We start from the raw sequence: 72,089 nt of genomic DNA on the forward strand, positions 1-72,089 counted from the left end.
TTAAGTAACTGGTGTGTTTGATCTGTAACCATATCTATCTTGGTGTCAGCATGAATGTGTCAGGAAGAACTATTTTGGGATTTGAAGAATTCTGCTGGCCTTCCCTGGGAGAGTGTGTGTGTGTGTGTGTGTGTTTGTGGGGGGGGTGGGTGATAGTTTTTTGAAAGGCACTTAAAAAAGAGTAGTGGGAAGAAGACCCGCTGTATAAGTGATCAGCATGTAACCCTACCCTGGGTATAGATCTTGGAAGCCCATGTTTAGGGCAACAAAACATGTTCTGTTTAGACTCTTGGGGTCAGGCTGTATATATGGTGTATCAGTTATTGAATCAGATTTGTGTGCACTTTGAATGTCCTTTACATAATCTGGTGATATACTGGTTGGTAGCGTTGGAATTTAAATCACATCAGTTCCAGACAGGCCTTCACATATCAGTTGCAATTGGTGTCATACATCACACATCACACATGTGATTGATCATAGGATCATAGAAAGTGCAAGGGAAGTAAGTCTGAATACTTTGTGCGCTTTGTGAAATACCAGCATGGCATGGTTTGGGTGTTTGTATAACCATTCACCTTCTGAAAATATAAGAGATCTTTAGGGTGGGGTCTTTGATGGTATTGCATGCCAGACAAAAATCTCTATGAAGAAATCTATAAGAGACAGAGTATAGAGACATGGCTTCTATTCAGTCTTGGTAACTAGGAAGTTTTAGGCCAATAAACATTTTCATCATGATCTTTTGGGGCGTAATAATAATTAATAAAAGTTGATAGTTGTGGATTAATGGATGTCCTGTGTTTCAGCTTTCAAACTCTACTGAATTTTGTCACATTGATTTGATTTAACATAGATATATATATTGTTGTTATCAAGAGCTATTAATCTGATGCTGACTCTGTAGATAGTTACCTTGAACTATGTTCAGTCTCCATTCAGAAGACTAATGACTGTTTGGGGGTTATCCATTGTTGTGGTTTTCATATCAATCTGTCACATTGTGGACCTTCCTTTTCTACATTGACATTCAGCCTTGCCAACCATGATGACTTTTCAAATGACATTTCTTTTCAAATGATATGTCAGAATTATGAAATTTGAAGACATGCATTTTCACGTTGTTAAGCCTTAAAGGGAATCCTTCTGTTTTTATCTCCTCAAATATTTATTTTTGGGCAGTTCATGATAGACACCTATTCAGATTCAATAAACTCCATGTAGGCTTTGCACAGAGCTTACATCGAATTTAGATGTTTCAGAGCCTACACCGAATTTGGATGTTACAGTGACAGTGCTCAACGCATGGCAGCACGCAATGCATATTAATAAGGTGAGCTAGGTTTTGCGGTTCGCAACAGTACTGCTGGCTGCTAAACCTTGTAAGAGAACATGGATATCAATTCTGTATAAAGGAGAGCACATACAGTTCACAGATGTGTGCAAATGCCACAATGATTACCAGGGCTGTATACAAACTTCTCAAACTCATATGGCAGGAAATATGTACAAAAGCCATAAATAATGTGGGAACAAATGATGAAAACTAGGGAGACACATTAACTATTGCTCTTACAAACTTAGAAAGTTGATAGAATGACAGGTTTTGCATTCACATTAATTTTCTGAAGGGTATGAAGCATACCTCTTAATCTCTTAATGGAAGAAATCTGGACAAAGCCTGACAATATTGGGGAGAAAGGCACACAAATAGGGACATATTTTAAATATTGTTCTTATACACTGAGAAAGTTGCTAGAGTAACAGGATTCATTTTAACATACATTTTCTGAAGGATTTGAAGTCTGAAATAAAAATGCATGCCATTATTTAGTGACTTCAATCCTCAGATCATCCCAGTGATTTGCCAGAAAACCACAAATGTTATGAGGAACAGACCAAAAATATGAGCCAAAAAATCTGGACATTCTTCAAATATCTGGACAGTTGAGAGGTATGGTATGAAGTCAGAGCCTCAAATGTCTGTCACTATTTTCTGAATTCACTCCTCAATAATTTACCAATCATTTGCCAGAAAACCACACATGTATAAGAAATAGACCAAAAATATGATGCAAAATATGGACATTCTGAAAAAGTCTGTACACTTGAGAGGTATGGCTGTACAATTAGCTGTCATTCTGTTAGTGCAACATATTTGCACAGAAGCCAAGTTAATGAGAGGACAAATGACCAGTAATAGGGAGATATTTGACATAGCTGTCACATGTAGAATGTAACACTCTCAACCTCTTAGAGTGAGAAATGTGGACAAAGCTATAAAAATGGGAAAACAAAGGGCCAGAAATATGGAAAGATTGTTAATATTCTATGTCCAAACTTATGAAGTTGATGGAATATATAGGTTGTACATTAGCATGAATTTTCTGAAGAGCATGAAGTTTGAAACTCAAATGTCAGTCATCAGTTACTAACTGTACTCTGCAATGACATGGCTATGATTTGCCAGGAAAACATGGTATGAGGAAAAGATCACAAATATGAGACAAAGACTGGACATTCTGTACAGATTAGGACAGTTGAAAGGTATGCATCCAAATGTCTGTAATATTGAGTCACATTAGTCCAGAGATCATACCAGTGATGTGGCAGAAAGCCACTTTTTTGATAAGGAAAACATCTGGACATCCTGGGAATATCTGGACAGTTGGGAGGTATGAATGTGAAGTGTATGGTCCAAACACAGTACAGTATACCTACAGTGCAGACTATTGTGATATCCTATTCCTGGCCATCTGTACAGAAGCTGTGATAATGATTGGTAACATGACATGGGACTGACATGTAAAGTGATCACTCGAGGAAAGTGTGTCTGTATTGAATAGGGACACACAGGCGAATTGTAAGAATGAACACATGGAAAGAGTACAGGTGTAACTCCTGCATGTACAGCAGAGGAGGACATGTCAATGTAACAGCAGCACCAAACACATACCTATATGGTACAGTATGGATTATACAGTGAAAATGTGTTATCTGTGACTATCACACAAGGTGACATAACAATGGGGAGGATGTGTGTGTGAGATAAGCATCCCTACATGAATAATGCAGAAGACATCTATCAGCGCTCTGACATACAATTGAGCTAGGGTGCATATTGGGAAGCTATGTGAACTGATATACCTGAATATGAGGGTACTACCAGCAGAGGTCTCCAGCATGGTGGCCACAGGTAAAGGATCATGGCAAACACTACCAGAACCAATCACAATCACAGACAATATCTGAATACTACCACCACTCATCCCATTTCTCTGACAGAACATATTTGATGTGGATTGATAACAGATGAGCCTGCACACACACTGGACATCTAGTATGATACATCCACACTCTATGAGGGTAACCACGCACACTGTCCTGGTGCTGTTATATCTGCAGAAAGTGTTATGAGGGACACTGCTATACCTGTATGTGACAGTATGGGCACTACAGGCTAGTTGCCTTGTGTGCATGGTATATATCTATGGCACAATTCACACTGTCACAAATAATATACATTCCATCAATGTTGTAAAACACCTATGTATGCAGTGTGCATAAGGTGAACAAGCAGCACCCACATCTGGTGTAACAACTTGACTGGTGTTCCACACCATCAGTCATGTATATTCCCCAGAAATAACACCTGGGTAAGGACAATAAGCTGTGTGACAGCACCCTGTGACAAAGGTGGTACACTTCAGTTATACATCACTGGAACATGTTTATGGAGGTATATGGAGAAGGATGCACTGTTCTCAGTTATTGGTGTGATGAAGGCTGGGAACCATGATGTTAGTATGCCCTCTGATATGCATGTCCTTCACATATGCAGTACTTGTGTTACAGTCAAGGGAGTAGTCAGCACTGTGACCACATTTTGTTGGATGTACCACTTACCGTCTACCCCAGGATACAGGTCACATACCCATTGGTCTGATTATATGGTGTGATGTCCACATTATACTTGGGTGATGTGTCTTGTTTCCTGATGTAACACATCCCTCAATGTATCTCATCAATGTAGGTGTTGTCATGGCTGTGGCAGCAGTCTCTGGTATGTGTTGATACTGTGTGTATTATACTAATATCACAGTTGGAGTCAATGATTGCCTACAAGCTGTAGTCTTTCAGGTGACTATTTGGACACAGCATGTGCATGTCATCTGTGATGTCCATCACTTAACTAAAGGGCAGGCGAGGGCCTAGCTGACACTTCTGATCTACTGACCTGATCACTGGACCTGAGATATATGTCACGTTACACATTTCAACATAGTGAGATGCCAAGTATGTCATACACTGGTCGAACCATTTGGTGATATAGCTGTTTATGGCCACATGTGACAGTGCTGATTGAATACCACACTGTGATTTTTTGTCAAATGCCTTCTTCTGTTCAAGTTCCACAAAGTGATACTGTTGTCATCATGCATGCTCTTGATGATCTCTTTGAGGATATCTTTCAGATGTAATGGACTGATGTGGCAGTAGCAACTCACACAAGTCTGTTGCATACACCTGGATAAAACTAGTATACATGTAGAAGAGATCCAAAATGACATGTTGGTCTACCTCATAGTCAAGGAGAGTCAGGATCTCTCTATACATGTAATCAGCAGGTGCTGTACCTCCAACTTAGTTGGATGCATGTTGAAGTACACCCTTGTAGAGGAACATAGGCCACATGGAGGGTTTGTTGAAATGTGCATTCCACTGTACCAGGAAGGTGTATGTGCTGGGTCATGCCATAGGTGATCTGTGATGATGTCACAACACATTGATTCTGTGTGATAGGCCTGGAGGAAGGTAAGACTGTGCATACTGACTATTGTGATCTGGCCTAGGGTTTTGATACAATCACACACACACACAGGTATCATTGAGAAAACCACCAAGCTGGTGATTACACCTTACATCAGGTGATGGGTAAACAATTGGCTCACTGACAGAACACATCATGTGACAGTGAATAAACCTGTACCAGTAGAGATGTCACCACTGGCAAACCCCAGGCAATCTGTGCTTGGCCCTTCATTGTATGAACTGTATTTCTCAACAGTTCAGGCTAAAGTATATGGCCTTTGGCTTACCAGGTTTGGTGATTTTTGCATATTGTGTGCAATCATTGAATCCACCAATGCTGATAACATAGCACAGGAGGAGCTAATACACACACCTGAATGGTGACAAAGGCACACAATCTACAAATAAATGCAGAAATGTGTGTTTGTAATGTTGTCTTTCTGAAAAGTGGAGTTCCATATTAATCACAGCATTGACAACAGTCCTACTATGCAGAAACTCAATGATGCAAGCACTGGGAACACATTTAGATAGCAATCTGAACTTTGACCACCAAGTGTCCACACTACTATTGAAAGCCTATGTTGTGCACATCATAAGTCATGCTTTCATATTGACATCTTAGGATGTATGACAGCCTTATAGTCAAACTTCATTACAACACTCATATAGTATAATGCTCTCTTTTACATGTACCTCACCAGACAAATTTAGCAGCTGGAGAGACGACAGGGCGTTCTCAACAAGATAACAAAGGGCCTACACACCAGGCCATAATGTATGTGGCTAGATTAAAAGCCATGTCACTATAAACTTTATTGTATAGGCTGACATGACTTCTGTCCGGACCCCCAGGCCTGTCTCTGACCCTGCCCTGGTGAGAGTATTGCATATCAAGAAATGCAATATAGTTGATGACATTAGCAGTGTCTGTCCCACATGTTGGTGTAAAAGGCTCTCTCTGATGTCAAGGAAGAGCACAAGCACACACTCCTCCCAGTTGACTGGGGTGAGAATAGAACCCCTTCCTTTCTAAGTACACTGACTACAGAACTCTGCATTTGAGGCAAGTGCCACAGCTCAAGTCTGCTTTGGTGTGTGTCAAACAACACTTTATAGCTGATGACATCAGCAGCATCTGTTGAGGACAAGTCAAGATAACAGTTTCCCACATTCTGGTGTAAAATGCTCACGGCAATGTTAAGCAACAGCTTACATACACCCTGCCTAATTGACTGCAGTGAGAATAGAACCCCTATCTAAGTACACAGACTACAGAAAACAGTACTTTATGCAAGCAGCACAGCTCAGATCTGATGTATACAGGAGTGCAGGTGAACCTATAGTAGATGATGTCAGCAGGCCATGTGAGGTTCAACAAGTTGTGAGGCCAGCATAGGCACATAGCTTCATAACTTCATAACTTCATATGAGGCTACTAGCCTAATATCACTAGGGTGTGTAGACGGCTAGCTATATAAAAACACAAGTATCTATTGACCATAGTTGGATGGTTGTTTTTAGCAGAGCATGTTTGTAAGCAGCACTAGCTGGCCTGGTCCATGGGGGGTAAAGGTGCCAGCTCAGCAGCGACTGTACAATCACCCAACCACACTTCATCTCCTCAACAGATCAAGTGCATAGCACATAAACCCACATACACAGAGGTAATCATTAGAAGCTTACTGAAAGAGCAGCGACCTCACAAATGCAAACCTTCAGCACACAACAGTCCTAACAACAGAACCCACTACACATAAAAATAACCATTATCAGTGTCTCACTCATTAAACCCTTAAGGCAAAACACCTCAAAACCAATGTCCTAGTCATAGGTTAATCCATAGTGAGATACATAGATGTCTCCCTCACCAGGTTGTAGAAGTAGTAAGTCACAGTTCCTGTCAGGTGCCAGGATTCACAAAGTCATGCATGCACTCAAGTCTCAACAATAACCATAGTTACATCTCTGTCATACTCCATGTTGGAGTAAATGACTTGAGACTTACCTCTCAGGATTACATGAAGATAGACATGGCTGACCTCTCAGATTATGTGTCCCAGACAGGTATGTCCATAGCCCTAAGCAGCATTCTACCTTCACCCAGGATGATGCCTCAATACAAACAAAAGAATTATTGACTTCATCAATTGACTTAGCTACTGGTATCACTCCAGGGGGATCCAGTAGTTGCCAGGGTGGGATGATATAGATCACAGACCACTCTGATTTGAAGGGATGGTCTTCATCTGTCACCTCCTGCCTTTTGGGTACTGGCCAATGTACTTGCCTCCCCCATAGTGACTTTTTTAGGCAATGTCATAAGAAGAAAGTCCCTGATGTAAAAATATCCTCAAAAGACAAACTCAGGTTTATGCTGCTTAATGCTATGAATCTAAATCAGAAACTGCACTCAATAGAGGCAATTCCTACTTGTAAAGATGTCAATGTTTGTGCAGTCACAAAGACATGGTTTAGGACTGCAGAGAGTACTCCAGCCTTGAAAGGCTATAATGCCTTCCACTCTTTCAGGCCACAAGATGAGCGTGAAAGAACCAAAAGAGGAAATGTATCCATCTTCAAAAAAGACAAGTACACCTCTTGACTGGTTAAGCAGAATGACTCCCTAGAGTTACTCCAACAAGATCTAACTGTAGGAACTCCACCACATCATTGTTAGCTACAGGTCCACCAACATGCACCATGAAAACCATAGAGTGCCTTCCTGGACCTACCTGAGTCACTCATAATACAGCCAAACACCCTAGTCATGTTGACGTTTAACTATCTCTCTGTCGATTGGAATATGTATATGAGCTCAAACATGCTCACCCTAAAATTTCTGCACTTTCTAAACATCATTGCTCTGGAATAGTTAGTCCGCAGACCCACAAAGAGCTCAAATGTCCTTGACCTAGTAATCACCGACATGGGAGATAGCTGCACTACCCCATATGTGAAACCCTCCCTGGTATGATCTGACCATAAATCAGTCACTTTCAATGTAACAATCTTACCTCACCCCCCCCCCCCCCATCAGAATCCAAATTTGGAAAAATCTCTGCAGAGCAAACTATAGTCTCCCAAGTGATGGCATATATAGTTTAAAACCTACTACCATCACTGACAGTAAAGATACCTATATGGAGGTGTACACAAATGCCTTGCATAAACACCTTTACAAGTGTGTATATTTAGCTGTACCAGAACAGATCAAAACTTGCCCACAAAAAAACAAGGCACGCTGGTGGACATCTAGAATGACTAGATTATAAAACAAGAAAAAAAGTGATGCCCAGGAATAAGAGGGAACAGTCTCAGCAGAATAACACCCTTCATAGCTTGAACAGGCAAATTAGACATCTTGTAAAGTCTCTAAAGCTAATTATGAAACTAAATTAGCATCCATAACTAAGGATAATCACAAGGCATGTTTTAGCTATGTCTGTAATGTAAAAGGGAAGGCCCAGCTTTGTACCAAATTCAGAGTGGATGGTACCACTCATAGTGAACCTGAGGACATAGTCAACCTGTTAGCAGACAAGCTTGACAACATTTTCACACCCCTGTCTCAACAGATCATACCCCACAGCATATCTGTCAATAGTTTTCTTTCTTTTATCTCCAAATAACGGGTCATAACTGCACTCATCAATGCCAAAAACACAGCCTCTATGGGACTGGATAACATCCCCGGCTACTTTCTAAATAGTCTAAAGTAAGAGTTAGCAGAACCACTGGATAATCTCTTCAACTACAGTCTAAGAACTATCTTTGTCCTGACAGAGGGGAAAACAGCAACTTTAATACCCTTACATAGAGGGGGTCACTCAACCCACCCAGGGAACTATATACCCACAAGCCTCACCACCTTGTCTGCAAGGTCATGCAGAGAATCATCTTGGACCTTATCAATAAGGACATTGGTGACCTTCAAACTCTTCATCCAACCCATTTTGGCTTTGTCAAGGGCAGATAATGCCTGTTACACCTAGGGGAATTCTTCAAGAGTGACACCAAAGCCCTGGATGAAGGCAAATCAGTACATACTGCTATCTCAACTGGGCCAAGAGCTTTGACACAATCACCCACTGAGCATCATTGCAGAACTCAACCAGCTGGGTATTAACCCATACAACATTAGATGGGTAGCCAAATGGCTCACCAACAGAATGCATACAGTCATAGGTGGGGAGTCCATCTCTGCCAGCACACCTGTTACCAATGGTGTCCCATGAGGGTCCGTGCTTGGATCCCTACTGTTTGGAATGTTTTTCTCAGAAAATCAGGTAAGAAAAATGGCCTGTGGCTCAACAAGTTTGCTGATGACTACAAACTTGGCACAATCATTGAATCCCCAAACAATGTCAATGTACTACAAAATGTGCTTACCTACATAAATGATTGTTGCCAAAGTCACAGACATAAAAGGTAATCCAAAATAATGCACAATTATCCCTTTCATCAAATTAGACTTCCCTGCAAATTACACTATTAATAATACCCCCCATGTTCTAACCCAATGGTGAGAGATTTGGGAATGCAGGTTGATGCTAACATCATTTGATCATCATGTGTTCACAGTGGTAATGAAGACGCTTTATGTTACACACCTCATAAGTGAGGTCATAGCATCCAAGACTAAGGATGTTATAACTGGGTGTATATCATAAGCATGAAATGTGAGCAAGTAATGAGCGACACATATTCATTGAAATGCATTTAAGAGATTCGATGAATATGTCATAGGGCAAGGAGGTAGTGGGCCATCTACATGGTGTTGCCCTTTCCTTCACTGTAGTCTGATCTCGGAGTTGGAATATTTAGTTAGGGGGGTGTGGAGTGCACAGCCACCCATGTTGGGAGGTGTGGGGGGCAGAGCCCCCCTCCTGATTCGGGTTTCTAATTTTTTTTGCGAATGGCCGTGTGAATTTTTTTGCTAGGAAAAAATTCAAGGATGTGGCCATTCACTGTTTACAGCATTTGCTTTTTATGTGTCGACGTATATGTAGTCACTCATATGATTTTTTAGTGCTTATGATATAGACCCGTTATAACTGCAATGGACTCGCCTCTCATTGGACCAATAATAGAGTACAATGCTCCATTTCGCATGTACCTTATCAGAAACCTGCAGCAGCTGGAGGGACCCCAGAGGTTTCTCAATAAGAAAATCCAGTGACTTCCACCACATTACCTACATGTACAAATGGAAGGCCCAGTCACTGTACTCTGTATCATATAGACTGCTGAGAGGTGACTTGTAGCTGGCCTACAGAGCAGTCTCAAGCCCTGCCTTAATGGAAATGCAGCACCTCCACAAATCACATGGGACAAGACTCACTGGCGCTAGGGATATTAACCTATCCTGCAACATCAACAGGGCATGCTGGAGCGACAGATATGTCTCCCAGAGATTGTCACTCCTATGGTATAAACTCCAAATTCATGTGAAACTGAGCTCCCCAATTATCCTATTTAAGCATAACTGGGACAGTTGGATGGGAAATTGTAGATTTACCCCAGGGGATTCACCTATGTCACTCTTAGGATCAACCAGTGCTGATCATGGATTCACAAATATGGACTACATATCTTGGTCTATAAGGGAACAATGGTACAACTTGAGTAGGCTTGACAAGGCCCTCAGGCCATTAGTTTAGCAACCTCCTATGAACCTATGTATCTAGAGCCATTATAGTAGTAGCTTCGTATAAACCTATGAAGCTATGAACCTATGCAGGCATGCCAACATCTTGTCTCACACATTGGCTGATGATGACATTTACTATACATTCAGCTGCAGTCTTGCAAAAGTCAGACTTGTAGTGTGGCACCTGTGTTGCATACTGTGTTCTGTAGTCTGTGTACTTAGATAGGTGGGGGTTCTATTCTCCCTGCAGTGAAGTGTGTGTGTGTGTGTGTGTGTGTGTGTGTGTGTGTGTGTGTGTGTGTGTGTGTGTGTGTGTGTGTGTGTGTGTGTGTGTGTGTGTGTGTGTGTATGTCCTCTTGCTTGACATTACTGAGAACATTTTATTGTAGCATGTGGGACACTGGTATTACCATATTCCCAAAGGTCACTGCTGATGTCATCAGCTATATCATGTTTGCATATGCAGTCATCCCACCAGGACATGGTCAGGCACTGGCCTGGAGGCCAGGCAGGCATCACCTCATCCTTTACCTTGACATTACAGAGAGCCTTTTACTGTAGCATGTGGGACACTAGTATTACCATATTCCCAAAGGTCACTGCTTATGTCATCAACTATATCACATTTGTATATGCAGTCATCCCACCAGGGCATGGTCAGGCAATGGCATGGAGGCCACGCAGGCATCACCTCATCCTTTACCAGACAGATGACAGTGACATGGCTTTTAATCTATCCACATAAATCATGGCATGGTTTGTAGGCCCTGTGCTATCTTCCTGAGAAAGTCCTGTGGTCTCTTTAGCTGATTCATGTGTCTGTAGAGGTACATGCAAGAGAGAGCATTATACTGTAGTACTGTTCTGATGAGGTTTGACTACAATGCTGTCATACAATCCTAAGATCTGAATATGATGGTGTGACTTATGACATGCACGTGTGTGTGTGTGTGTGTGTGTGTGTGTGTGTGTGTGTGTGTGTGTGTGTGTGTGTGTGTGTGTGTGTGTGTGCGTGTGCATGTGTGTGTGTGTGTGTGTGTGTGTAAGCTCTGTGCTAGCTCTGTGTCTTGGTCTGTCAGGCAAGTGTGAGCCATGCATTTTAGAGGTGGCAGTTCATCATTGTCATCCCTGACCATGAAAACTGGCTCTGCCAGAAGTTGCAATGGCACTTCCACACTCATGGTCAGATGCAGTGCTGCTACCTGAACTTGACTGATGTCTGCTGGATGAGCTCCCTTCACATGGATGACCAGGGCCACAACCCCATGGCCTGACACTTCTGGGTGTGGACAGCAGATACATTTATGGAGAAGTGGAACTACTGCCACTATGGCAGCATGACTGGTCACGGCCACGGTGGCTGACAGCAGATGATGTCACTGACCTACATCTGTGAGGAAGCTATTCCCCTCCCAGCAGACATTCCATCACAGACATTGCTCATTCCGTGACAGAATCCCCTCAGTCCATCATAGACACCCCTCGTTCCAATGTGTCACTCATCTGATCCAGTGAATCAGCAACACAGTGGAGGCAGTCAGACTGTGGCACATCCACAACTCTAAGCATTTGTCTGAAGCACCTATGGGAACATACCTGTGCCTCCATGATGGCCCTAAACATATGTTCAGTGGCATGGGAAGTGACACCTGCACTGGGTGGAGGAGGAATAGCAGGCCCCCCTCAAAGCACCCCTATCAATCCTCCTGTATGGCACCTCACCCACACGTATGGCTACACACATACTCAACAGGCACTTAATCCTCAGTATCTACACTTGCCTGATCAATGTCCTCATGCTCCACCTGTCCAATATCTGTGGTCTGAGTGGACTGGGTAGGCATAGACCTGCTGGCTGTGTCCAAAGGAAATACAGGGGATGGTTGTATGTCAACCTCTGTGCCAGATTCAACCTTTGCATCCTCCAACTGTGCCTCAGGCTGGCCACCATCATCATCAGAGTCTGTGGATACACTGACATCAGATGGCACAGGGTCCACACTCCCACTCTCATGATCACCTGTGATAAAAAGAAAGACATGCAGGAATACATTAATATCTGCACTACTAACCAAAAGTTAAATTAAAATTACACATTAATACTTGCTAAAACTTCCTGAAAAAAATATATGTACATGTCTATTCATCTGAAATGATAAATCTATAAAGAATTTTAAAGTAAAATACATTTAGAAATCTAAAAAAAAACAGTTGCTCATGCTCACAGCAGTGATATTCACTCAGGTCTGCAAACCCTAGTAAAAACTGTGTAAACAGGACCCCATTTAAAATTTATGAATGTTATAATATTGCTGTGAGCATGAGCAACTTTTATTATTTTTTTTCCAGAGACTGGATTCTTTAATGATATATAAGACAGATATATTTTAATTTTTTGAAGCAAAGCAATAAGCTGTATTAATTCATGACACTCCCACTCCATTTGCACTTACTCTGCTCTGGATCACTCCATTCACTAACCCTACTTCCATTTCCCATTTATTTGTACATAAAACACTCCTATCAATACATAGACCTCTCTCCTTCTTGCCAGTATACACACATTGATTCTTTAGTCATCCTTTTCCTTCTACATGACTTCCTATATTTCACTTACTATACTATAAGACTTATCTTGAAGTCATCATATCCTGTTATTTAATTAACTTTATATCTCAAATCAAGAAATAAATGGCATGAAGAAGTTGGACAAACAGACCACATTTCGCTAGCTAAAATAAATAATTTATTGAGCACTTTTGTTGTGGTAGCTAGACTTCATCAGAATAATCACAAACACAGAAAACCCCATTTTAAATACATCATGCCTTCATCAGATTGATCAACCAATTAGACTAATAATTCATTAATGAATAAACTCAACACAACATATCCTTGTCCAAAATGTATAAAAACATATGCAATGTATAAAACATTGACTATAAAAAACACAGTTTCTAAAACATTACAATTATATAAAATATGCACATTTAAGTTTTAATAATGCACTTAATAATATCTGGTCATTTAGACCAGGTAATTTCATTGCCTTTGTCCTAACCTACCATAAACACTCTTTGTACTCCAAAAAATCATCACTAGGACTCCCCCAGCAATCCAGATCAACATGGTCAATAATAAAAAATTTAACTAGTAATTCCTCTGAAATAAAAAATAATAGGCATATCACTATCATATCCATCCTCTCTAAAATTCTAGAAAACTGCATACATCAGCAAATCTTAAAATTTCTTCTTCAAGAAATCTACTAACCTCTACCCAATACAATTTTCACCCATACCAAAGCAAAACAACTGACATAGTCACTTTCTTAGATAATATCATCAAAACTAGAGATAATAATAATAACTTGGTCTTTTCCCTGATTTTAGGTCTTTCTAAAGCCTTTGACACAGTTTCTCACTCCAAATTACTCTCTAAAATGTCTGCATTTGGTTTGTGTAATGCAACACTCAGCAGGTTCATTAGCTACCTTTCTCACAGACAATAATCTGTAAAATTGCTCTATATATACTCTTCTTTTCTCTCAGTTAATACCATTGTTCCCCAAGGCCCTATCTTTGGATCTCTTCTCTTTAACATCTTTATTAACAACTTACACACATCCCCCAACAGACCTCCCTTGCCCAATATGCCATTGATTACACCCTCATCTGCTAATCAAGCATTCTTCCCCATTTATACCCCATTACTCAAAAGGCCTTTAACTCCATTGAACACTGACTCCGTGAAAACGAACTCTTCCAAAATCTCCCTGACACCAAACTATTATTATTACTCTTGAAATCACTAACACCTCTGAAAAACAGCTTCAAAATAACTTCCCTTAATCCCGCAGATGTAAAAGTCAAGTCACTAGTTATCATGATTGATGATCAACTGAAATGTGATCTTCATATACAAAACTGGGTATGCTCTACAGATAAAAATATTCCTCATCAACTCTTCCAGACTTTCAATGACAAACATACTTTCTACCTTCTCTACTGTATGCCCCACCAATTCTTACCAATATTCAAATCTCCCTCATCACAAAGCTAGATCTATGTTATAACAAGGTAACTGATTTGCAATCAATCTATTATATAAAAGTTATCATTGTTCTGGTCTAAAAGTAATAAACTGTCTTGAGTTGCACCTCATGTGCACTCAGCTTCTACTTGCCCATTACATGATATGTATAATCCTTTCCACTGTCCATCCATCAGCAACATTCTCAGACAATACCTCTCTAATTGTCCACTTTGCTCACATGAGAAACAGCTTTTGAAACCCATAAAACTTAAAAAGGTATAGGGCATAGTGTATACTCCTGCATAGTAGCCAAAACCTGAAACAAGACTCCTATGGGCATTAGATCAACACCTACAAGTACCATTTTATGCATACCCTAAAAGAATACCTTCTCCACACCAGGCTCTGCATTTGCCTTTCTCCAGGTTCAAATGACCTTCTATTTTTTCCTTTCCTATATTTTTCGCTTATTTTCTCTCTCTTCCTTTTCCCTTCATAATTGTTTCTCCTTGCAATCTACTATACACCCACAATCTATCTTACTGTTCTTAATACCTACCCTTATTTCTCTCTTATTTCCTTCTGTACTATCATCTTTAAATCTTCTTTGACCCTTTTCTTCTCCACCTTCTTTTGACCTTTCTTAACTTATAATATATTTCTTATGGTCATGTTTCTGTTTTGGCACCTCCCATACCTTATTACTTCTTTTTCCTCCACAATATTCAAATATAGTTAGATAATTATATATACATAATATATGTTTTTTTGCTTGTCTCTGATGTAATCATTCATTATTTCTTCTATTGATCTCAGTTGTATAGTTTATTGTAACTTCTTTTCCTACTTGTATGTTTCCAAGATCATATATATATATATATATATATATATATATATATATATATATATATATATATATATATACACTGTATGTATAGGTATATGTATATATATATATATATATATATATATATATACTGTATGTATATGTGTATGTATATATATATATATATATATATATATATATATATATATATATCTACTGTATGTATATGTATATGTAGTAAACTGCCACATACCTGAATTTCATGTCATACCAAGATGATTTAACCAGCAACCACATTTCAATGAACTCTCAGAACACCAGCTGAAAACTTCAGGTAAGTAACTACTTATCCACATGATAAAATAAATTAGAACTGAAGCAAATTAAACCAACCCATGTGGGGGGGGCTGTACCCCCCACACCCCCCTAACTAAATATACCAAATCCAAGATTGCACTATAGTGGGTAAAGGAGCAAAGTTCATCATGTTGGCCAAGTGGTTACTTACCTGAGATTTTCGTCTGTAATGCAAGTGTTCATTTAAGTGGACTTTTGGCTTTATGAAAGTCAGGTATGTGGCCTTTCACTCTTCCAAAGTACACCCATAATTATACACACACACACATATATATATATATATATATATATATATATGTGTGTGTGTGTGTGTGTGTGAATTGTTTTATGTCTTATGGTGCTTTTCTCCTTTGGTCTCTGGTAATCAAATGTCAAATAAATAAAAATGAAAATAAAGAAACACGACTTTTTAAATGGTGGATTGCAAGTTTTGTGTCAGTTCTGTTGAAGTCATGATGACTCTAAGATGAAAGTGCATAACTGTGATTTCATTAAAGGATTTTATTTTATTTCTGAGTGTTTGCACTTAACTTTAGCATAAGACTGCATTACAATCACAGCTCTAGACATTAAAAACAGTGTTTGTTATGTTGTCCAAGGCCTGTTGAGTACTTTAATGTTTTTAATACTACATTGCAGTGCAATGTAGTGTCTTAGCATGTGGGTTGGGGAAATCTGATTATTAATATTAACCTGATATAAATGGTAAAGTGATCCAAGAGAAAGGTGTTAAACACGTTCTTTAATTTGTTTGCTGCAAAAAAGCATTGTACATTAAAAAAATGTGCTTCAGAAGGAAGAGGTCAATCTTATAGTAAGCACAACTCTCAAAACAGATGCCTGAGTACCTGCTTATTATAACTATGCCTCTGTCACTCTGAATTCACTAACAGCTCCATAACTTAACAGGTAGTATTGGCCTGACATCAAAAGTAGCTCTCCCTTTAATGATACCATACTACTAATGTATGCTCTTCTGTCTCTTCATCCTAGTAGCTGACACTTACTACTATTTATTGCCACACTGGTGTCCTTCCATAACATTTTCATCTCTCTAATTCTAATCAACTCTGTCTCCATGTTCCTAATTTCTCCTCCTGCACATTATTTCTTCTCATCTCATTCTATTACTTTATTTTGGCTTCAGAATTATTATTTCTGTCTGCCATATATCATTATAAATACAGTCGATATTTTGAATAATTATAAATTACTTTACTTGACATAGATATCCACTTCTGCAAAGAGTCTTGCTACTTACAGTACATATTATATTATTTATCATAATTTGTCCTTGCAATATTCTGTAAATGTATTTCAAAATGTTGTGTGGGCTCTTGTCCCCTCGTATATAACATGCATCCCATTCTGTTCTGAAGAGTTTTAGCAATTGTGTTTTTTTCCCCTTTGTATATAGTTATTTAGAAGCTATTGTAAAATGTGTCTTTCTCTCCAACTCATTGTAGAATTATTATTATACCATGATCCCCCCAAAACGTGCACGCTGATTGGCCAGCGTGCCCGTTATAAATCGAGTTATACTAATGGAAAAAGGTCCGGTCGCCCGGACTTTTTTCCATTAGTATAACTCGATTTTTTAAAACACTGTCTCGCTATGTTAAATGGGTTTAACATAGCGAGACAGCTCTAAAATAAGCAATGGAGATCTCCGTTGCTTATTTTAAAGCTGTCTCGCTATGTTAAACCCATTTAACATAGCGAGACAAGTGTTAAAGCAACGGAGAAAGCAAGATCTCCGTTGCTTTTTAGTGTTTCGCTATGTTAAATGAGTTTAACATAGCGAGACAGTTAAAATAAGCAGCGGAGATGTCCGTTGCTTATTTTAAAACTGTCTCGCTATGTTAAACTCATTTAACATAGCTTACACTAAAAAGCAACGGAGATCTTGCTTTCTCGTTTTATACAGCTCTGATGTACTGCGCAGCGCGGTACATCAGAACTGCCGATGCCAGACATCTGCGGAAGGGCAGTAAACAGGCATTATACTATGCCATTATTTAAGAAAAGTAATAGTTTCTTTTCTTAAATAATGTCATGGTATAATAGCAATAACCCACTTCTGGGTGTGGGTAATGCTAAATTTACCCACGGTTGGCTTTGTTTGGTCCCTCGGGCTTCACCCTCGGGACCAAACCACGCCAACCATGGGTAAATTTAGCATTACCCACACCCAGGCGTGGGTTATTGCTATAATATATTGCAGGGTTTTTCTCCCCTTGCATATAATTACTCATCTGCTGCTGCTTAAGTGTTTTTGAATATGTTGTGTTGCTTTTCTCCATGAACCTCTGCTAAAAATGGGCCTTTGGCTCAGCTTAACTTTTCAGTTACCAAAGAACAAATAAAATAAATTAACAAGTTCCTTTTCTGTATAAGCATTTAAAAGAGTAGCACTCCAAGATTGCACACCAACCTTTGTATTTGCATGTAAGTTGTAGGTGAATTATGTGCTTAGACAGTAAAAATACATATGTGTTTGTGGGGTAGACTGGAGTATTTGGGATAGTTCATGAGTGAATGTTCAATTTGATGTCATAGTCCGAGAGAGAAGTTCATTTTTGTTTAGGTATTTAAAGTGAAGGTTAATTTTTGTGTAGGTATTTAAAATGTACATACCTGTTTTATATAAGAAGTAGTTCTACACCTGAACAGCTTGACTGCCAGTCAAGCCAGTGCAAACAGGTAACCAGTAAACATGCCTTCCACATTATCTTATTGTATTCTGCTACTCTTAACAAGTTTACTAAATTCTTTTTTTGCTATAGGTGCTCCAGAAAATTTTATGGCATTAGTACAAAATAATGAATCTGCAAAATTTTACCACTCCTCAAAACAAACAAGAATGTATGCCTGTCCTAGTATTACTGTGTCATTCCCAGCCAGAATCAGTAAAGTCTTTATGGTCCATTTACACCATGTGTGCATCACAGTAGTGCTCCTTTTTGGATTCAGTAAGCAGCTGTATACAATGTGTAGAGCCATGCACAACTGAACAGACAAGGTAAAGACCGAGGCATGCAAATTACAGCATAAGCAGCTGAATTGTATGCTAATCAACCAACCAAGACAGAGGAGATATTCAACAAGCTATAAAGCAACAGTGTAGACTCAATGCTATTTTTTTCATGTGAATTCCAAAACCTATTGGAATACAGCCATGGAAAGGAATCTACACAGAAACAATGTTAGGGGCTGCTGTTGCTTTAATTAATGTGTATGTGCAACAGACTGAAATCTATGCTTCTACTGCTGCAAATAGACGAAGGTGAAGAAGGAGAAGAGTTTGCAGACCCCAGGTAACTTATCACACCTACATGATGTAGAAATTGTACAGCTCTACAGAGTGGATAGAGACACACTACAGGAACTCTGCAATCTCTTTCGTCCTCAACTCAGAGCCAGAGCAAACTGAGGGGAACCCATCCCAGTGGGGACTAAGGTGTTTCTAGTACTTAGAATCTTAGCTACAGGTACCTTTCAGAGATCAACAGAAGATATGCTGGGGGTGTCACAGGCATCAGCATCCAGGATCCTCCATCAATTTTTGCATGTTATGCTCCAACATGCTAGTGACCGCATATATTTTCCCCGTATTCCTGAGGATAGGGCCAGAAATATGCAGGAGTTCCACCCTTTAGCACACTACCCTGAAGTACTGGGTGCAACAGATTACAGACATATAGAAATTAAGGCACCACTCAGGGAACAAGGAAGGCTCTACATTAATAGAAAGGGCTTTCACTCTATTAACTGCCAAGTCATGTGTAATGCCAAGGGACTCATCTTGAATGTGTGTGCTGGCAATGCTGGCAGTTACCATGACTCACATATCTGGCACACCTCCCAGCTGTATCAGATGTTCACTAGGGTGGATATCCCATGGGAACAATTACTGGGGGATCCAAGTTATGCACTGGAACTGTTGCTGATGACACCCATCTGAAATACACACATACCCCTGAAGAGTGCTATAATGATGCACACACTCAAACCAGAAATATCATAGAGCATGTGTTTGGGCTCCTGAAGTCATGGTTCCGGTGCCTTGATACATCTGGAGGAGACCTGCAGTACAATCCACAGACATGTACTGAAATACTTACAGTATGTGCCATGTTATCAGTGGTGGCTGGTGACTTCAAATTAAAGGGGGGCTACAGGAGACAGCTGAATGGGTGGGGCCAATTGGGAAGGGGTGTGACCAACTTGAAAGGGGTGGAGCTATGCTCAAAACCACAACAACTGGAACTTTAATTAAATATGCTGCCCTGGGTGCCAAACCATCATTGCGAGAGTCCAATCAAGACAAAATGAAGTGTGGAAGAAAAAAATAATTCAGTGCATTGGCTACATGACAGCTTACTTAATATCTAGATGGAAACACAAAGGTTGTGAGGCATGAAAAAATAAATTACTTTTTAAATACATTACTGGAATGCCAGTCAAAATCAAGTATTAAAAAAAACAAGCAGCACTAAACCGAACCACTTCTCCTTGCACTGCACTTCTAATTATAATTTATATTCAGCTTTATAAAATTACCAAATACCATGCTGAAAGTAGCAATCTCTGTGATACCCCCACTTGTAAAAATGTTTCTAATCCAAAAAAGACCTGCTGCCTGACAACTATCTACTTGTTTCATGGGGAAGACATGATCAAAGTAAAAAATGAACAGCAAACAAGAAACAAGCTCAAGATAAATTGCTTAAAGGATTGTTGCACAAGTTATGGACCACACATGATAGATTGGCATTCTGTTTAGTTTATGGGTAAAGCCTGCAAAGATGACTGCAAGTCTCCAACAAATGTAATGAGCATCTGAAAATACTGTAATCCTGTCCTTTATTACAAATACTGGCATATGCATTTCAATACCCAAGGCTTATATGTTATCTAGTTGTGTAAATATTCTCTGTATGGCAACAACAAAAAAGGCTTTCAATGTTGGCAGTTCTTTAACAGTATGCTTATTAAAGCTTCCTTGCATCTTACAATCTCTGACAAGCTTACCTGATGGTAATTAAAGCATTGCTACTTAAACACAGAGCAACAGGGCTCTGCGACACCATGCATTTACTGTATAATAAGAAGCATAAATCAACAGTATAAAAATATGACAGAAAACCAGAACATTATGCAAAATCAAGGACAGATGAAAAGCCACTGCTGTACTTGTGTCTACCTTGGTTGGGGGAATACTCTGCACACTTACACTGCATAACTGCTCCTTGCCTTGCTTGGACACATCAAGAGTCACTACATGGGGGAGTGGGGTCCAACAAGTATGTCACAAATTGAAATGTCTCTGGCTGACGGTGATGGCTCTGACACTCCTACCTCTCAACCTCAGAGCAAGAAATCTGGACAAAGCCCTACATAGAAGTGGGACGCAGGCCCAAAAATAAGGACATTTTTTAAATATTGCGCTTATAAACTTAGAAAGATAACAGAATAGTAGTAGGTCTTGCATTAGTATGAATTTTCTGAAGGATATGAAATCTGAAACTCAAATGTCTGCTATTATTTTCTAACTTCAGTCTTTAATAATTTGCCACTAATTTGCCAGAAAACCACAATTTTATGAAAAATGCACCAAAAAATGCGATGCAAAAATATAAAACTGCCACACAATGCAGCTGTCAAAGAAAGGACACATTTTTAATATCAGTTCTGTTAACTTGAAGAGCTGACAACATTAGAGAATCTACATGCATTTCTGAAATAAAAGTAATCTATAACTCTAATCATTACAGTTATTTATAATTGTAAACCCTCCACGTTTTCTTCCAAAATTTCTATTTTGTGGAGGGATTATTAGGGGGAGAGCAACATTTTGAGCCAAAATTGGGGACAGTTGAAAGGTTTGGATATTCCTAATTGTATAAAGTGATTTATTTGCACGTACCTCTCAACCTCTTAATGCAGGAAATCTGGACAAAGCCAAATATATTGGGGGAACATACAAACAGTACTAAAAATTGCTCTTGTATAAACTTATGACAGTTAATAGAATAACAGGTCTTGCTTTAGCATGCATTTTTCTGAAGGTTATGATGTCTGAAAATTAATGTTTGTCATTTTTTACGAGGAACAAATCAAAAATAAGAAGCAAAAATCTATTCATTCTGCAAAAATCTGGACAGTTGAGAGATATAGTTCAGCCTGGGCTGTCTTTCAGTTTGCTGCCCTCCCCCCCACAAAATCATGGTCGAATGTAACCTCTCCCCTGCAGCCATTCCAGTGTCCCATTCATTGGTTATTTCGCCCCATTTACCATAAACACTGTAATGTGCATACTGCTTTACTTCTGCAATGATTTGGATTTCATTTGAAAATTTTATTTTACATTTTACAACACAAACACTTAATAGATATCTGCTAAACAAAAACTGTCCACTTCAGAACATTTCCATTATAAAAGTCTATTCAAACTTCTACAGTCCACTAGTAACAGTAAATATGCACAATCGCTGAAGTAGTAAAAGTCAGCTAAATAATTCCACATTAAAGAAATCTGTAACTAATGAAGAGGTTGCTACTAGCAAACAACTTTATATTTCAGTGTTTCATCTACAAATAAAGTGCCTGTTGCGCTTGAGGAATAAATTGCCTATGTTGCATTAAAAAAAATAAGCTAGTAATATTGCAATAGGGAATGGATGATAACAGGTTCATTGTTACTAGGTATCTTTGCCAAAAAGGACTGCAGCATCCACCCCCCTTTACAACACAGTACATTATCAGCAATGTGTTTACCTACTGTGGGAGTAGAACCCACAGCCATCTGCATCACAAGCAAGTACACTACCTGTTGTGCTATTAACAATACAAGCAGACTCAGTATAAGCAGCACTAAACTTTAGTTCCCCTGCAGCTCTCAGCTCCTTGTAAAATCTACTTGGCACTCAGCTGTATCTCTGAACTTTGCAGCACAAGAAATCTGGGAAAAGCCAACATTTATTGGGGGGGGGGGGTGGAGGACAAAAGCCGAAAAACCAGGAACTCATTTTAAACATTGCTTGTATAACATTGGAAAGTTGCTAGAATAGAATGCCATGTTACCACCATACATTTTACAGCCAAGTTTGAACCCAGGACCCTGTACAAAACAGTCAGAGCAGCATACCACTAAGCCAAAGCAGCTGTTTTGTGAAAGAGTGGAAGACTGAAACTTAAATAGCTGCCATTTAGTGAATTCAGTTCTCACCATAGCTCTCAACCTCTTAGCAAAAGACACATGGACAAAGCCAGTAAAGGGGTAATACAGCCCCCAGACATATTCAGTGAATTCAGTTCTCGCCATAGCTCTCGACCTTAGCACAAAAAATCTGGACAAAGCCAATAATGGGGGAATACAGTCCAAAAAATAGGGACAAATTTCAAATATCCAATCTTATAAACTTAGAAGATTGCTAGAATAAAAGGTTTTGTGTTACCATGTTCTTTCTGAAGAATATGAAGTCTGAAATTCAAATGCCTGTTATTTTTATTTAACATTTGTTAACCAGGAAAGTCTGAACTGGAACAAAAGGCAATTTTCAGCAGAGCAGGGAGAAACACTCCAGACATGCAGACTCCACACAGAAAGCACCCCAGCCAAGAATCAAACCAGAAAACATGCAGCTGTCAAGCAACAATGCTACCAGTGCACCACTGCACTACTAATTTTGCAAGGAAAAACATAGAAATCACAGATTTTATGAGGAACAGAATAAATATAAGGCAAAAATCTGTAGTTTGTTAACAAATGGTGGTGGGTAGGGAAAGCAGGCCCTTGCCACCTGCACCTAATGTACAGGGTTCAAGCCTGAGTATTGTCTGCCCACCCCCATGTCTTTCTGGTTTCTCTAGCTACCAGCATATAGTTACTGGGGCTGTTTTTACACACACATCCTTGGAAGTCCTTCTGCACTTGCCTGCTTTAGGTGTACTTCTATTATTTTTTTCACCTCTTTAACAACAGCTGTTTAGAGCCAAGCTACCTTGGAGAAAAAAAAACAGGACATTTTAGTTGTTGCTTCTCTTATTTGTATTAGTTTTATTTATATTTTATTGTATTTTTCCTTTCACCAACTGCATCTTTTTTTAGGAATTGTGGTTAATGATGGAAAAAGAAATGGTGGGAACAGTAAAAGATTTCAATCTTGATGCATGGGTTTTGTACCAGACTAGGTGCTCTTGTTTTTACCAGTGGCCATCAGATTCTCCCTATGGAACATCAAGTGACAGAATTCTCATCATATGCTATCTGCTTTGAAAATTTAGTAACATTAACATTAAAGTCTTTTTAAAATGCACCTTAGCTTAATTATATCCTTATAAAAATATTATAGGGTACTTATAGATTATCTACATATGTATGCCGAAAACAACCACCTGTGTTTAGTTTACTACCTCCTCATCTAAAGGCCAGAGGTGAATAAGCCTGGGATTTTTGAAAAAGAGTCAAGCCAGAGCCAAATTAAGGGTTTGACTTGACATATACATCCAATTAAGAGCCAAGCTAGAGCTCAGAGTGGAGGAAGTAAAAGTGAAGCACTACCGCCTGCCTCCTCCCAAAAAACAGCTACAGACTATGAAGAAAGTAAAACATTAATCACATATTTTAACTTGTTCCTCAGAGACATAAACACTGCCCCTTTTCCCCAACATACCATATGTTGGTGTTCAACAAATGCCTGTGTTCTTCACACAGTCTACCATCACCCAAGATAGTCACCTACTCAGTAACACCGATATCATCTTGTGGAAAAGGTGACCTAGCCAATTGCAACCACTTAGCTCAATATGCAGCAAGAAAACCTAAAATGGTGCTTTTATATACTTGCCAGCTTCTACAATAAAAGGCTTTGCATTGCCATGCATTTTCTGAAGAATATGAAGTCCGAAACTCAAAATGTGTCATTATTTAGTGACTGTAACATCAGGGGTAGTCAGTCGGTATGAAACACTCATTAATCTATTCCAGTTCTGTTTTCATACGCATGTGGATGTTTCCCCACCCAAAGCAAGGCAAATCAGTTGCTATTTCAGTATGTTTTGTCTTTCGTGCTCAGATTACCTACCTCTCCATCACAGAAGTAATGGCCACAAGACTCAGTTCCCTCACTAAACCTCCAATCACTGCAACAAATTATTTAAAAAATTAATATCTCAATTATCTGCAGAGCTCTCAACCTTCACTCTTAACAGTGTGGAACACTACCTCTCATAACAGCAGAAAATAGGTAAATGGAGAACACTTCCAATAACTTCATCTAAAATACTGTATGCATGTTTAAAACACATACCTATTGCTCCAAATAATAAAACACACACACACGCGCGTGTGCACACACACACACACACACACACACACACACACACACACACACACACACACACACACACAAAACAGTACCTTACTATGGTAACTGCTCCGATAAAATCACTTCTTCTGCTCGTGCTCCGGTTGTAAATCCACTTCTTCTGCCTGCCCGCGAACATACCTCACTAACACTTCTCTTCCCGATGCCCGCGAATGCTTCCTCCGGATGTCCGCTCACTAAACCTTCCCTGTAGCTCCAGCCTGCGGATGATGCAGTCCGATGTCCTTCTGTGCGTGGTCGTCGTCAGACTCATCACCCACAAAGACTTCTGGGTTGCAGGGCACAGATGGCTTTCTTAATTATCCAGACTGTCTAACAGGCATTTTGGATAAGGAAGAAAGCCATCTGTGCCCTGCAACCCAGAAGTCTGTGCGGGGAGTTCGGGACTCATTTCCTTCTTTTTTTTTTTTTTTTTACTGTATTGATTTTATGTTTGTGGTTTTGTTTTCATTTCTTTTCACAGGCAAGAGGGCTGCAGTTCTATAGCACAAGCCGCCCCTGCATGTTACATAATATCACCCTGAGAAAACAGCTTCAGCAGGATCAACAGGAGGAAGGAGCACTCATCCCACCACCAATGCTAAGGTCACACACACAGGTGAAGAGTCAGAGAGGGGAACTAGCAGCTGCTATGGGTGTAGGAAGACATAGGCATGCTCAGTATGCCCTTGATTGACTAAGAGACAATTCATAGCACAGTCACTCACCAGCTAAGGGCCTAGAACCTTCCTCCTACTCACATATATATAGTAACACTGATGACAGGCAAGGCTCACAACCTTTACCTCCCCATGTATTGGCTGTGTACTGCTTGCATCAGACAGAGTCAGCCCTGAACTAAAACTGTTGTAACTGCTGGATTTACAAGGTAAATGTTGCACCTGGAGTGTATAAGGTAATAAAATGAATGACTGCCATATCCTTGCATTTTGTTACTTGGTAGTGTCAGCAAGTAAAAGGTGGGAGAGTTGTACAGAAATTACCTTAACATGTGAAAGCAGATACTTATTTTACCTATAAGTGTCCATTATTAAGTAGTAGGCCTCAAGCATCAAAGATTCACACAGATGTGTTGTTAACTGCACCGACCTTCAACCCCCCCCCCCAAAAAAAAAATCTTGTGAAACAGAAGTAAAGTATTGATTTAGATTGTTTTTCTAACAGTATTTAGCAGTTGACATACAAAAGCCTACCTGGAACCTCTCAAAAGTAGTGATGGTCACTGCATACCCTCAGTTTAGCACCATATCGTTGTACTAGAAAATCATTATTTATTTTTTTTATTTTATTTATTTGCAGTTGGTTTACCAGGATAGTCCATTGGGCGAAAAGAACCCGTTTTCAATGGAGTCCTGGGGAGAAAAGCTCCAAAAACAAGTAGCAAGATTACAATAAGGTATTTGGTTACAATTATACAATTACTGTGGACTAGTAAAAAAAGAAGGAAACTTAGAAATACAGCAGACTAGTGTACAAATATATACAAATGTTACAATCTTGTATAGCTGAAAATAAACAATTTACAATATAGAAACTGAGAAGCTTTTACAACTTAGGGTAGGTTACTGGAGGTATCTTTCATGCATTCAGGATGAATAGCTTAATACAAGCAAGAGAGAGATATATTAGCTGACATAGAATTTTTTCAATATGGAAACAGATAACCTTTTCCATCTTAGGGTATGTTACACTTAAGAGGTACCTTTAAAGTGTTCAGAAAAAATAGCTTAATACAAGCAAGAGCAAGATTTATGAGTTTAGCAGAGTAAGTGGGAATTCCCATTATGAGTAGGGGAGGAGAAGTGGAAATTCCCAGTATGACTAGGGGAGGAGATTATGTGGGGTGGGAACAGGAGCATTAAACAGAGAAGCTAGAAAATAATGATACACTTTGCAGTTTCAGACTTCACAACCTTTGCAACATCATTCACAATCAAGTTGGAAAATTTTGATGATATCAACAGTCTAACTTTCTAAGACCAATAAAATTCAAAGGTACCAGTTCAACATCACAATGCAGATATACTAAGGACTAAGTCAGCTATGCACCCTGAGTATCAGACACAAAGCTTATGTATCCCTGAATCCAAAAGATACAAAGCAGGGATATGGCACAGTTATTATCACTTGCACAGGGTGTTGGGGGGCAGGAAGCATAGGCTGAAAAAAAGTCAGTGAATGTGTGTGTGAATAAGAAAGAGAGGCAGGTAGACATTTGGATAACCCAACAAAAGGCCAATGAGACAAATGAGTTTTAAGCTGCATTGCTGGACCATGTAACTGTTGTGTGTGTGTCTGTAGGGGTCCTCCAGGTGAAATTGGTGATTGTCTGCATGAATACAGTGAAGCTCTGTCCTAGCGCTACATCTTGGTATGTCGGACAGGTGTGAACTATGGATGGTAGAGGTGGCAGTTCATCCTTGTCATCCCTGACCATGAGAACTGGTTCTGCCAGGAGTTGCACTGGCATGTCCATTCCATGGTCAGATGCACTGCTGCTTCCTGAATGTGACTGATGTCTGCTCTACGAGCTCCCATCACAAGGACACCCAGGACCCTGTCCCCATGGCCTGCCATGTCTGGGAGTGGACAGCTCCCCCACTGATGGAGCAGTGGAAATACCACTACTATGGGAGCATGACCAGCCATGGCCATGTTGGCTACCAGCAGATGATGTGGCTGGCCTATGCCAATGAGGATGCCATCCACTCCCATCAGATGTTCCATTGCAGACATCACTCATTCCAATGTGTCATTCATCTGATCCATTGCATTGACAATACACTGGAGACACGCATGTCAGCTTGTGCCACGTCTACAACCCTAAGCACTTCTCTCGAGCACCTATGGGAATGTGCCTGTGCCTCCATGATGGGCTTAAACATACATTGAATAACAAGGGAAGAGACACCTGGATCAGGTGCAGGATGGACAGCAGGCCTCCTCCAAGCACTTCTATCAACCCTCCTCCGTGGCACCTAGCCCACACTTTGTCTATGACCAGAGTAAACAGGCACTGAAGCCACAGTAACCACACTTCCGTGATCAACTGTCTCACCCTCCACCTGTCCAATATTAGTGAGCTCACTGGAATAGGTAGGCATAGGCCTACTAGCTGTGTCTGGGGGAATTTCAGGGCATGGCTGAATACCAACCTCAGTGTCAGAGTCAACCTCTGCACCCCCTGACTGTGCCTCTGTTTAGCCACCATCATCATCAGAGTCTGTTGATACTCTGACAGTAGGTGATAGCAGTCCCACACTTCCACTGTCAGGATCACCTGTGAAAATAATCAACAAACACAGGAAAAATTAATACCTAAACTACTATACTCCAATATATGCTAACAAAATAACAGTGCTAGCACTATTAAACAGTACAGCAATACACACGACAGTTCTGATATCACTAAAATATTTCTTTGAATTGCTTATCAGTACTGACATAAAATGTTTGGCTTACCATGTGCAGATGATAGTATCCTCTGCATACCAGATGTTCCTGAAAGAGGTCAAGCAAAAGATAAGGACATCATCACAATTAACACTAACACAGGGGGTAATACTTTTTCTCATTTATATGTCCATTAACTTTACTTTCAACAAGAACTTGGATGACAACTCCAACCTAAGCTAATCAATCAGAATGTGTTGTTAACTGCACTGATCTTCAACGCCCCCCCCAAAAAAATCTTGTGAAACAGAAGTAAAGTATTGATTTAAATTGTTTTTCTAACAGTATTTAGCCATTGACATACAAAAGCCTACCTGGAACCTGTCCCTGAAACAGTAACTCCAATGTCTAGGACATGCTGTTCTGCACTTTCGTGGGAGCTGGCTGGATCTCTGACTGTGGACAGGAACTCTTCATTTGGTGTTAGTGGTATCTCTGTAGCAGGCCACCCCTGGTACACATCCATACACAGCCCACTGCTGCTCCTCTCCTCCATGTAGATGAGATCATGTCAGTGCCCCTATGGCACACCTGATCATATGTCCTGCTGTGGCCACCCACTGCATTAACATCTGTGACAATCTGCATTCTGCATGACATGTTTCCATGACCCCTCTCAAGCAGAAAGGCACCATGTTGCCAAAAAGCATCAACAATGACTTGATTCTCAGGTTCAGCAAAGGGTGGTTTTTGAGGATTGAGACATAGTCCTAGGTGTCCTAAAAGACAACAGAAGGATAATACACATAAGTATTACATAACTACAAAATAACTGTTCCCATATAAAACAGAAAAGACAGCATTTCAGTATTACCCACTGGAGAAAAATAAAACAGTCTAGAGATTTTAAAATACAAACAGCAGGCTGGATGCAAAAAAGGAGAGTAACAATAGCAACATATCCTTGTTTGTGCGATAACAGAAATGCAGTTTTGCTCCCCCCACCAAAAGAACAGGCAAATGACACATTTTGCTAACAAATCATCTTTGAAATGTTAAAAGTGCTATCAAATGATCTGTCCCTGAAAGAAGTCTACAGATTTAACACAGAACATTCCATTTTAAGGTATTGCCAATTATGAATACCTGCGACATGCCCTGAAAAATGGGTCTATGTTCAGTCATCAAATGGACTAAACATCAAATGGCTAACCATCGAACACTAATCAGTAAACGTTCATTCATCGAAAATTAACTTCATCAAACCTGTGAGACGGGGAAAGTAACTAGTTGGCCAACAATTCCCCATCTCACACACAGCAGTATTTTAAACCCACCCAGGTGTGGGGCTTTACCTCCCACACCCACCCTAAATATATATACCAACTTTGAGACCACACTACAGTGGGGAAAAGGGGTTTGAAATACTGCCGTGTGTCAGATGAGGAAGTGTTGGCCAACTAGTTACTTTCCCCATCTCACAGGTAAGATGAAGTGAATGTTCAATGAATGAACATTCACGATTGGCATTCAATGGTTAGCCATTCAATGTTTAATCCATTCGATGACTAAACATAGATTCCTAAGCAACATGCCCATGCCATCAGTAATTAATGCATACAGATAAAAGTGTAAAAGCCTTTGCTAATAAATATATATATATATATATATATATATATATATATATATATATATATATATATATATTAAGCTATTATACAGATTTTTCTTAATTAAATGGCAGCATATGCAGTATGTAGCTGACAAAATGCAAGCATACCTTCTCAACTTCAGTAATCATCTACACAGATGTATCCCAAAGTAATATCCTCTTTTCTGTGTTCTCCACATAAACAAGTCTCCTCACTTTCAGTTTCCCTAGCTACACAGTTGCCTTTTTATTATGTACATGTATGGTTCTGAGTGCGGTGTAGATGTAAATGAGGTGTGAACTCATTAGAATTGCTGAATCCAAAATACTTGCCCCTGTGTAGTAGATGTAAACATAGTGCAGGCACTCTCTCATTGTTTTTAATGGATTGTAACTGTTAATGATTACTGGTTGGGATAAGGAAAATGCAACAGCACTGTATACTGCCCTACATCTAGTGGGTGTGTCAGGTTAGACTTACAAAGTGTTAGATGTAATTTTGTCAAGGTTGGAAATGTAAGTAAGCAGCACACAATTCACAGATTCTGTTCACTAACATCCAACCTCCCCTGTACTTGTTGGCAACTGCATATGGTATTATTCTCATTTAATATCCTCACTCATTTTAGTACAATGGTATAGAATGGCTTACAGACTGCATGTCTCAGATTACTGGTTAGATAAGAGAAGAATCACCAACAAACACAGAGTGGTAAGACAGAGCTATGTATTTGCAAGCAATGGTCATAACTGGTTGTGTGATCACTTACTGCATTACATCAAAAAAAAAATAAATGTACAAGTAACAGTTGTATAGTTTCATATTACTGTGGATGATACTGCAGTTGGTTGTACGACGAATTATTTCAGTTCCTTGCTGCAAACTGTTTGTGTGTCAAAAAGGGATAAGGCACCCTTCCTTTGTTCTGAAGGTTCATTGGAGTGAGAGTTCAAATCCGATGTGTACTAACATCTTCTAGTGTGTATGTCATAGATTGCTTGTCCTCATTTCAACTACTTGTCCTTTTTTCCTTTGGGGGGGTCAGTGTTTACTTGATGCACTGTTTAGCGCAAACAAGGGAAATGGAGAAAGATGAATATCAGGTTTGGCTAACCTTATCTCATTTGCACAAACTGGACTAGTGGGCCACCAAGGAAGCAGATAGAATACCTGCAGAACACCTGTAAACAGGGTGTCTATAAAAGGGAAAAGCCAAAAGCAATACATTGATGAAATTTCTGTATTTCATTGTACAGGTGTACATAAAGGCATTGTGTGGCAGTTAGCAGGGTTCCCCAGCTGCTGCTGCCATTGACCACCTGCAGACTGGACTCAGACAGCCAATAAATGAAACTGAATACACTCTGTTAATTCGGCTGGACACCACACAAACCTGCTAAGTGGCATTTGGCAGCAGTTAACACAGAGACCTTAAGAATGATTAGGAAATTAGGAAATTTCATGCAACTAGTCCTGTTACAACAGGTGTACATGTTGGGCTGGAGTACAGATGATCCTGGGTTCTAGTACAGGGTGTGCAATCTATTTTTACTGCTGTGACACTGCAATTTATAGCAATGAACTGAAAAATAGACAAGTGTTATTTCAACATTCTTGTGACAACAGGTGTAAGTGTAGGACTGCCATATACATGATTCTAGGTTCTTATACAGGATCCAGCCGATGAAACAATGAAGCCACAGTACAAGTGAGGACCGAGGACACAAATTTTATTAGACACTGAATAACACATTTAAAATACTCCACATTAATGTACCAAGTTTGTGTTTTCATTTAGAAACACTTCTTCAGATGTGGGCAACATGGGTGATGACATTGGCCAGTCTCTGTATAAGCTCCTGCAATGACATCTCTTCTTCTTTTAGCCACATAAGCATGTCACGCAGACCTTCACATCTGAGAACAGTGCCACTCCAGTGGGGGCTTTCTAAGGTCTACAAAGCCACTGCCACTCCCAGGCACAAAACTACCAGTGAGACAAGTCCTACCTAAAGCAAGTCTTCAGACTACAGCCTCTCTGCTTGCTTTCAGTCCTACTAAAGCCTCCATTTTCCAGCTGAATTCATGCTGTTATATTTGCATCTTCCAGAAACAATAAAAAATTAATCTCAGTGTAGGTTACAGCTCATCCAGAGCACAAGAGGCAGGCACCCCAGAAACAATAAAAATCTCATCTCAGTGCAGGTTACAGCTCATCCAGAACACAAAGGTTTATTTTGGTACCTTGTTCCTTGTTTTTTTTTTATTCTAATACAGGATATTACAGACATTTTTACTGTTGTTCTACTTCACATTATATTCACTCTCACATATAACACTTTACATAGTAGTGCTGATCTGAATTATATGTATGAGGGATGAGACACCATTATTGAGTATTCAGATGTATGACTGTGGGATACTGTCACATTTCTGTAAGGGCAATTCTGCTATCTGGACTTGCATGGCCTTCACAATTATCTAAGACACATACACAAATGGATCTATGTCCAATAACCTTGCAAAGTCACACACATACATGTGTAACAGCTCAAACTGTCACCTGTATTTGTGTATGATTCCTGACCATGTTTGAGTAGCACTTCTTCTATGGCAAAGATGGAAAATCAATGCTGTGGAAGAAAAGGTTTTGTCCCTTATGCCTAGGTTTGAATCCCACACTGTAAAAGTAAATTTTCCTCAGTGTATAAAATCAAAAAAAGTCAGATCATTACATTTATACTTCCAGTGTATTTATGTAAACTTAACTCACTGAGCAGTTACCTTCCAATGTGCAATATATCTTTCCAGGATACATCAGTACACACCTCTCAAACTAAAGCCAAGTGTCAGATTAACCTTCCAATTTTAATTATTGAATTCCTCCCTGACTGGCACTGCTGTGCTGTGCTTAACATCATGCAAACATGCTTTGCATCATTGCTCAGGTTTGTCCACTACCAGTAAATGTGAGAACTGGAATTGGCGGGAAAGCATCAGTTTCTATTGCTCTAGTTCAGCTGGTAGACATGGCTGGCATTGGAGTGAAGGAGCACACTTTAGGGCAAAGAGGTGGGATGTCCAGGAGTCCAGGATATTTACTGGACTCCTGGTAAAACACCACAGCCAAAGGCTTCTGCAGGCAGACTATTCTGGCTCCCAGTACAAGTCTGAGGCATGGAATAGCTTGGCCCAGACAGTATCCAATGCCACTGGTATCCCACACACAGGAGGGCAATGTAGGCATCATTTTAATGACCTATGCAGGAGAGAAAAGGATACTTTCAACCACTGGCTGCAGGAATTTGAGACTGCAGACATCCCACCGCTGTGTAAGTATGACAATAAGAGAGTACTTGTAAGACTTATAAAGCTAAGTATAGAGAACATTGGTATGCCTAATTCTATTCTGTTCTTTTCTGTTCTTTCCCCAGCTCCCAACCAATGTGAGTTCATTTGACAGGCTCATGTTGCTCGATTAGAGAGACTGAGGGAGGGAAGTGGTATGTATGCAGCAGAAGAGAAGTGTTATTGCAGCATTAAAAGTTAAAGATAGCTTTTTTGGTCTTTTATAGAGTTGTATCAAATTTAGCATGTGTATCCCAACTGTAAAAGCAAGTAAGTGTGCATTAGTCTGTAGCACAAACCAATTGTAAGAGTAAAATATTAGACTGTAGTCAGAGGTTGTGAGTTCAAATACCATAACTCCCAACTATATAATACTGTTATTTTTTCAATAATATTTACCTTAAATTAAAAACTCTATACCAATGGCACAAATGCCTTGCTGTAAACTGAAGTCTGTATAAATGAACATACATATGTGCAATATATGCACATTTCAAAGATTACATTCAGCAATCTGCACTATAGTGTGTATCTGTTAGGAAGTATATTTAAATGTAATACATCAGATAAAAGAGTTGTATAATTGTGTTAATCCATTGTCACATATGACTGTACTAATTTTATTTCTTTTTTTCTCTCATCCCAAGCCCTTATCTCTCTTGATTTATTTTATATTATATTTCGTCAGGGTCTATATTATAAGATCGATGGTTGAAAACATCGAACAACATATAGTCGACATCATATGGTCGATGTCTTCAAACGACCTTATAAAAACACACAAAAAAAAAAAAAAAAAGAAAAAAGTACACTAATGGGTTTAAGCAGGGGGGCAGGCCCCTCTGCACCCCTCACATGGGGGGTTGCTCCACCTACACCCCCCCACTACTTAAATATACCAACTCCGAGATCGCACTACATTGCAGTAAACGGAAATCTCCCCTTACGGAGATTTATGTTTACACACTTGAGATGCTGAACAATCGATTTTCTCGTATCGACAATATCACATTTGACATTGTCGGCTTTCAAAAATATAATATAGACCCTTTTGTCAAAACGTCTCCATGCCATCCATATGTACCACATCACTAAATGCTACACACCACAGTGAGGTAGGCCAGCCCCAGTGGATCAGCCTGTCCCTGTTCCACCAGCTCCAGCACCGATGCTATGCACATCTGGGAGCCAACCTGGCAGCACTGCCTCTGCTACCCTGCTACCCCTACACTACCTGTGCCCTCAGTTAGTACTGCCCTGGAAGCTGGTGCAGTGGTAACCTCCTGGATCAGTGGCGGAGGTAGTGAATTTGTCACCCACAGGGAGTTGCAGGGATAGTGTGTAGCATCAAGCACAACACCATTGATGTATGCCAACACTGCATAGAGAGGCTCCCCTCCCTCCCTCACGGTCCATAGGATGAAGAGATGTCAAGCACTCCAGCCACCAGTGGAGTAAGGGGACAATGATGACAGTCCAGTGGGTGAGGACTCGATTCTCACTGTCTACAAGCTTGATGTCCATGAGCCTGCATTGTTCCCCTCCCTCACCCTACTCATGGTGTCCCTCAAATTTTTGTGTCCATCACCATCCCTGTCTCTTGTCTTATTTATTTATTTATTTATTTATTTAAATTTGTTGACCGGGAGTGTCCGACTGGACGTGGGTCCATTTTCAGCGGAGGCCCGGGGAGAAAAGCTCCACAGTAAAATAAACAGACAGTAGTTACATTGGATTACATAGTGATTAACAATTTAACATAGAAATTACTTACAACATATTTGTCTTGTTTGTTTGCATTTGCTTCCTCACCTAACCAACATACTTGACCCAGGCATACCTACATCCCTTAACCCACAGTCCTGTCTTACTTGAATTAAAAAAAAATGGGTGCCTGTCCCACAAAAAAAAAAAGTCATCCTATACTGTTATGGTGCAGTTACAGTATACATACATAACATTGATTTACCTGTTAATTTTGAGTCAAAAATAACTCTTCGGGATGTGAAAAACATTTACTCTTTATTTAAATCAACCAGATGTCACTGCTGGGAGAATGCCTTCACAATGTTTTAAAATCAGTCTCCCCAAGCAGCAAATACATATAGTTTATATATAATTTCTTATAAGTAACATCCATGTAGAATTCTGACGTTTCATATTAGTAAACAAATAGGGTCTCTACAGACACTCATGCTTTTTGCTTAATGCTGCACATGAATATTTAACAACCATTTTTATTTGTAACAATATGTTTTAAAAATAAGCCACCTGACCTAGCAACCTGTCTTGTTTTTTTACTGTGTATCTTTCAGTACTAGTACATGCTATCTCCCAACATTCCTTGTAACTACCCATCCCAACCTGTTATTCCCCCTGCATGCTCCCCATTTCACTACTTTCCTATCTACCCCATTTTAACATCTATAATCTGGTCAAAAAATAGAATCACACACAATACACATAAATAGCAAAAAAGCAATGGATCCCTTCACTTTTTGGCCTCTATGCTTGCACGGAGTTTCGCATCTTGCACCAATTTGAAGTGACGGTGAGTGGTGGTACAATGCTGCAGTTATAGGTTCATAGGTTGGTACTAAGCTATCTGCCCGAAGGCATTTATAAGCCTAGCCAGAATGTGTTGGCTTTCACCGCCCCCTTAGATTAGTTCCCTGTGCCTCTGTCCAGCAGATCCACTGAAGTGATCCCCGGGGTAAACTTTCTGTTTCCCATCCACTCGTCAAGGTTTCTCTTGAAGAGTGTTAGCGAGGAGCTCTGCCTAATGTAGATTTGAATCTTGTTCCAAAGCATGGGAAGTCTCTGGGACAGGAATCTATCCCTCCAGCACGTCCTATTTATTGTTGTGGTGAGGTTTAGATCCCTAGAGCGTGTGGTTCAAGGGGATAAGGTTTTTTTAGGTGGAGCATGTCCATCAATTCTGGGTTGAACATGGCCTTATATGTCAGGCAGAGATCACCTCTGAATAGGCTGTATGCAACCAAGTACAGCAGGAGTTTCTTCAGTCGAGCTGCACAGGGCATCTGTTTGAGGCCAGTGATTCTCTTGGTGAGGTACTTCTGTGGTGTTTCCAGCTGTTGCAGGTGTCTGTAAGGATGATCCCAAATGGGGCATTGTACTCTATGATGGGTCTGATGAATGATGAGTAGAGGAACACAATGACCTCTTTTGATCTTGATGCAAACTCTTTTGTGATTAGTTGGGCCACATAGAAGGATTTTCTAACCACTTTGGCAATGTGATCATCAAAGGAGAGATTAGTATCTAATTGGGTTCCCAGATCCCTTATTACGTTTTCTGTATTTAGGGGACTACCACCTATGTGGTAATTTGTGGGTAATTTGTTTTTTCCAAGGGGGATGACTATGCACTTTTTGGCATTTAGCTTGAGGCCATGATTTGACACCAGGTATCTGTCTCAGTGAGACCCTTTTGCAGGATGTTTGTGTCAGCCGGAGAGTCAATTAAAGCCCCTAGTTTGCAGTCATCTGTGAACTTGGTCAGCCATAGTCCTCCTGTGCTTGCCTGTACCTCTGAGAAGTATATGCTGAACAGGAGGGGTCCTAGGACTGAGCCCTGGGGAATGCCACTTGTTACCGGTTTAGAGTCAGACCTAGCTCCCGCAACTCTCACCATGTGGGTTCTGTCCATGAGCCAGTTGGCAACCCATCTTGTGACATAGGGGTTTATGTTCAGGTATAATACCAGAGTGGAGAATGGTGACGAAGGCCTTTGCAAGGTCTATGTAGGCTGCCTGCACCACCTTTCCCTCGTCTATAGCCTTGGTAACTGTCTCAAAGAAGTCCACCAGGTTTAGGAGGCATGATCTGCCCTTAACAAAGCCGAACTGGGTAGGGTCCAGTGTTTGGAGGTTCCCAATGTCTCTGCTAAAGGGTTCCATGATGATGCGCTCCATAGCCTTGCAGACCAAGCTAGTCAGGTATATAGGGCGATAGTTCTTGGGGTCTGTTGTGGCTCCACCTTTGTGGAGCAGAATAACCGTGTGCTGTGTGCCACTCTATGGGTACACAGCCTGTGGAGAGGCTGAGTTTGAACAGTGTGTTTAGGTGAGGGGTTAGTTCATCTTTGAGCTCGTGTAGGACACAGCCTGGGACCATCCAGTCCCATTGATGCTGTGTTTTTGGCTTTGGAGAGGGCTGTTTTAACCTGAGTGTTTGAGATTTCAGGGCCTCTACATTCTTCTGGTATGGTTATGGGCCCTTTTGGGGGTAAGAGGGGGGGTGAAGTTTACACTGAACCTGTCTGCCAGGATGTTGGCAATATCGATCGGTTCAGTGTATTTTGTGCCATTCTGCACTAACTACGAGCAAATCGGAGCATTGCCACTCAGACTGTTGACAAAGCTAAAGAATGCCTTGTGGTTATCTTTGGAGTCCTTGGCAATTTTTCTTTCGAAGCTAGCCTTGGATGATTTTATGAGGGATCGTAGTTTATTGCTGGTACTGATCAGGGATGTCTTCCCTTCTTGGGATTTTACTCTTTTCTATACTAGTTTCCTCCTTCTATTGTACAGCTTGCTTATGGCAGGGGTCCACCAGACTGATTTCCTTTTTTTTGGAGGAGTGAGTCTTGGTTTTACTTGGGTTAGCATTAACCATGCATTCTTGTAGGTGCCAGTAGAATGCATTAGTAAAGGAATTTGCAGCTTGGACAGCATTATCCTTTAGCATGGGGGCTTTGAAACTTTCAACCTCGGTCTTAAGTAACGTGAAGTTTGCTTTTGAACAGTTTTTCACTGTGGTTTCCTTGTCCGGGGGTGGGGGTGGAATGTGGATATCCAAAGTGATTTGTTTATGGTCAGATCTAACCAGCAAGGGGTTGACCTCCGGTGTGGAACACCGGTCGCCCATGTTGGGGATGACCAGGTCCAATATGTTATCAATTCTGGTGGGAGTGTTGACCAGTTGATCCACGGCATTTGAGTTTATAAATTCTAGGAAATGTTGGGCAAGGGAGTTAGTACTTGAGTAGTTATCCCAGTTAATGTTTGGGTAATTGAAATCACCCAATATTAGGGTGTTTGGTAGGACCTTTATGTTTCCCAGTGTTTCCAGAAATACGGAATGGGGGTCCTGGGACATGGTGGGTGATCTGTAGCAAGCTACAATTTGAATTGCAGTTTTGCCCCTGGTTAGTTGTACGTGGATGATCTGTCAAGCATTGTGCTGTGCCACTAACCTGGAGGTGTGGGTATCCTTGATGAATATGGATATGCCCCTGCCTTCTGTATTTCAGTCTGGGTTCTGTGGCCGAAATGTATGGTATGAGTTGTAGCCTGGTAGTGCTGGGGTGCTCTCTGGAGCCTTAAACCAGGTTTCTGTTACTGCACATATATCAATTGTCTCCATACTGAGGAGTGCCTCGAGTGTGTGCATTTTGAGGTTTAGACTTCTGGCATTGAATAGCATTACCCTCAGTTTTCTGTTACTTGTGCTATTTATGGCTGTGGGTTTATCTTTTGAGAATTTCCTAAAAAAGGCACTATGGGGGTGGCAAGAGCCTTGGCCAGTATTTGAAAGCCTAAGGGTGACAGGTGCAAGCCGTCTCTAGTGAAGCAGCGTGGCTTGTTGAGCATGTCATCCCAGATGGATAGACACTGGATCCCCTTTGAATGACACCAGAAATTTAGCCAATTGTTGAAATTGATAATTTTTTCTTTATACCATGATATCATTCTTGGGGAGGGCAGGATGCTACTCAGGGTCATGGTCATACTGGCCTGGGCTACGTGATCAGAGAGCTCTTCCATGTCTCTTTTCATGTAGTCCAGGGAGGTACGGCTCAGGTCATTCACACCAACATGGACAATGACAGAGTCATATTTGTACTTGTTCTGGAGTGACCTGAGTGCTTGTATTATGTGGCGGTTCCTGCCACCCGACAGGCAACTAACAGTAACTTTCTCCATATTCAGCCTAGTGAGTGGGACGTCAGTGTGCCTGACTATAGAGTCACCTATTACTAGTATGTTGGGTATGCTATTTTGCCTTGAGGGCTGTGATTGTGTGGCACACTGATTTTGTGAAGTATGTGTTTCATGGTTTGTGTTGGGGGGTGGAGGTTGCTTGGATGTCTGCTTTGGAGGTCTTTGTTACTTTTGAAGATTTTTATTTAGGGTCTCAGAGTATGTTTTTGTGTATTTATGTGTGTTTCATAGGTTCATAGATTCATAGTTAGGTACTAGGCTATCGGCCCTAGGGCCTATACAAGCCCAGCCAAAAAGGTACCCTGGCTTTTGCCACCCAAGAAAATTATTTTCCTGTGCCACTGTCGAGCAGAGCCACAGAAGTGATCCCCGGGGTGAATTTCTTGTTTCCCATCCAATCATCAAGATTTTTCTTGAAGAGTACTAATGAGGAGCTTTGTTTGATATAGATAGGTAGTTTATTCCAGAGTATGAGAAGTCTCTGGGATAGGAATCTATCCCTCCGGCATGTTCTGTTTATTGTAGTGACAAAGTTTAGGTCCCTAGAGCATGTAGCTCAGAGGGATTGGGACTTCTTTAAGTGGAGCATATCCAACAGCTCTGGGCTTGACATAGCTTTGTATGTTAGGCAGAGATCACCTCTGAGTAGGTGATATGCGACGGAGTAAAGCTGGAGTTTTTTGAGACGGTCTGTGTAGGGCATCTGTTTAAGGCTGGTAATCCTCTTTGTGAGGTATTTCTGTGGCCTTTCCAGTTGTTGTAGGTGTCTTGTGAGGTACATACCAAAAGGAGTGTTGTACTCTATAAAGGGTCTAATGAGTGATGAGTAGAGGGGAACAATGACCGCTTTTTTTCTGGATGAGAAACCTTTTGTGATGAGGTGTGCCACGTAGAAGGATTTCCTGACTACTGTGGTGATGTGATTATCAAAGGAGAGACTACTGTCCACCTGTGTCCCAAGGTCTCTTATCACACTTTTGGTGTTAAGTAGTCTACCACCTATGTTGTAGTTCATGGGTACAAAGTTTTTACCAAAGGGGATGACAATGCACTTTTTGGCATTGAGCTTGAGGCCATGGCTTTGACACCAGGCATCTGTCTCAGTGAGGCCCTTTTGTAGGATGTCCACATCATTAGGAGTTTCGATTATGGCTCCTAGTTTGCAGTCATCTGCAAACTTCATTAGCCAAAGACCTTCTGTGTTAGCCTGTACTTCAGAGAAGTAGATACCAAATAGGAGAGGACCCAGGACTGAACCCTGTGGTACTCCACTTGTCACTGGTCTGAAGTCGGATTTGGAGTCTGCTACTTTCACAGTGTGGGTTATGTCAGTGAGCCAGTTGGCAACCCATCTTGTGACACAGGGATTTATACCTAGTTTAGTGAGTTTATCTATAATTCCAGAGTGGGGGATGGTGTCGAAAGCCTTGGCAAGATCTAGATAGGCTGTGTGAACCACCTTACCCTCTTCTACAGCTTTGGTGACTGCTTCAAAGAAGTCTATCAGGTTTAGGAGACATGATCTGCCTTTTACAAACCCAAACTGGGTGCGTTCCAGAGTTTGGAGATTACCAATGTCTTTGTTTATAAGTTCAATTATGATACATTCCATGGCCTTGCAGACCAGGCTTGTCAGGCTAATGGGGCGGTAGTTCGCAGGGTCAGTGGTGGCTCCCCCCTTGTGGAGTGGGATAACTGTCGCTCTGCGCCATTCAGTGGGCAAAAAGCCTGAGGTGAGGCTATGGTTGAACATGGTACTTAGGTGGGGTGCCCGTTCGTTCTGTAGTTAGTGTAGAATGCAGCCTGGGATGTTGTCTGGTCCCATGGATGCTGTGTTCTTAGGTTCATAGGTTAGTACTAGGCTACCTTGCCCTGTCAGGCCCTTTTAAGCCTAGCCAGTTACCCCATGTGAGAATCAAACCCTGCACCTTGTGTCTGTAAGGTAAACACCTTAACCATTAGGCCAATCTCCCACCCTTAGGCCAACCTCCCACCTGTCTTGGCTTTGGAGAGTGTGGTTTTTACCTGTGCAGCCGTTATAACCAGAATTTGGCAATCTTCCAGTATTGAGATGGGCCATTTAGGGGATGAAGTTGGCACTAAATCGATCTGCCAGGTTATTGGCAAGATCCTTGGGATCAGTATATTTAATGCCATTCTGTTTTAGCTCAGAGCAGATCTGAGCATTGCCATTTAGATTTTTGACATAGTTATAGAATGCCTTGGGGTTGTCTTTGGAATCTTTGGCAATTTTATTTTCAGATTGCTATCTACATATGTTCCCAGTGCTTGCATCACTGGGCTTCAGCATAACAGGACTGTTGTCAATGATGTAAATATCATGGCATTCCACTTTTCAGAAGGACAAAACAAAGACACATTTCTGCATTTATTTGTAGACTGTGTGGCTTTGCCACCAATCATTTGTCTGTGTTTGCCCCTCCTGTGGTATGTTATCATCATAGGTGGACTCAGGTGCACCCAGTATGCAAGAATTAGCAAATGTGGTAAGCCAAAGGCCACATACTTTAGTCTGAACTGTCAAGAAATAAATTCCAAACAGTAAAGGGTGAAGCACAGATTCCTGGAGTACACCAGTGGTGACAGCTCTAGTGGTGCAAGTTGATTCACCAACTTTCACAGTATGTGTTCTATCAGTGAGCCAATTGGTTACCCATCTATAGACATGAGGTTTAATCCCAAGCTGAGAGACTTTCTCAATGATCCTTGCTTGGGGCATTGTGTTCAAACCCTATACCATTTGAGGATAGCCAGCATGCACTGTCTTATCTACATCCAGGCCTGTCACACAGACTCGATGGGCTATGACAACATCACAGCTTGCCTATCACATGACTCATCACATATACCTTCCTGACATGGTTTAATACACACTTCAATGCACCCTCCACATAGACTAAGTTGCTGTAGAAGAGTGTTATCAACATGCATCTGTGTGAGTTGGGGGTACAGCACCCGATGCATGCATGTATAGACACATCCTGACTCTCCTCATCTGTGAGGTAGACCAACATGTCATCATGGACCTTTTCAAAATGGACACTGGTGATATCCCAATTGTGTGCAACAGAGCTGTGTGAATTGTTAATGCTACATCATGTCTGTTACATCTGTTAGATGTCCTCAAAGAGATCATCGAGGGCATGCATGACAGCAACACTATCATACTTTTGAACTTGACAAGCCCAAGGTATTTGACAAAAATCCACATTCCACACTGAGGTGTTCACTTAGCACTGTCAGATGTGGCCATATACACCTATATCACCAAGTGGGTAGACCAGTGAATCACATACATGACATCTAAATATGTTCACATGTGTGATGTGACCTATATCTCAGGTCCAGTGATCAGGTCCATACATAAGGGCTGTCTGCTAGGCCCAATTAGGTCCAATAGTTAATTCAGTTAAGTAGGTAGATGGATGAGTGTTCTTGTTTTAATACATTACATTCAACAGGTCAGTTATTTAAAGGCATTTGCAGACAATTGTGGGAAGTTCCATGGGAGCTGATTGGAGGAAAATCTGGGAGATGGAAAAACAAGAAGCCAATCCCAAAGCTCAGAAGTTAGTCCCTTATTTGAATATTCATGAAAAAACTGTGAGAGTTTACCAGCTCAGCAGCCTGTGGAACCTAATTCCTAGTTAAAAGGTTTTATTTTTATTTTTTTAACATGACAACACAATATGAGCTACAACTATAGAACTATATTTAAGAAAACACTTTCACCACAGCTTCATCAGGTTCATCTAATAGAGTGGTTTACTCTTTGATGATTGAAAATGCCTGCTTTCATGAGGCTATCACCAGTCTTTATTATTCGGTTTTGTAACACATGTAAAATGAGAGGCCGTGTCTGCATTAGTGGGGCTCATATGCCTTGGAGCCAAGTATGAAAGCTTTATTACAGAACTTTTTTCCAGTCTATCATATGTAATATGAGAGGCTGTGCCTACTTTTATGGGCTCATTGTCTCCTGACATACAATGTGAAAAGCTAATATTCTCTTCTAATGCAAAAAATGTTTACAGTGCCTGCTTATAAGAGCCTAATACACATGATTAACATGACCAGTCCCCATTCTTCTTCCACTTGATGAAGACAGACCTTTTTATATGCAGAGGAGATAGTCACTTAAATCTAGACTAGGTGATTCCCATTTTTGAACAATACATGCATCCAGAGAATTAGCATATAGTGGAAAACAAGTTACAGTGCTCATTTTTACAGAGCTCATGGATGTAGGAGGAAAAGTAAAACGTAAGTAAAGTTTGAGACCACAGAACCCTTTATGTAGGCTTTTTGTGTCCATGGAATAAAAATCCACCAAATGGTGAACTGCAGAGTATACAAAAATGTTTAATAAGCTTAAGAATCTCAGATATTCTTTGAGCATAGGCAAATTGTGTTTATGGTGTAAAGACACCCTGGAACAACAATTTTAATTGGACTGCAGATTATAGAAATGTTGTTCTATGCAGGCTCAGTGGTTACAGTATCTATACCTGGTTGCTAGTGGTAGCTGCAGTGAGAGTGGAATGATCTTAGTCCCAGAGCATGGTTTATGGTACTCCAGTCTGGGATCTTCACTGCCAATCTCCTTACTGAGTCTAGGAGTTACATGAGGGCTCTTCTATTCAGATTCTTCCTCTCTCTGGGTTCTAGGTGGTGAAGTCAGGGCTTTTCTGTTCACATTCTCCTTCTCATCAGGTTCCAGGTGGTAAAGTTACTGCAAAAGAGGGCTAAGTAGCTCTGTGTCTGGCTAGATAAAGGGCTGGAAACTGGACAGTATCAGGGAGATGGGCAGTTAACCAATCTCCTGAGAGAGGGGGTGGTGCCATGGGCCCCAGGTGAGGTTAGATGACTCCCTATGCTGTGGAATAAAATCCCGGTATATGTGAGGCAGAGCACCTCGCTGGCCTTGTTCAAGAGAAATCTTGACCAATGGATGGGAGATCACAGATATACCCCAGGGATTACCTCAGTGTCACTGCTCAACAGAGGCACAGCAAAATAATGGGTATAGTTCCCCATACTAAAGGGGTGGCGTAAGCCACAAAACTATGGGCTAGGCTTGTAAATGCCCTCGGGCAGATAGCCTAGTATGAACCTATGAACCTATGAACCTATGTAAGAGGCTGATATAATCAGTATGGGAGTGGGCTGTCAATAAAACTGAGAGGCTAGAGTTTGGCCACCTTTTCTTACTCTTAGCACCAAGAGGAAAACCCAAGTCCCAAATCAGTAGTAGAAAAAAAAAAAAAAACATTTCAAATAACTGAAAATTGTTGTTTAGTTTGTGCACACATCACAAGGTAAAAAAAAAACGTTCAAACCCATGCCAGTTCCTTTTTAGATTTGTATACATCTAGAGATTACAGAACAACAACAAAAATAACATGGCTTGTTTTCCATGTCACTAGCTCATCAGATAAACCATGCTAATGTAGATGCAGCGATTTACAAATGTAATTATTTGATTGACTTTTTTCATATTAACAACAGCAATTGGGATTAATTAACAGTTTATGTCCCAATCCTGGGTTAGGTGTTTTAGCTGCATAATTTATGGTTTAGTTTCCTGAGTGCAAGTACACTTTTAATGGAAATTATTGAGTTTAAACCAGGGTGGTGGTGGGCATCCAGCTTGATCTGCGAGCTTAACTCCATGTTTTCAAGGATCACATTTTTGTTTCCTTCAAGTGGACCCATCCTGAGCTTGTCTAGGATGTAGAAGTGGACACCTGCATGATCTGGGAAATCACAGCAGTGCTTCGCTAGTTGTTTTTTGAGGATCTGGAGTCTGATGTCAGACAGGTGGTGCGCTACTCTGATTTTGAATTTGTTCACAGTTTTCCCTATGTAAAAACAACTGCAGCCATTACATTGCACATGGTATATCACAAAAGCAGTGTTGCAATCACCAGAGAAAGTGCTGTTCATTTTTCTCCTGAGTACTGGACAGAAGAAGTAGTCCTTGATGCTCATGTATTTGCAGTAAGTGCAAAAAGGGGATGACAGGGTAAGTTCCTCTGTTGTCCTCCTCTGGTCTGAGTTTGCACTTTACCTAGTCCCTAATGTTCCCGCCTCTCTTAAGTACAAAACAAAGATGATGTCCTAGAAGTTTTTCCAGTTGTTTACTGTCTGTAATCATGACCCAGTTGTCAGTCATGATCTTGCAAATTGTTTTATAATCTACTGTAAAAGTGAGTGCCATGCTTCTTTTTCTTTTTTCCTCCTGTGGATCCTGGTGCTGGTTTCTGCTGAACCCTAGTAGTTTCCCAGGGGAGTCCCTCAAAATGGGATCTTCGGCCCCTTTTAAAGTTCTGATGGAATTGAGGATGGAATTTAGTAATCTATTGCTGTAGCCCCTAGCCAGGCAATCTTGAAGTAGGCTGATTAGATTTGTGATAAAATCTCTAAGCTCTTTGGAGATGTGCAATTCTCATCCCCTGAGATTTTATAACATTTCTCTTTGTGATCTGGGGATGCATGCTTTTCCTGTGCAGCAGCATATTAACCCTGGTTAGTTTTCTGAGCAAGTTGTTAGAGAAACATTTGTTCTCATTGTCCTTGGATATGGTTATGTCTAAAAGGTTGACCATGGTGCTGTGACAGATAGTAAATTTCAGGAAGCTAGTAGAATTACTGATATGGTTGTAAGAGTCATTCAGTGTGACTTTGTCCCCTTTTCAGATATGTCATCGGTAAAGTGGAGATAGCATTTCATCGATGCAAAATAAGTGCTTTGATATACTGCCTCATCCTCCCATTTTCCCAAAGCCACATTGGCCGAGCTTGCGGCCATGGATGCCCCCATAGCTATTCCAGTAGTCTGCTTATAAAGCTTGTTGTTGAAAATGAAGTAGTTGTTCCTGAGGGTTAGGTCCAATAAGCTTCCTAGAACTTCTGTATCTCCTGGTAATATATTCCTGCCCCTTTCATATACAGTGATATACTATATAAAGTGCTTCCACATCTATTGTGGTAGGATAGTAGAACTGCTAACTGGAATATCTCTAATTTTACCAAGAAAATCCAAAGAGTCTAAAATAAAAGAGTTGTTGCCTCTGCCATTGGTTTTATCAGGGCATCAAGGTAGATGGACATCGTCTCATTTATGGTACCACCACTTTTCACTACTGGTCTGTAGGGAGGATCAGAGATATTCTTATGGGGTTTGAGGATCCCAAAGATGCTTGGTATTTTTGGGTGACAGTTGAACCAAAAGTCAAAAGCTAGGCATCTACTAAACTATTCTCATGTAGCATTCTTAGATGATCTCTCAAATTGTTATAAGCAACATTCACAGTGTCAAAATCACACTTACTGTAAAACCTGTTATTGTCAAGCATGGCCTCAATCTTGCAGTATAAGCAGCTGTATCTATAACTAAGATGCCTCCTCCTTATCTACCTTCACAATCCTGTGAGTCTTATCTCTGCTCAGATTTTTTAGAGTAGCCAGTTCCTCTTTGCTAATGTTGTATAACTTCTTCCTAGGTGGTTTGTCGAGGCCCTCTGGATATCAGCCTCACATTTGCTGTCATACAAACTCAGGGTGGAGTCTACAGGGGGTAAAAGTCACTGAGCTTTTTCCATTTTGTGCTATTGTCATTTCTATCAGTGTTGCTTCCATCCTTATCTTTGCATTGAAAAATACTTTGAGATTCAGTTTCCCCACATATTGTTTAACATCTGTCAGTGTTTCCACCAAGATATTTCTGTTAAAAGGTATAAAAGTCAAAGCTTTCCCTAAGATTTATTGCTCCAGCTGACTCAGTGGTTTCATTGAGTGTTTCCAGATTTTATTCCTTTTTTATTGCTGGTTCTGGTATGTCCCTTCTGTTGTGTCAATCTCTCCAAATCCCTCAGCTCCCTGGCTCCTTTCCAGGACCAGTTCCTCTGTTGCTGGTGCCACTGTGGAGACCTCTGAGTTGGGGTGAAGGGCTGCTCCATTGTGTGACTCCTGTTGGCATCTGGTGTTCTGGTTCGTAGGCTTTTTCCTCTGTGCTGTTTTCCTCATGTCCTGTTGCCTTGTGTTGGTGGTATGTGGACCTAAGTTGGGTCTAGGTTCTTGGTGGCCCTGGTGAAAATCCTGCATCTTGTCTCCTTCCACATCTCTCTGGTCAGCAGTGTGTGTGGCCAGGCTCCCTTGTGTTCCATCATCATGCTTCCAGTGCCTACCAAAATGTTTCCCACTATTATGTCTAGATGGGTATCTCCTTCTCCTTGTCGAAGAATGATGGTTTTGAGGTGAACATAGAAGGTAACTATCTTGTTTTACAGGGGAAGAAAGGCAGACACTGTTCAAGGACAGGATTTATATATCCTAGTGTTTAGGCTATCCTAAAAAAAAGGTTGTAAAAAAGCTCTGAGATGCTCATCAGAAAATCTAGTACCCTCTGATTTCTGGAGGCCTATTGGCCACAAGAGCCCCTTGCATAATTCAGTCAGAGTCTTGGCCAGCTGAGCTTTGTTAAAAGCATTGGGGGTAGATAAAAAGAAAGATAAAATATGAAAAGGTAAGAAAGAAGTAATCTATCTGGAGGATTTGGGGCAATGATGAATTGAAAAACATGAGAGGAACACTGGAGAAGTGCAGACGAGACTAATATGTAAGAGTTCTTTATCTATGCTCCATTTCACTTAAGGCTGGCCTTGTTGATGGCAAGTCAAACATCTGACATATATAGTTAGTAAGATGGCTACAATGGGTGGGTACATACTTTTGCAGTCTGTGGATGAAAGTGAGAACCACATCTGTTATTTGACTACAGGTAATGGTCACTGACCTTCTGTAATAGAGACTCATCCCATTCCAGTTAGCTCCACTAATTCAGTTGGTTCCTGCAGCACTCCCCCTTACTTTGAGCCAGCCACCACTGATAGTATGACTAACCTGAAGCTTTGCCACCTAAAACATTTTATGCTTTTCACAGCATCTGTTGCTTCAAACTGTTTGATACTGAAGGGGAAAGCATATGTTCGCATACATCAAAGCAGAAATAAATGAAGATAGAGATTTTACCAGAGTTCTATCCTATGACTGGGTAAGAGAGTAATGTGCAGCCAGTATATACATTCTGTAATCTGCATCTGTGATTTTAAGATCATTATGGGGTGATGTTCAGATCCACAACAATACTGGAACAGAACAAAGAAAGCATCTTGATAAAGGAAAACAAGCCAGGTGAAGGAAGGGAAGTGATTGAATTTTTCCATCATAGGTTAGGCTAAAGTTATTGAACCAGATATAGCCGTTGTCCAGAAGGAACCATAGCATATCTAACCCTTGGCTGCAGCTGATCATGTCTTAAAATACACAAAAAATACTGTTTAGTCCAGAAGGTAGTAATAACAATGTCACATGGTGTTACAAAGGCATCACTTATACTAAGAGATCTGCTGAGAAACAAGTATCAGCAAGAAGCTGCTTCCATGTGTATGCAACTAATTTCTGCATTTAGATAGGTCAAAGTACATACTTTGATTCTGAAAATTTGGTGATTACTTTGTTGGGGTATAAATAAATTATAACAATTCTTGATCTGCCATAGTGTACTTCTGGAAATGGACAGAATACGTGCTCATGACTCAAGCATATAATACAAACCTTTAACATTTCTCATGGTATTCCAGTTGCTTTTTTTTTTTTTTTTTTGTGACAATGCAACATCTATAATAGGAACAAACAATTCAGTTGTGTGTACTCCCTACAAGCCCTTCTCATCCTGGAAGTCATTGATGTCTATGTAGTGACTGAGACCTGGTTTAAAATAACGGAAAGCACTCCTGCTGTGCATGCCTTTAACACCTTCCACACATTTACACCAGCTACTGTAAAGGAGGGGAAAAAAGATGGAGGTGTCTCAGTGTACATCAAGAAGAGGCTCACATCAAGGTTGGTAAAGCAGCATGATGCATGATGATATAACCATCAGAAAGGTCCTGTACTATATATTAACTAGCTATACAACTCCCTACATGAACCAAGAAAGCCACAATCCCAATCTACAGCAACTAGAATCACTCACTATTAAACCTAATATAATTTTCCTAGGTGATCTAAACTAACCAACTATAGACTTGGAAACCTACACCACCACCACTAGTGCACAAGCACAGATATTCCTGGACTTTGTCATTACAAATGCCCTGGAACAATTAGTCACAGTACCAACTAGGGGGAATAACATCTCGGATCTTGTCCGTAATAATATAGCAGCATCTTGTACCATCCTTTGCATATCTTCATCACTTATTAGAACTGACCATAATGCAGTTTTCTTTGAAATAAAACTGAATCCAGAGATCCCTTTGACCCAAGGTACCTTTACATATTGTAGAAACAGTCCAACAAGTAAAAAATAAAAAATAAAATAACTCTGTTCCCACTCGTGGATAATTACACCAGCACTACGACAATTACGAACTTCTTCTTTAACTTTGTTTTAAAGAACCATTTATTGAAAACAATTAAAAAACATTTGGTTAAGCGCTTTCATCAATTCAGACTTCATCAGAACAGTGCTATAAAATTAAAACAATTCATTTATACTTTCTTACTCAATCACATGATGGTCTCCATTACTGTCTTAAAGTGCTAGTGCTTTTCATAAATATATTTTATGTAAAATAATTAAACAACATAACTTAATCCTTTCCATCTGATTAATTGTACTAAAATGCATAAAATTGTGAAGGTTTTATAAATTTAAATACATTGTTAAAACATTAAAAACATTAAAAAACCCATTATTACTACATTTATGTGTGAGCTTCCAAGATAGGTTTGATTGACAAGTATTCATTTATTCCAGGGGGAACAGAAGCATTTAATTTAATTTGCCAAATAATTTCTTTTTCCCCACTGTTTTCTTAATATTTCCTCCCCTGGGATTGACTTTAACCAATTCTAATATTCCAAAATGAAAACCTGAACATTCCTGGTTTTCATACAAATGTCTCCACAGTGCATTCCTGTCATCCTTCTTTTGTATACTATAAAGATGTTCATAAATTCTATTTCTCAGGCATCTGGTAGTCTTTCCAACATAAAATACTGAACATTTTGTACACTTAGCTAGATATACCAGGTGCCTGGATCTACAGTTGCCTTTTTGAAACCATACTTTGGTTTTATTAATGTCATTTAATACAATACAAGGGGCTGTTATAATATATTGGCACTGCTTACATGTCCCACATTTTTGGGTACCTTTAGTGGTAACATTTTTAGGTTTGATTTTCCTTTCCAATAATTTCTTCATGTTGTTTCCATTCTTAAACACACATAGTGGTTTCTCTCCTACTAATTTTGAAATTTCCCCATCTATCTTAGTAATATTCCAATGCTTGTCAAGTATTTTCTTAATTTCTCCACTATGTTTGCTATATTCTAGTATACAAGCTCTACTATATTCGTCTCCAGTGTTCTTTGTATCCAAAATCACTTCAGTTTCTAACATTGGACTAGTGTGATTTGGTTGTAAGTCCTCATTTCCCAATAATGGCTTATATTTTTTTCCCCATTCTCTTAACACATATTTTGTTACATCACTCACCAAGTCGTAAGGGTATCCCCTATCTGTGAAGTAGTCACCTATCTTTTTTAATTCGTTCACTAGGTCCTTCCTTACGGATGTCATCCTGGCCGCCCTAATACACTGGCCCTTAACTATATTCCTTTTCTGTACTATAGGGTGACTACTTTGATAATCCAGATAGGAATTGCTGAATGTCATTTTCCTATAAATATTAGATTTAAATCTCCCTTCCTCAAGTGATATCCTGGTGTCCAAGAAGGGAATTGAACTTTGATTTTGACTGAAGGTGAATTTTATTACTTCACTACACGTATTCAAATAAATCTTAAACTTTTCTAGTTCTGATTCGTTACCATTCCATGTGATAAAAATGTCATCTAAAAAACGAAAATAACATCCTAAAAATGAGGACCACTCAGAGTTCAAAATAAATTCTTCTTCCCAACTTGTCAAAAACAGGTTGGCGAACATGGGGGCACATGCAGCCCCCATCGCCACACCTTTCTTTTGTCTATAGTACTCCCCTTCAAACATTATGTAATTGTGGGATAATACTATATCCATGAACTCCATAAGTATTAAAGTTCTTTCCCAAGAAGTACCACTTTTCTTCATAATACTGTCCTGAAACCTTAACATTCCTTCTTCCTTTGGAATGCTAGAAAAAAGGTCTACTACATCTATAGTAACCAACCATTCTGCTTTCTGGGCTATTTCAGGCTTTAACCTTTTCAAAAAATCCCATGAATCTATTATTATTTGTGGAATATTCTTGTAAATAGACTTAAGCCATTTGTCTATCACTTTTCCAAATGGAAAAGTTTTGGAATTACTTCCAGATATGATAGGCCTAAAGGGGGGGTTAATGGGGTCTTTATGAAACTTCGGTATCCCTATAATGGTTCCTATTATTGGGTATTCTACTTTCAAAAACTTGTATAGTTCCCCATCAATCCTGTCCTCTAATAAGAGGTCTTCCAATATCAAGTCAACTTTGTGATATCCAATATTTACTTCATTTAATGAAATAGCTTCATAATTACCAGAGTTAGTTAATATATCATTCATTTTACCTATATATTCCTCTTTGTCATAAAGCACTGCCCCCCCTCCTTTGTCAGGTTTCATTATTCTTAATGAATGGTCAGCTTGCATTTCATGTAATATACCTGCTTCCTCTTTGCTTAGGTTCCAACCTAGCTTCTTTGAACTCCTTTTTCGTCCGTATTCATAAATTTCCTCCACTACCATTTTTTCATAAGTGGCTAGTAAATTGTTCAAAGGGGGTGTAAAAGAGCTCATTATTCTGAATTCATGGGTCTTTGTATATAGTTTGTCTTTAAAAAATAGTTGTAAATTTAATTTCCTTACAAACTTTTTAACCTCTACTATATAGTCCACTACATTAAACTTATCATCCGGAATAAACTTCATTCCTTTTGATAATAAAGAAAAATGCTGTTTTTTTAATTCTATGTTAGTATAATTGTAAATGTGAAAATCATTCCTTTTGCTAATTATTTCATTACGTTTTACTATACCATCTTCCTTGTTGTTTACTGTTCCATTTACTGTCTTCTCCTGTTGTAATTCACTTTTTCCCATCTGTCTCCTGTCCCTGTTGGGTCTGTTCTGTCCCATTCCCATTCTTCCCCTAAAAAATTATTATTGCTGAAAACTCGCCCTCGATATGTACCTTTAACATTCCTTCTATTATATCCTTCTTCCCTTGACCCATATTTATCCCTAAATGGACTATATAGTAGAGGTTAAAAAGTTTGTAAGGAAATTAAATTTACAACTATTACATTATATACTAAATTATATTACATGAAATGCAAGCTGACCATTCATTAAGAATAATGAAACCTGACAAGGGAGGGGGGGCAGTGCTTTATGACAAAGAGGAATATATAGGTAAAATGAATGATATATTAACTAACTCTGGTAATTATGAAGCTATTTCATTAAATGAAGTAAATATTGGATATCACAAAGTTGACTTGATATTGGAAGACCTCTTATTAGAGGACAGGATTGATGGGGAACTATACAAGTTTTTGAAAGTAGAATACCCAATAATAGGAACCATTATAGGGATACCGAAGGTTCATAAAGACCCCATTAACCCCCCCTTTAGGCCTATCATATCTGGAAGTAATTCCAAAACTTTTCCATTTGGAAAAGTGATAGATAAATGGCTTAAGTCTATTTACAAGAATATTCCACAAATAATAATAGATTCATGGGATTTTTTGAAAAGGTTAAAGCCTGAAATAGCCCAGAAAGCAGAATGGTTGGTTACTATAGATGTAGTAGACCTTTTTTCTAGCATTCCAAAGGAAGAAGGAATGTTAAGGTTTCAGGACAGTATTATGAAGAAAAGTGGTACTTCTTGGGAAAGAACTTTAATACTTATGGAGTTCATGGATATAGTATTATCCCACAATTACATAATGTTTGAAGGGGAGTACTATAGACAAAAGAAAGGTGTGGCGATGGGGGCTGCATGTGCCCCCATGTTCGCCAACCTGTTTTTGACAAGTTGGGAAGAAGAATTTATTTTGAACTCTGAGTGGTCCTCATTTTTAGGATGCTATTTTCGTTTTTTAGACGACATTTTTATCACATGGAATGGTAATGAATCAGAACTAGAAAAGTTTAAGATTTATTTGAATACATGTAGTGAAGTAATACAATTCACCTTCAGTCAAGATCAAAGTTCAATTCCCTTCTTGGACACCAGGATATCACTTGAGGAAGGGAGATTTAAATCTAATATTTATAGGAAACTGACATTCAGCAATTCCTATCTGGATTATCAAAGTAGTCACCCTATAGTACAGAAAAGGAATATAGTTAAGGGCCAGTGTATTAGGGCGGCCAGGATGACATCCGTAAGGAAGGACCTAGTGAACGAATTAAAAAAGATAGGTGACTACTTCACAGATAGGGGATACCCTTACGACTTGGTGAGTGATGTAACAAAATATGTGTTAAGAGAATGGGGAAAAAAATATAAGTCATTATTGGGAAATGAGGACTTTCAACCAAATCACACTAGTCCAATGTTAGAAACTGAAGTGATTTTGGACACAAAGAACACTGGAGATGAATATAGTAGCGCTTGTATACTAGAATATAGCAAACATAGTGGAGAAATTAAGAAAATACTTGACAAGCATTGGAATATTACTAAGATAGATGGGGAAATTTCAAAATTAGTAGGAGAGAAACCATTATGTGTGTTTAAGAATGGAAACAACATGAAGAAATTATTGGAAAGGAAAATCAAACCTAAAAATGTTACCACTAAAGGTACCCAAAAATGTGGGACATGTAAGCAGTGCCAATATATTATAACAGCCCCTTGTATTGTATTAAATGACATTAATAAAACCAAAGTATGGTTTCAAAAGGGCAACTGTAGATCCAGGCACCTGGTATATCTAGCTAAGTGTACAAAATGTTCAGTATTTTATGTTGGAAAGACTACCAGATGCCTGAGAAATAGAATTTATGAACATCTTTATAGTATACAAAAGAAGGATGACAGGAATGCACTGTGGAGACATTTGTATGAAAACCAGGAATGTTCAGGTTTTCATTTTGGAATATTAGAATTGGTTAAAGTCAATCCCAGGGGAGGAAATATTAAGAAAACAGTGGGGGAAAAAGAAATTATTTGGCAAATTAAATTAAATGCTTCTGTTCCCCCTGGAATAAATGAATACTTGTCAATCAAACCTATCTTGGAAGCTCACACATAAATGTAGTAATAATGGGTTTTTTAATGTTTTTAATGTTTTAACAATGTATTTAAATTTATAAAACCTTCACAATTTTATGCATTTTAGTACAATTAATCAGATGGAAAGGATTAAGTTATGTTGTTTAATTATTTTACATAAAATATATTTATGAAAAGCACTAGCACTTTAAGACAGTAATGGAGACCATCATGTGATTGAGTAAGAAAGTATAAATGAATTGTTTTAATTTTATAGCACTGTTCTGATGAAGTCTGAATCGATGAAAGCGCTTAACCGAATGTTTTTTAATTGTTTTCAATAAATGGTTCTTTAAAACAAAGTTAAAGAAGAAGTTCGTAATTGTCGTAGTGCTGGTGTAATTATCCACGAGTGGGAACAGAGTTATTTTATTTTTTATTTTTTACCTTTACATATAACTTTCAGACAAATTACCTACTTATAAATAATACACAGGCAAGATTCAAATCCCCACCAATCCCAGTTAACTCAAGTGCATACACAGAAATGTACACAACTACATTATAACAGCATGTAAACAGCTATACAGATGCAGCTGTACCCTGCAGGAACAAGTATGCAAGGCAAACACCAGAAACAAACGTGGTGGAACTATAATATCACCAAGCTTTATAATAACAGGAACATAATTTTGTCCAAAAGCAAGGGTAACTCCCAGAATGGTGGAGCCCTTGTCACTGAAATAAACATATCAGGAGCTTAATAAAATCCACCAAAGCCAAAATTAAGGCTAAAATAGCAACCAAGCTAAAGACAATCACAAGGCATTTTTAGTTATATTCTTAAACTCAAATGCACAATGCAGCAATGCACTGAGCTGATTGTGAATGCTATTACCTACACTAAGACTGAAGCTATAGTGAACCTACAGGCCAATAAATTTATCTTTAACTTTACACAACTCCAGAGGTGTACTAATGTGGGGGCAGAGGGTGTGGTCCACTCCAGGTGCAAACTGTAAGTGGGTGAAGCCTTTTTTTTGCCTTTAAAAAAAATGTTCATGTTAAAGTAATCCAGAGCTGGATCCTTTAAGAACATTCTCCTTGAAGAACACCCTCTGTGTATGTGCATCCCTTCGTGCATCAACGCATGCTCCCTGTTTGCTCCTTTTCCACATTCCACATGTGGAATTGAAATACAAGACAAATTTTCCACTGCTGCTACTGGGACAGGGACTAGAAAGGTAAAGGTGTCCGTGTGTGTGTAATGCCCTAATTAGGGATGGTAGGTTAGTTAATTTCCTCAGGCTCAAACCCTGTACCTTAGTTTCAAGAAAACAAGATCCTGAATCCTCTGCGCCAACTAACAAAATACTAAACAAATTGAGTTCTTGTGCATTTTCAAGGAATTGTTAAGTTTCTGTGCATATTCAAGGAATTGGGAGCTTCAAGGGAAGAAAAGTTTACTGCTGCTCATACTAAGTCTGTTTTCAATGTGCAACTGCTTTGTTTAGCAAATGGTCATAGCACACCAGGTAGCATATTTCATTTTTGATGCAGGAGGCTGTAGATTCTACTCCCATAGCTGGATTGCTGATACCATGTTGTACTTTGACAGGGAGGGGGAGGAGTGCTGGGTGTGTCCTCCTTTGGATGAGATGCCTAGTAACTATGAACCTGATGTCAGTTTGCTATCCATTTTCTATTGCAATATTACCAGCTTACCATTTTTTTAATGTAACATAGGTAATTTATTCTTCGAGGGCAGCAGGCACTGAATTTGTAGATGAAACACTGAAATATAAAGGTATTTGCTAGCAGCAAAGATCTCTTTAATGTGGAATTATTCAGATGACTTTTACTTCTGCAGAGACTGTGCATATTGACTGATATTGATGGAGTGTAATGCAGAAGTTTGAGTGGCCTTTTATGGTGGACATGTTCTGAAATGGGCAACTTTGTCATTATGGGTCATATATTTTGTTTCACTGCTTATTGGAAAAATGTTCAAAACTACAAATATAAAACACACTATAACAAGTGGTGCTGTATTGTACAAGGAATATAATTTAATACAATTAGGAAGGTGAATCAACAAACATATGCATGTATGCATGGTCCTAAAAATGTGTGCAAGAGTGTGTGTATGCTTTGAAAACAGCCAAGGTAAACTTATCTGCCTCTGGTCAAATGCATTTTCTTTATATGTGGGTTTCAATGCAGTTTCAATGAACATAAGTTTCAAGGGCAGATAAGGTTGCTGTTAATGCCAAGTCTGTTTTCATTGGGAGACTGTACTGTTTTTTTTTTTGTTTTGTTTTTTTGTTAGCAAATATCTATCAGTGTTTGCGCTATAAAATTTGAAATAAAAGTTTTAAATTAATATTTGTAATTATTGTAGAAGTAAAGAAGAAACAGTATGCACTGAGAGGTTTGAATAGTGTTTATGGTAAATGGGCAGAAATAGCCAAGTACAGTAATGGAACATTGCAATGGCTGTGGGGTGAGGGGTTGCTGTGTGTGTGTGTGGGGGGGGGGGGGGCAGATCCACTACCCTGCCTAGGGCCCCATTGGACCATGATCTGAATCTGAATTAAACACTTTGTTTCTTCCTCCTGCATGTGTCTGTGTATCCATGTGTTAAAAAGTGGTACAGGTTTGAAGGAGACAAAAGGAACTACAGACAAGACCGGAGAGAATCACAATTATTGTTAAAATTAACAGCAGCCTTCTAGTTTTCTAGTTATACAGTAGCACAATGCAGTAGAGAATTTTGTAGTGGAAGAGGTTTTGTTTAACTGAGCCTGGAAAACTGGATTAATCCCAGGAAGTAGATCACCCAGGACATTGTGGACTATGAGATTAAAGGTGAGCATTTTTTAATGTGAATATAACCAGAATTGCTTTCTTATTTTTGGAGAGGGAGAGGGGGTGGTGCCTAGGCTGGTGTGTGTGTGTCTTTGCATTTGTTTAAATATTTTAAAGTTTGGTTAGGTGTATGTATGTGCATTTCTTTAAATATTTTGAAATTGGATATTTACGTTTTTTTTCTTTGTATTCTTCTGCCCTCTTTTGGTTTTGGTGGGGTGGGGGATAGTCAACTGGGCTGTGAATTAAAGTAACTTGCCCAACTGAAATTCTGCCATTAAGGTTGGCAATTTATTATTTGCCATAATAAATTGAAACATTTGTATCCTTTTTTGGGAGGGATGGTTGGCCAGCAGTGCTGTGGATGAATGTCACTTGTCCTTTTCACTTGGGCGGTTTAAATTCCATCCTCAAGGTGCATTTGTGTGAATAAATCTGAATATTTATGCTTTTTTGGAGGTGGCAGTGACTTTGTCCTTTTCATATTATTTTAAAGACAGGCTAGTGTGCATTTGTGTGAAACTGAATTTTTGGGGAGGGAGAGTTGGTCAGCTGTGCTGTGAATAAATATTACTTGTCCTTTTCACTTTGTTGGTTTGTATTCTACCCTTAAGAGGCATTTGTGTGAATAAATCTGAATATTTATGTTTTTTTTCTGGGTGGTGGCAATAACTTTGTCCTTGTCATATTATTCTAAAGGCTGGCTATTATGCATATGTGTGAAATTAATTTTTTTGGGGGGTGGGGGTAGCTAGCTGTGCTATGAGAATTAATCAACTTTATCTGCTCATCTTAAAGTCTGGTATTAAGGGCTGGCTAGTGTGTATTTGTGAGAAATAAATTGAAATATTTATGCTTATTTTTTCTTGGGAGGGGTGACTAGTTGTGTTGTTGATGAAATAACTAGTGCTTCATTTAAAATCAGATATTAACAGCTAGTGTGCATTTGTGTGAAATAAACTGGAATATTGTAGGAAACACATTTGAAACTGTCCCAATTTTGTATAATGTTCTTGTATTTGCCTTTGGTCTGCAAGTTACTCTCATATTGTTTGCTTAACTTATAGTTTACCCTTGTGTGACTAGTGAGCATTTGCATGAAATATGTTGCAGTCTTTACTCTCTCTCTTTGCTATATTTGTAAAAGCAAGTTGAAACTGTTCCTGATTTTTCAGAATGTCCCTAAGTTTCCAGCTTCATCTTGATCTGTTTCTAATAGAATTTGAGGTCAACTGTCCACATTAGTTAACAAATTACTGTGTCAGCTCTTAGGGGAGTGTTGCCAATGTCATACTCAGCTTTCAAAGGAGATGATATATATATATATATATATATATATATATATATATATATATATATATATATGTGTGTGTGTGTGTATATTTTTTTTTTTTTTTTTTTTTACATTTAGCTTTAGTCCATAATTCTGGCACTAGTTATTTGTTTGGGACAAGCCTTCCTGTAAGATGGTTGAGTGTTTTGGAGATTGTATTAGTGCTCTTTGCTAGCCATGTTTTGTTTTATTTCATGATTGTTATTAAAAACAATTGTCATAAAGGAGGAGGTATTAGAAAAAATCTCCACAGGGTGTTAAAAAAAAGTTTGCTCTAGGTGTCAAATATGCCAGGTACACCACGGCCCAACTTATGACTCCATCTGTCATTTGAGATATACCTGACACTGGCTTGTCACCAACTATCACACAAGACCAAGTCCTAAAAGTGCTATAAAAAGCTAAAAATACTGTCTTGATGGGTCATGACAATATCCCCGGATGTATCTTAAATAGCATGAAGCATGATTTAGCTGCACCCCTAACAACACTGTTCAGTCTCAGCCTCCATACAGGCTTTGTACCAAGTGAATGGAGAACAGCTACAGTTATTCATCTGCACAAGGGAGGACCTGCCACACAAGTGAATGGAGAACAGCTACAGTCATTCATCTGCATAAGGGAGGACCTTCCACAGACCCAGGCAATTACAGACCCGTAGGTCTGACCAGCTTCATATACAAAGCCATAGAAAGACTTGTCATGGAATTAATCAGTCAGGACATGGGGAAATTCCAAACTCTGGGCCCATCTCAGTTTGGATTTGTCATGCTTATTCAACCTGCTGGAATTTTTTGAAAGGGTCCCAAAGCAATGGATAAAGGCAAAATCGTACACACCACATACCTCAACCTGGACAAAGCTTTTGATACAGTTCCTCACTCAGGGATAGAAAAAAACTTAATAAACTGGGAATAAACCCCTATGTCACCTGCTGGATTGCCAGCTGGTTCACAGATAGGGCACAGATAATCAAAACAGGGAAAGTTACCTCACAAAGTGACCAGATACCAGTGGAGTCCCTCACGGTTCTGTGCTGAGACCTCTCCTGTTTGGCATCTACTTTTTGAAATAAAAGCCAATATTAAAGGGCTTTGGCTCACTAAATTTGCAGATAGTTGCAAGCTTGGAGCAGTCAATGAACCTCCAAATGACTTAGCCATCCTACAGGAAGATTTATCTCTAATAAATAACTGGCGCCAAAACAATGGACTTAAACTAAATGCCAAAAAATGCCTTATTGTATCCTTTGGGAAGTCATCTACCCCAATGAAGTACAATATTGACAATACATACCTAAGAGTTTACCTAGTTGTTCAGGATTTGGAAACTTATGTGGGCAGTAACTTAACATTTGACCAACATGAGTCTATTGTTGCAAGAAAGTTCTTCTATATTGCACAGCTTATAAACAAAGTGGTTGTGTCTAAATCTGGTGATGTCATTGTCCACTTTACTCAGCCCTCATTAGGCTAGTCATTGAATAAAATGTCCTCTTTGGCATATATCTGTCCAGACACATGCATCAACTAAAACACCCACAGAGATACCTTGCTAAAAGGATACAAGGTCTAAGCAACATGTTCTACAAGGACCAACTCAAAGTCCTGTCTCTGTACTCGGTATCCCTCAGACTGCTAAGAGGTGACCTGTGTTTGACATACAAGGCATCCTCTGACCCATTACTGATGAATTTACTGCACATCAGCAAGTCAAATAGCATTAGAAATACTTGATCCAGGGATCTTCTGCAACATCAGCAGAATGCTTTGTAGGGACAGGTATATCTCACAGAAGATACCACTGCTGAAGAACAGACTCCCCATCCACATAAAACAAAGTCCATCCTAATCCATATTCAAGTGCAACCTAGATCTATGGATGGGAAGCAGAAAATTTAGCCCAGGACTGCCCCTTGTATTACTAATGTACTAAATGCTTTATCCCATACATGTGTCCCTTCAAAGACAGTATGATCCCAGTTTTTCTCATTAAGAGTAATATCTAATTATCGACCATGGGATAGGTAAGGCCAATCTGTTAACACATGGGTTAGGTTATTTTGAGCACAAAAGGGAAACTGGCTAGGCTTAAAATGGCCCAAAGGGCAGCTAGTCTAATATTTACCTATGAACCTATGAACCTATGAGTAGAATAGAGATTGCTAACCCAAATATTCTTAATGTTGGCTATATTTACAAGTTAGCAGACTTGATTCACAATTTTGCTGCTAAAGTGGCTTTGCCTTTCATTGACAAACATATTTCAGATATATAAAATTACTTTTCAGTTACTACTTACAAAGATAGGAGCTGCTAACAACTTTGCATTTATCACTAGCATTCAACCACTCAGTATAATTAAACATAGCCTTTTCAGAGGATTAGTTCATTTAAAATTGCAAAGTGCATGCTTGCTATGAGGACAACCTGTCTTATTTCTTTTATTCGAGAATTGAGCCTCAGAAATATAGTTGAATTTTGATAGACTTGAAAGCCATGACATGAGACTTGTTTTTCTCTTTCCTAAGTATGGATTGGAGGTCTTGTGTAATCAAAATACAAAGCTGCAAGGTAGACAGAACCAGACTGTGATGCTATGTGCTGATACTACAGGATTACTACAGCTGTATGCTAGCAGGCTGCTACAGTTTGAAGCTGCAGCACCCATACTTAAGACAGTTTCTATCTTTAAGAGATAACCGAGAGCATTCTGAAAATTATTAAAAGGAGCATGGGGACATTCTTTAAGCATCTGCAATTTAGACTATGAAATTTTACAGTGTTTGTATAAACTAAAGAAGTTTTAACCAAACCTTTTAAAAAAACACCTTACTCAGTAATGCTTCCATATTACTTGATCCTAGGTGTAGGTTTCAAGTTCATAGGTAGTTACTAGGATTGCAGTCCAGGAGACCATTAATGAGCCTAGTGCAAATTCCCAATTGCCCCAATGTACTGATTAACTGATTCACTCAAAGTCACACAGTAGGCAAATGAAGGCTGAGGGAATCAAACTCATACCGCAGGAAGTAGCCCATTAATGGTTCATAGTCTTAATCCTCTGCAACAACTGCCAGACCATTTGGAAGTCTGTTGTACATTTGGCTTGCCAACTGGAGGCATGTACTACCAGAGTAGACCATTATAAACTAAAGGAATTATCAGCATATCAGTTGTAAGATATACCAGTTTATGAACCAAATGATGATGCACTAAAATACTGGGGGAAACTCCTTGTTTCTATCAAATAATGAAGACCGATCCATTATTTAGAAGACTTCTGTTGGCACTGTTGTGTGCTGCATTTTAATGCTGAGCCTGTGGGTGTATTTAGCATAAGGAAAAATGTCATGTTAGATTTGTGGCATTCCAGGAATCTGGCAACCATCTAATGGACTTAATTCCATGGAGGTCAGTGAATAATGAGCCTGTTTACAGTCATCACAAGCAAAAGGTGTAGTGAATGCAGCAAGGAGAGCCATTATGCAAAACAATAACATTCAGCACAGTGGTCCTACTACAAAAACAATAGCCCATTTGTCAAAGCTATTTCACTGTTTTATTGCAATTTGATATGTACTTTACTTTCTACATTTACTGCTCAATATGTTAATTTCTGCACTTGATTTGTCATTATGATCATTGTTATAATTAACTGTATTTAATGTAAGTATTTTGTTTATTTCAATTTGTTAACCTCAGTAGAACACTGACCAATTTCACTGTCAGCCTGCACCACATTGATCCCTTCTATGGGTAGTGTCACCAAGAGGGCAAATTTACACATTATGCTCCCCATCCCGCAGGGAATTAATTTACACATACACAAAATTTAAACATACACAAAATATAAACATACACAAAATTTGGTTAATAAGCCTTTGGTCCCTTTGATATGATTTCTGGTCATGCTATGATTCTGAAAGCTAAAGGGCTGAGAGGTATGGAGCCTATGACTTTATTACACTGCAATCATCTGACAGCATAAAACACTGTTACTAACAAGTAAGAGGATGCTCCATGCAGTAGTTATGTTCATACCAGCAGCACAACTAAACTGGAGATGCAGCATTACAGGCTAACAATAATACAACACAATAAGAAGTGTGGCCACTTCCCTGAGAAAGATTTTTTTAAATTCTGCATTACTATTACTATTATGTTTTACTACCAGACGTGTCAACAACTTCAGAATTTAACTAAAAAACACTTTCTAATCATCACTGTGTATTTTCACACAAATACTTTATCAAAACATTCATGACAAACAGTCATGATTTAATGTTGTTTACACTGTCTTCCCAAACACGTGCAATTCCACTTTCAGAAGAGTTTGCACTGCTTTTTCACTCTGTGATATATCAACTTCCTATACAAAGGGCTGAATGTTCCCCAAAAATCAGAAAAAGACAAGGGAGACACTGCAAAACTTGTCAGCTACAGTTTCAATTTCTCCATCTGATGCATACTTCCAAACAACTTTTAAAATCATCCATAGTCATTATTTTTAAACTGCCAATCCTCAAAAAATAAAAGTGGTATCCCTTGCAAAAGCAGGCCCTCTCCTCAGATGATGAAATGACATTCAGCAAACCTTTCAGAGCTCCTTAATATGCCAGGAAATCCATGTGATTGCAATAACTTTTGTTTAAAAATAAAAAAATAAATACAATAATTTGACAAACAATAAGTACTAATATACACTTATAGCATCCGAAAGAAAAAAAAGTAAAAATACGTTTTTCAATGGCTAGATATATAATTTCTTAAGAGGTAAAATACTGACCCTAAATGTCATAGTTATTTATCTTACAATGTAATCTAAATATCAATGTGCATGTTTTAGCAAATTTTTGTTTTGTGGTAAAGAATTAACAAAGAAGTTGTCATGGTTAACATATTATAGCACAGCTTGTATGAAATTAGAAGGGGTATGCAAAATGTCACACGACTAATAACAACAAGAGATAAGAGACTGTAAAGTGTGCAGGGGCGGCCCGTGCTATCGGTCTGCCGGACTGCAGCCTCCTCAGAATGAAATAAAAATAGAAAAAAAAATATTTTTTTAAATTTTCGCAGACTTCGCGCATGTGCAGTAGTCCCGACTACTGCGCGTCTATGCGCATGCTCCAGGCAGTCCGGCAGGACCCATAGGGAACACATGGAGACATCTGTGCATTTTTAAAGTGCACAGACTCGCTGGGATGATATCTCAGGGCCGGACTGCAACAGCGGCAGTCTCGGACTCTCATTGGGAGGTTTGTTTGATGTCAGGGATCTCGCGGGTCTTGGGAGTATTGCGCGGGTTAGCTGGATATTATGGAGAAGGAGAACTTCAATGGACAGGTAAGTGTATGGTGCTTTTTACTTTTACAATGATGTGTATGGTACTTGCTTTTATTTTATACATTGTGTATGTTATGGTACTTGCTTTTATGTTATATTAGTTGTGTATGGTACTTGCTTTTAGTTTATATTAGTTGTGTGTGTGGTACTTGCGTTTCGTTTATATTAGTTGTGTGTGTGGTACTTGCTTTTCGTTTATATTAGTTGTGTGTGTGGTACTTGCTTTTCGTTTATATTAGGTGTGTGTGTGTGTGTGTGTGTGTGTGTGTGTGTGTGTGTGTATGCCCCAGGTGCTCATGGTGGTGTGGTAGGAAATACCTCAGGCTTGAACCCTGTGCCCTGTATGCAGGTGTTAAAGACTTGAGTTCCCTACCCACCACCATTTGTAAAAAAATTGCAGATTTTTGCCACATATTTGATCTGATCTGTTCCTCATAATATCTGTGGTTTGTAAATGTTGCAATGCTTGATATTTGATGGTGTAGTAGTAGCATTGTTGCCTCACAGCTGCAGGTTCTCAGGTTTGATTCTTCGCTGGGGTTCCTTCTTTGTGGGGTCTGTATCTTCTCCCTGTGTTTGTGTGGGTTTGCTTTTGTGTCGTCCTCCCATGTTACAAAGACATGTCTGCATTATTTCTTCCTGGGCCTCTGCTGAAAATTGTTTTTTTGTTCCAAGTCAGACTGTCCTGATTAACAAATGTTAAATAAAATTAACAGGCATTTATTTGAATTTCAGACTTCAGGTTTCTGAATGTTTACTTCCTTGCATATTTGATGGTGCAGTGGTAGTATTGTTGCCTCACAGCTAGAGGTTTTCTGGTTTGATACTTGGTTGGGGTGGCTTCTATGTGGAGTCTGCATCTCCTCCCTGTGTTTGTGTGGATTTGCTCTGGTGCCCTGCCACTTTACAAAGACGTGTCTGCAATATTAATCCCTGCGTCTCTGCTGAAAATAGTTTTTGTTCTGTCCGCAGTAAAATTGACAGGCATTTGAATTTCAGACTTCAGGTTTCTGAATGTTTAATTCCTTGCATATTTGATGGTGCAGTGGTAGTATTGTTGCCTCACAGCTATAGGTTTTCTGGTTTGATTCTTGGTTGGGGTGGCTTCTGTTTGGAGTCTGCATCTCCTCCCTGTGTTTGTGTGGATTTGCTCTGGTGCCCTGCCATTTTACAAAGACGTGTCTGCAGTATTAATCCCTGCGTCTCTGCTGAAAATTGTTTTTGTTCTGTCCGCAGTAAAATTGACAGGCATTTGAATTTCAGACTTCAGGTTTCTGAATGTTTAATTCCTTGCATATTTGATGGTGCAGTGGTAGTATTGTTGCCTCACAACTATAGGTTTTCTGGTTTGATTCTTGGTTGGGGTGGCTTCTGTGTGGAGTCTGCATCTCCTCCCTGTGTTTGTGTGGATTTGCTCTGGTGCCCTGCCATTTTACAAAGACGTGTCTGCAGTATTAATCCCTGCGTCTGCTGAAAATTGTTTTTGTTCTGTCCGCAGTAAAATTGACAGGCATTTGAATTTCAGACTTCAGGTTTCTGAATGTTTAATTCCTTGCATATTTGATGGTGCAGTGGTAGTATTGTTGCCTCACAGCTATAGGTTTTCTGGTTTGATTCTTGGTTGGGGTGGCTTCTGCGTGGAGTCTGCATCTCCTCCCTGTGTTTGTGTGGATTTGCTCTGGTGCCCTGCCATTTTACAAAGACGTGTCTGCAGTATTAATCCCTGCATCTCTGCTGAAAATTATTTTTGTTCTGTCCGCAGTAAAATTGACAGGCATTTGAATTTCAGACTTCAGGTTTCTGAATGTTTAATTCCTTGCATATTTGATGGTGCAGTGGTAGCATTGTTGCCTCACAGCTATAGGTTTTCTGGTTTGATTCTTGGTTGGGGTGACTTCTGTGTGGAGTCTGCATCTCCTCCCTGTGTTTGTGTGGATTTGCTCTGGCGCCCTGCCATTTTACAAAGACGTGTCTGCAGTATTAATCCCTGCGTCTCTGCTGAAAATTGTTTTTGTTTTGTCCGCAGTAAAATTGACAGGCATTTGAATTTCAGACTTCAGGTTTCTGAATGTTTAATGCCTTGCATATTTGATGGTGCAGTGATAGTATTGTTGCCTCACAGCTATAGGTTTTCTGGTTTGATTCTTGGTTGGGATGGCTTCTGCGTGGAGTCTGCATCTACTCCCTGTGTTTGTGTGGATTTGCTCTGGTGCCCTGCCATTTTACAAAGACGTGTCTGCAGTATTAATCCCTGCGTCTCTGCTGAAAATTGTTTTTGTTCTTTCAGCAGTAAAATTGACAGGCATTTGAATTTCAGACTTCAGGTTTCTGAATGTTTAATGCCTTGCATATTTGATGGTGCAGTGGTAGTATTGTTGCCTCACAGCTATAGGTGTTCTGGTTTGATTCTTGGTTGGGGTGGCTTCTGCGTGGAGTCTGCATCTACTCCCTGTGTTTGTGTGGATTTGCTCTGGTGCCCTGCCATTTTACAAGACGTGTCTGCAGTATTAATCCCTGCGTCTCTGCTGAAAATTGTTTTTGTTCTTTCAGCAGTAAAACTGACCAGCATTTGAATTTCAAACTTCATGTTCTTCAGATTACATAGTAGCACAACCTTTTTTTCTAGCAATTTTCTAAGTTTATAAGATGAATATTTTAAATTTGTCCCTATTTTTGGGACTGTATTCCCCCATTATTGGCTTCGTCCAGGTTTTTGTGCTAAGGTTGACAGCTATGGCAAGAACTGAATTCACTGAATATGTTTGAGAGCTGTATTCCCTCATTACTGGGTTTGTCCAGGTGTTTTGTACTAAGAGGTTGACAGCTATGGTGAGAACTGAATTCACTAAATGATAGCCATTTAAGTTTCAGTCTTCCTCTCTTTTACAAAGCAGCTGATGTGGCATAGTGGTATGTTACTCTGACTGTTTTTTGCTCATGGACCTTGGCAGTAAAATGTATGGTGGCAACACAACATTTTATTCTAGCAACTTTCCAAGATTATACAAGCAATGTTTAATGTGTCCCTGGTTTTTGGGCTTTTGACCCCCCCCCCCCAATACATTTTGGCTTTTTCCAGTTTTCTTGAGCTGCGAAGTTGAGATGCAGTTGAGTATTGAGTAGATTTTACAAGGAGCTGAGAGCTGCAGGGGAATAGAAGTTTAGTGCTTTGCCTAGTTAATACTATAGCACAACAGGTTGTGTACTTGCTTTTGATGCAGAAGGCTGTGGGTTCTACTCCCACAAGGGGTGGATGCTGCCATACTGAGAATGTTCTCCTTGGCGAAGATACTAACTATGAGTCTGTTATCAGTTTGCCATCCATTTCTTATTGCAATATTATTACTAGCTTATCATGTTTTAATGTAATATAGGCAATTTATTCCTGAGGGGCAACAGACACTTTATTTTTCGATGAAACCATGAAATATAAAGGTGATTGCTAGCAGCAACCGCTTCATTAGTTACATATTTCTTTAATGTGGAATTATTTAGATGACTTACTTCAGAGATTGTGCATATTTACTGATAATGGACTGTAGAATTGTGCATATTTACTGATAAAGTTGGACTGTAGAATTGTGCATATTTACTGATAATTGTGGACTGTAGAATTGTGCATATTTACTAATAATGGTGGACTGTGGAATTGTGCATATTTACTAATAATGGTGGACTGTAGAATTGTGTATATTTACTAATAATGGTGGACTGTGGAAGTCTGAGTAGACTTTTTTATGATAAATGTTCTCAACTGGGCAGTTTTGCCATTATGGGTGCATATGGTTTGTTTCGTTGCTTACTGGAAAAATGTTCAAAACAAATTTAAAACACCCTCTAACAAGTGTACTGTATTGTACAAGGAATATAATTTTAGTACAATGAGGAAGGTGTATCAAAGAGCACATGTATGTTTCATATGCAAGGGGCCTATGATTTGAAAACAGCCCAGAATTAATCTTTATCTGCCACTGGCAAAATGTATTTTCTTTGAATGTGGGTTTCAATGCTGTTTCAATGAATGTGAGTTTCTAGGGCAGAGAAGGTTTAATGCTAAGTTTTCATTGTGAGACTGCATTGCTTTGTTTAACAGATGACTTAGTGTTTGTGCTGTAAAATACAAAATAAAACTTTCAAATGAAGTCCAACTCATCATAGAAGTAAAGCAGTATGCACATTAGTGTTTATGGTAAATGGAGTGAAAAAGCCAAGTAATGGTTCATTGGAATGGCTGCAGAGGCTCCATTCAACCATTATTTTGTCAGGGGGGAAGGGCAGCAAACTCCGACAGGCCCAGCTGAACTATACCTCCCAACTGTCCAGATTTTCAAAGAATGAATAGATTTTTGCTTCTTATTTTTGGTTTGCTCTTCATAAAATTTGTAGTTTTCTGGCAAATCATTTAGGAATTAAGTCACTAAATAATAAGTTTCAGACTTCATAACCTTCAGAAAAATGCATGTTGGAAAATTACATCTAATGCAAAACATTTAAAGGATTTTGTTAATTTATATTATTTGAATGATATTAATAATCAGATAGATTCAAAATCATTACCATACACTTTTTTTTCTAACAGATATAAAACTTATTCAAAAATAGATAGAGTCTTTATTTCTAACCAGATGGTTACAGACTTAATTAATTCTAAAATCATTTCGTGTCCTATATCAGATCATAATTCAATTGTCTTTGAATTTATGATAAAAAGTACTTACAATGTTCAGATCAAAAGGATACCAGCATACTTAACTCAACTAAAAGAAGTGCAACATTTTTTTAGAAATAAACAATACACCTGAAGTCTCCATTGTTTATGTTTGGGATGCTTTAAAATCATATTTATATGGACAAAGTATCAGATGGTATAATAATAAAAGGAAATCTTGGGACAAGGAATTACTAGATATTCAAAGCAAATTAGACTCATACAAACATAATAATAAAGAAAATATTATGGACAAAAAAGTAATTGAAGAAATAAATAAATTAAATGAGAAATACAAAGAAATTTTAATTCATAACGTTAAAATAACATTAGAGAAATATAAGTTTTTGTCTTACTCAATAAGTCCCAAATACTTACATAGACTTAAAAATAAAACAAAAAGGTTGAATAAACAAAATCATATCAAAGAAATTTTCTCTCCAAGGAAAAAGAAGAATGTTTCTAGTTTACCAGAAATATTAGATGGATTTAGAAATCACTTTCACAAAATCAATCATAATAACATTAACATGGAGCCTAAAGATAAAATAAAGAAATTTATAACTACAAACATGAACAAAAAACTTAATAAACAACAGACTAAACTAATGGATAAAAATGTTTCATATACAGAGGTTATTGCACAAATAAACAAGCTTAAATCAAACAAAGCACCAGGTAATGATGGTATTATACCAGAGATCTATAAAATTCTTCCCAAAAGTACTTACTCATTAATACATAAGGTTTTTATTTTGGCCCAAAATGAGTTAACAACTCCCCCATCTTGGCAACACACATTATTTTCACCAATTTTAAAACCCAATAAAGACCCAACCAGATGCACTTCATATAGACCTGTTTCATTACTTAATGTTGACTATAAAATGTTTATGAGTATTTTTGCTGATAGATTAAAGACAATCATCCCAGGCATTATAGATATAGACCAGACAGGCTTTATTGTAAATAGAAATACTTTTGATAATATAAGGAGAACTTTAACGTTAATTGATTTTGCAAATAGGAAAAAGAAAGATTTAACACTTATTAGTCTCAATATAAGTTCAGCATTTGATTCAGTAAGTTGGGACTACTTGTTTATCTTACTGAAGTGCACAAACTTCTCAGATGCATTTGTAAATCTAATTGAACATCTATATAAAGGAGCATTGGCTTACATTAAGATAGGAACATATGTCTCACAAAAAATACCCATTTTAAAAGGTACAAAACAAGGGTGTCCACTCTCCACTATTATTTACTTTAATAATGGAGCCTTGGGCTAATTTGATCAGAAACAGTACTGATATAGAAGGATTTGATATAGATGAAAATACAATATCTAAAATTCAACTTTTTGCAGATGATGTTCTAATTATATCAGCTGGATCTAATTCTTCTATGCAGTCCTTATTTGATAAAATGATGGATTTTAAAAATATCTCTGGTTTAATATTCAATGAAGAAAAAACTAAAATATTACCAATATACACACGAAAAAATTTCCTCATTAATGATTTTAACAAATATATACCCAACTCAGGTCAGATAACTTACTTAGGTATAATATTAACTAAAGATATCAAATCTATTATACATAATAATTATAGTACCTGTCTTCTTAATATACAAAATATTTTCAATAGCTGGAACAATATGTTTTTTACCATGGAAGAGAGACTCACAATTATTAAAATGATAGTATTCCCTAAGATATTATACTTAATACAATCAATAATACTCCCACCTACAAAAATAATTATTAAGAAATTGAATTCACTAATGTTAAATTTCTTATGGGCACCTAATAGACCTAGGATTGCATTAAAGAAATATACTAATAGCTGGTCTCAAGGGGGCATTTCATTTCCAGACTTTAATTTATATACTATCTCTTCTATTATAAAAGTTATTACTTTGTTAATAGATCAGTCATATGTTGCAAGATGAAAAGATTACTGGGAACTAATTAGCATTCACTTCATGAAAATCTCTTTAATACATAAAAATATTATTGTAAATAACCCCATGTTATGGTTACTAAAAGAATGTTGTACTTCATCCATTACACCAAAATATGTAGTTAGTTACCCATTAAACATTATTATCAGCTATCGTAATTTTATATTCATGCATCCTAAGTATAAGGAATGGAATTTTATTCTATTCCCTATAATGTATACACAAGGTATGCTTTTGTCAACCACCTCTGAAAGAACTCTTTTAGTCACAGAGAATGATCTAAAGTATTGGTATCAGTTGCTGTCTGATAATAAAGTAAAAAATTTAGACTTCTTAAAGCAAGAATTTGATTTGAGAGAAACATGTTGGTTAGAAATTCAGACTCTTAGACAACATCTTATTAATAAAATTGATTTAATGTCTTCAACAGTTAAAGAATCTGTTCCAATACTGATTGATTACTTGATATTAAATTTACAACATAGAGTTTCTGATAAAGGTAAGCTCTCATACATACATAAAATTATCAGAGAAGAAACTCATTACAGTTCAGATACCTATTGGAATTATTTCATTTCCATTAATGGTGAATCACCAAAACAACAAGATAAACAATATATATTGGAATCTGCTTATAAAACTACTTCTTCCATTAATTGGAGACTTTCTACTTGGAAATTTTTACATAGATCCTTCTATACACCTTTAATGATGAATAAAATAAATAATAAAGACAACTTATGTAAAAGATGTAATGTAGAAATAAATGCTGATTGGGCACATATGTTTTATGACTGTATAAAATTGAAGGAATATTGGAAGTTAATCAATGATTTTTTGCAGGCCCGTTTCACAGATAATTTCATTGTTTCTAAATCACTTATATTATTTAACACACCTGTTCCTAAAAGTGTTAAAAAAGTTAAACTTCCCTTATTATGGTCTATTCTAGCAGTTGCTAGAAAAATAATAACCAGAAATTGGATTTCAGATACCCTTCCTTCATTTAATGAATTTAAAAATGTTATGACTGAAGTGTGTCATATGGAATTGATGACAATAAAATCAAGAACTACTAGAAAAACATCGTATTATATTATATGGGATACTTTACAAAACCTGTTAAAAAATC

Source organism: Protopterus annectens, chromosome 1.part1, assembly GCF_019279795.1.
Source record: "Protopterus annectens isolate FY-2018-M chromosome 1.part1, PAN1.0, whole genome shotgun sequence".
NCBI lineage: Eukaryota > Metazoa > Chordata > Ceratodontiformes > Protopteridae > Protopterus > Protopterus annectens.